The sequence below is a fragment of the Natator depressus genome, chromosome 3 (assembly GCF_965152275.1).
Source record: "Natator depressus isolate rNatDep1 chromosome 3, rNatDep2.hap1, whole genome shotgun sequence".
Lineage (NCBI taxonomy): Eukaryota > Metazoa > Chordata > Testudines > Cheloniidae > Natator > Natator depressus.
This window is the reverse complement of record NC_134236.1, coordinates 67,983,992-68,056,080: the sequence shown is the minus strand read 5'-3', so window position 1 is coordinate 68,056,080 and position 72,089 is coordinate 67,983,992. Positions and strand designations below refer to the sequence as shown.

The 72,089-nt window shown below is 43.5% G+C and overlaps 1 protein-coding gene across 1 annotated transcript; it reads right to left on the bottom strand.

The window, feature by feature from the left end:
• Positions 1 to 21,556: 21,556 nt before the first annotated feature.
• HTR1E (5-hydroxytryptamine receptor 1E) lies at positions 21,557 to 65,033 on the bottom strand. The gene is made up of 2 exons (XM_074946868.1): positions 64,644 to 65,033; positions 21,557 to 23,064 (listed from the first exon to the last, which is right to left on the bottom strand). Exon 2 carries the CDS (start codon positions 22,882 to 22,884, stop codon positions 21,790 to 21,792), a length of 1,095 nt encoding a protein of 364 aa, XP_074802969.1. The 5' UTR covers positions 22,885 to 23,064; positions 64,644 to 65,033; the 3' UTR covers positions 21,557 to 21,789.
• Positions 65,034 to 72,089: the final 7,056 nt, after the last annotated feature.

Here is a 72,089-nt window from a genome sequence, read left to right as displayed (position 1 = left end):
TAAGCCTTACGAGACTTATGATTTCTGGTCCTGGACCTGAAATCATAGCTCTTGCTGCCCTCACCCCAAGTTTCACAAGAACTCTGGTGTCCATCTCAGTCCAGCTAGCTGCAGAGTCTCCCGGATGCCATCTGATGTGTACAAGTACAGCAGGAGAGCGATGCAAGTGTTAGAGGGGTCTGAACAGTGAACAGGTTTATTTATACTGTCTGGAGGGAACATCCAGCCTGGAACAGGAAGTGGGTAGGTATTAAGAACAAAGTCCCTGGGGAAATATTGGGAAGACACTGTGGGGACTATCATCATTCAAGTGGAGTCTAGCTACGTCCACATAGCATGCAGTAGTTTGTGCGTCATTTGCACTCAAGCTTTAGCCTCTCCCACCTGACAGGCCAGCTAGCTTGAGTTTAAAGTGCCACCACACTCAAGCTAGAGATTTTTGTTTGTGGATGTTGGACTAGAGGCAACACTTGAGTTATAACTCAAGTTAATTTTGCTGTGAAGACCAGCCCTGAAGAGATGCTATTGAATATAGCAGCTTGATTTAGCCTCCGTATGACTGTTAGGATTTCAGAGACAACATACTGAACAGAGATGTCTCAGTTCCAGTTCACTAGTCTCAATTTTGGAAATGTGAATTGCATTGTGTGTGTCTGATAAATATTAGCACAGAAAAAGCAGATGTTCTTAGAGAAGGCCAGATTGCTGAGGCTTTCAATGTGTACCTTAGATTGACAGCTTGAGCATTCACCTGGGAGCTTTTCTCTGCAGAGAGACTCCTAAAAGCAATCTTATGATCACCGCATGTGGAGTTCTTGATATTCACAATGCCAGCTCATTACAGAGCTCAGTAATGTAAAGAAATCCTAACTGTCCTTGGGGAACCATGTGTCTGTATTTGTCTGTCTTCCAGCTGAAGTACTGTAATTATTTTAGAGTTTGGATAAAGCACCCACAGACACATGAACATGGCATTTGAAATAAACAGAATATTCAAGATAATCCATAAAATCTCAATGTCTTTTTAATTCTATTTTGTTAGCAGCATTACAGTAGTGCCCTAGAGGCCCCAACCTGAGATCGAGGCCCAACTATGCTAAGTGTTGCGCAGACAAGACAAACATTCCCTGCCCCAAAGAACTGATGAGCTGAGTATGCTAATGTGGTACGAACTGCATGTAGGCAGTCTTGCCAAATGGTCAGAGGAGAAGTCTGGTCGAGGGGGTGGATTAGGCAATGGAAGGGCGGGGGGTCAGAACCAGGGTCAGCTGCCAAATACCGGAGCAAGGGGTAGAGCCAGAGTCAGAACCAGAAATCAAAGCTGAGGATCAGATCCTGAGCCCAGGCTAGATGACAAATGCCACAGCCAAGGATTGAGCCAGAGTCCGAATCAAAAGTCAGGGCTGGGGTCAGAGCCAGGCAGGGTAGCCGATAGTCAGGAATGAGGCACAAGAGCAGGAACCAGAGCAGAGGCAAGGATCAGGCACAGAGCAGGACCAAGGTGGGAGCTGGGAGTGAGGGCAGGATTGAAGCAAGAGCCAGGAGCAGGTCAGGCACCAGATCTGATGCATGTTGCAGGAGACAGGCAAGAGCAGGGTCTGCTGCAGCAGTAGGGAGTCTGCACAGTTGCTCAGATGGCACTCCAGGCTTAAGTTTTAAGGCTGTGCCAATCAGATGACTGCAGGCCTTGGGTGCTCTGATAAGACTTCCTGTGGGGACTGACCTTCCACAATTGGCAAGATGCTACTTTGCTCATCTCCCTTGGGTCAAGTCAGGTATGTCAGAGATCCAGGGTGCCCACAGATCTGGGTTCTAGACCCACACCCATGCACCCTCAGGTGTGCTCCCCTCTGGGGCAGTGCTGGGCCTGGCTTCTCTAGATCATCCTGGTGAAACATTTTCACTAGCTCGTGGGGCATGGACATGAGTCACAGGATCCCAGGATTGTTCCTTGGGATCATAACCTTCCCAGTCCATGAGGTATTGGAGACAACCTCACCACAGGCAGGAATTGAGGATTATATAAGAATGGCCCATACTGGCTCAGAACAATGGTCCATTTAGCTTAATATCCAGTTTTCTGGCAGTGGCCAGTGCCAGATGCTTCAGAGGGAATGAATACAATAGGGAAATTATCGAATGATCCGCCCCCTGTTGTCCAATTCCAGATGCTGGCAGTCAGAGGTTTAGGGACACCCACAGTATGGGGTTGCTTCCCTTACCATCTTAGCTAATAGCCATTGATGAACCTATTCTCCATGAACTTATCTAATTCTTTTTTTTTTTTTTTACTCCATTATACTTTTGGCTTTCACAACATCCCCTGGCAATGAGTTCCACAGGTTGACTATGCATTGGATGAAGAAGTACTTCCATTTGTTAGTTAAACATGTTGCATATTAATTTAATCTGGTGACCCTTGGCTCTTGTATTATGTGAAGAGGTAAATAACACTTGCTCTCCACACCATCCATGATTTTATAGACCTCTGTCATCTCCCCCTTTAGTCATCTCTTTTCTAAGCTCAACAGTCCCAGTCTTTTTTAATCTCTTTCATAGGGAAACTGTTCCCTAATCATTTTTGTTGCCCTTCTCTGTACTACGTCCAGTTTTAATGTATCTTTTTTGAGATGGGGTGGCCAGAATAGTACACAGTACTCAAGGTTTGGGCATATCATAGATTTATACATTGCCATTATGATATTTGCTGTCTTCTTGTCTGTCCCTTTTCTAATGGTTCCTAATATTGTTGGGGTTTTTTTTTATTGCCATGCACATTGAGCAGATGTTTTCAGAAAATTATCTATAATGACTCCAAGATCTTCCTTGGAGTAGTAACAGCTAATTTAGACCCAAACATTTTGTACGTAAAGTTGGGGATTATGTTTTCCAATGTGCATCACTTTGCACATATCTACATTGAATTTCATCTGCCCAGTTACCCAGTTTTGTGAGATCCCTTTGCAACTCTTCGCAGTCAGCTTTGGACTTAACTATCTTGAGTAATTTTATATTGTCTGCAAATTTAGACACCTCACTCTTCACCCCCTTTTCCAGATCACTTATGAATATGTTGAACAGCACAGGTTCCAGTACAGATCCTTGAGTGGGGGTGGAGGGCATTATTTTCCTATCACTATTGTGAAAACTGTTTATTCCTGACCTTTGCTTCTATCTTTTAACCTGTTACTGATCCACTATATTTTCATATATATACACACAAGCCCTCTCTCTCTCTATATATATATAGAATATTCATGCACTATATATTCCTTATGCCCTGAAACTTGACTGGGGGAGGGGTTGTTGAGACTGATCTTGAAAGGGATTCTCAGGGTAGGGCTTGAGGAGTGAGGCATAAAATACTGGGTGGATGTGGAGGGACTGAGGAAGTTTCAGCTTAAATGTGGGCTGACCTATTTGCTCCTTTGGAATGGACCAAGGAACTGATGGTATAACTTCTGGGAAGGCCAGCTTGTCCTGAGGTGTCTTGCTGTGAGTCAGACTTTCTGGCCCATGGCATGCACCAAACACTTTTGGCGTTGACAGTTTGTGAGCTGTTTGTAGGCTTCTTTATCCTCCTGCAGATGCCTCTGGATCTTATGAATTTGCTGGACCCAGTTGACGTGTTGGTGTTGGGGTGGATCTGCGCTCTTCTTCTCCTCCTTTCTCTCTTGCAGTCGGGCATTCATGCCCAGAGCTAAGTCAATGAAAGTAGCCAGTCAGGAGAGGGTCTTGACTCAGACCAGCTTGTCTTTCATCTCTTCACTGAGGCCCCACCAGAACTGGTGTCATTGAGCTGCCTCATTCCATTTCGCCTCTGCTGCCAGTGGTCAAAAGTGAGCGGCATATGGGGTGGCAGATCCTTGCCCTTGCCAAAGCTTCCGCAGCACCACTGCAGTGCTACAGACTCTGTGGGTCATTGACGAGAGCACAGAAGTCTTGTAAGAAAAAGTCCCAGTTGGTCAGAATGGGGCTGCCCTGCTCCAAGAGCAGTGAAGCCCAGTCCAACGCTTCTCTTGAAAGTAGGCTCACCACCAGTACCACCTTCAGCTGGTCTTGTGGCGTATGTGCGAGGACTCTGTAATAAGAGCAAATGGCACTCATTCAAAAATCCCCTAAACTTCCAGTTTATTTGCCGCCTATGCCCTTGAGTAGGGGGACTGCAGGAACTAGCTTGGAGGAGGAAGGTCTTTCGTGAGCTTGGTGCACAGCCACTTCTCCCTGGGAGAGAGCAAGTTGTTTGTGGAGGTGTCACACCTCTGCTTCCAGCTGAGTCACATGCGTCTGCAATACTAGATTCTTGGTTTGGACTTGGTTAACTTGTTCTTGTGGTGCTAGTGTTAAGGGCAAGCACTGGGTAGGGGCAGGCCCATGTCCTCCATTCCAGCACTGCAAGGAGGGGGCCCAAACAGTCTGAGCAGCTTGTTAGGAACCGGGATGTAGGTAGTCTGGCCTAGTGGTCACAGCAGGAGTCAGGTTCATGGGGTGGAGCGGGTGTCCAGGTTAGAAACCGAGTCAATTGCCAAATACCAGAGCCAGGGGTAGAGCCAGAGTCAGAACCAGGAATCAAAACTGAGGATCGGAGACAGGGTCAGATGCCAAGAGTCAGGCTAGAGTTGGAGCCAGGAATGGTAGTTGATGGTCAGAAGTGAGCAGGGGTGTCGCTGCGGGGGGAGAGGAAGGAGTTGTGGGGGTTATTGCCACCCCAAAATTTGCCTTAGCCTCAGCATAGCCACCGTTTAGCAGCTGCTGCTCTCTACCTGCTCAACTCTGAAGGCAGAGCGGAGAGAGAGCAGCAGCTTCTGGCCAGGTGCCCAGCTCTGAAAGCAGTGCCTTTGCAGCAGCAGTGCAGGAGTAATCCTGGGTGGAGGTCTGGGGGCCAAGGTGCCCAAAAGCAGCCCACAGCCTGTGTCCCCACCTGCCAGGGTGCACTGCCCAGGGCAGGTGGTGTTCTCCACAGTGGCCCGGACTGATTTGCTCTCTGGCCTGGGCTCCGGGATTCCGCCCCCCACAGTCACTGCTCCCTGAGGGTTTTGCTGGCTCCAGAGCCGGGTTCGCCCACCCTGGTGGCTGTTACTGGCTGTGGGGAGCTGAAGAGCAGCTGCAGCCCCAGGCACCAGCAGGAGAAGGAGATGGGGAGTGCTGCGGCTGCCCACAACATGGCACCAGCCTGTGCAGTGGCTGCCCTACACTGCCTGGCACTGGCTTCCCTCCTCCAACCTGGTCAAGGGGCAGGACCTCAGGGGAGGGAGAGGAGGAGGCAGGGACAACACTTACCTGAGGAGGAGTGTGGGTGGGGAAATGAGGAGCGGTGGAACCTTGTGGCGAGGGGGGCACAGTTCCCCAATTTTTTATCTAGCCCACCTCAGCCCCCCATCCCACCGAGAAGAGGCTTGTACTGCTCCGGGGAGTGAGGCATAAGGACAGGAACCAGATGACGACAAGGATCAGGCACAGAACAGGTGCAAGGATTGAGGGTGGAGGCGATATAGGAGCCTATCAGGAGCAGAGCAGGAACAGAGTTGGATGCAGATTGCAGGAGACTGGCAAGATCAGGGTCAGTCACTGGTGCAATAGGAGCAGGTCTGCACAGTTGTTCAGACAACCAGCAGGGTCACTTCCTGGCTTAAGCAGTGAGAATAAGCCAATAAGGCTGCCCCAGGCCTTGGGTGATCTAATAGGACTTCCTGTGGGACCTGACCTTGTAGGATTGACGAGATGCTACTTTACCTATCTCCCTTGGTAGCAATGAGAATGTGTCAACAATCCAGGGTGCCCACAGCCACAGGTTATAGACCTGCACCCTTAGATCTTTACATAACGTGTAACCCCTGAATGCCAACGAGCAAGGGGGTTACAAGATTATCTTGATTCTGGCATATACAGTTTGGCTCACCAAGGAATGTCATGTGAGGTCTTAAATGAAAGCCAAGGTCACACTGGTCGTTGTTGTTGTGAAATGTATGTCCAGATAGCACGTAAGGAGGTATAGAGCTGTACTGAAAAGACGTTCTTAGGTTCTGTATCATAGGAGAGGTAGAGAAACAGATTTCCTGTCAGACAAAAGATATTTATTGACCTGTCTCTCTGTTGGCATAGTTTATAATGCTTAATTTGTAACACAATGGAAGCATATTTACATACAAAGTCAACAGAGATATGAAGTCATGGGGGAAGAGGAGACAGTGGGGTGGTGGGGAAGAGAACTTTATCTGCAGATATACTTTGAAATGTATCTTGCTGGACTATATTGGGGAACAAAGACACCCCAGCATCCTGCACCTAGGAAGCAAATGGGCAGGGCGTTCTCACTCATGAAAATGAGATCACAACCAGCCATCATTGAAGATGCTGCAAAATGCTTTGGGTGAGATAAAAATTAATTAAACAGGAGGTTAACCTAATAGGTAAGTTTAGTCTCTAGAAAGCATTGTATGATTGTTTTATATATAACCCTTTTGTCTTCACTGTCTATTGAATCTTGATTTTTTTTATAATAAACTTGCTGTTTTCACTATAAATATATCTTAATGCTGTGATATTAAGCAAAGTGCTGACCCTGAGTTGACTCATACAAGCTGCTGTGCACACTGTTCCCTTGGTGACAGCAGACCTGGTATTTCTATGAGTGTTCAGTGGATAAGGGACTAGCCATTACAAGGGAATGTTTCAAAGGGGCTCGGGGCTGGGTACACTGATCATTAACCTGCAAGACAAAGAAATGGCTGGCATAGCCCAGAGGAGCTTGTTTGGGTGGCTAGCAGGCTGGTGATGTCAGGGAGTCGACAGCCAGTTAAGCACAAGCAAGTCCCCATCACACAGGAAGTGGGGCTGGATGAGGGAGTGGCAAGGTGACTCTCAGTGCTGGGTACCATGTAGGGTGATCACATAGCAAGTGTGAAAAATCGGGACAGGAGGTGGGGGTTAATAGGAGCCTATATAAGAAAAAGCCCCAAATATTGGGACTGTCCCTATAAAATCGGGACATCTGGTCACCCTAGTACCATGAGAACCATGACAAGAGACTACCCTTGCCAAGTTGCTGTCTGAATTGCAGGTAGCCTTACGACTCCATACTCCCTTATTCAGCTGTGCAAGCCAGGCCATAGTCTGGCCTAACGTTTGTAAAACACTTTGGACAGCAGTTTCATGTGGATGCAAGGTCTTGTACTTGCATCACAAGCTCAAGGAGTTTCAACTACATGTTTTCAATGCCTTTCTACCTACTATGGACAATGGCTTACTTTTGTATGCTGCATTAAAGAACATAACTTCCCCGCTTTTTAAAGACATTAGATCGCTGCCATTAATTAAAAAAAATACAAGTTAATACTGTCCATGTGTAGTGTATCATAGAATATCAGGGTTGGAAGGGACTTCAGGAGGTCATCTAGTCCAACCCTCTGCTCAAAGCAGAACCAATCCCCAATTTTTGCCCCAGATCCCTAAATGGCTGCCCCAAGGATTGAACTCACAACACTGGGTTTAGAGCAGGCCAATGCTCAAACCACTGAGCTATCCCTCCCCCCTGCTGGCAGAAAAGGCAGTCACACCACAGCTGAACTGTTATTTGTTTAGTCACAGGCATATTCTGTCCTCAAGGTGGTCAAGTCCTTCACTTAATAATAGGTGTCCCATAATCTTAGTTTTAGTTACAATCATTCTTCCTAGTGGGCTGATACATTCACTGCATGATAGGTGGCTCATTCCCTTTGTATTAATGTTTATTCTCACCTTTCTTTATTCCCACAGGGAGCCACTCTGTCTTTCAGTTTACTGGTCTGCACATTAGTATTTTGAAGAAATGAGTCACTGAATATTTGTGTGTGACGGAGGGAAAGGTTGTGGCAAGTGCTAGGTGGAAAGAGAATAGTTTCTAGATGAAATTTTTCTCACACACCACAATATAAGCTGTTTACTCTTGGAATGTTTTTCAAATACTTTGTTTTAAAACACCTAACTAGAAAACTGACTCTTGGATTGTAATTTGTCAGAGTTTGAGCAGTGTAAGTGGAGATAACAATATCCAACAACGTACATCCCAACGGCAATACAAGAATTAATTAATTAATGTGTGTAAATCACAATTTAAGTGCTAAACATTATTGTTAAATATTTCCAAAGTGCTTTAAAAATATAATCTTCTTAGGATCCCAGATCTTATATTAGCCTTAGTGTTGGTAAAATGAACTAAAATAAGCCCAGTATTGTTGGACGTAAATATTTAAATGCTGTGATAATTACATCCCCATCACTTATTTTAGGGTTACTGAGCAAAATTACTCTGGAAGAGACACTGCTTGCAGACTCTCGTATAGTCCTATTCCTTCTCATCCAGACATTTGTGAAGTGTGAACAATACAAGAGTTTTGTTGTCCCCATGCCCAGTCAGTCCTTGATAGCTCTGAGGCTGCCAACATAGGTTTCAATTGTGATATTATGTGGTCTGGACCAACTGGAACTTGACTGAGACACTATCTCACTTCACATAAGGCACCACATAATGGTAATTGAATTCTGTGGCCTGTGTTATGCAGACAAGATTATCATAATTGTTTGCAGTGTTGTTGTAGGCAAGTGGTCCCAGAATATTAGAGAGACAAGGTAGGTGAGGTCATATCTTTTATTGGCCCAACTTCTGTTGGTGGAAGGTACAAGCTTTATCATAAAGATTAAAGATTATTATAATTCTTCCTTCTGGCCTTAAAAATATAAGAATTTGTAACTCGCAGGTGAAATCTGCTGAAAATTCCACAAAGAGAAATATTAAATTTCTTCTCCTAACGGAAAGAGATGGAGTCACATAAAGCAGAAGGTGATAGGCACTAACAAAAAAGATAAGTGGGAAATCTGCTTGCAGGGGCTTTAGAATCCTCAAAGGTTGTAAAACTGTGGACTTTGTTCTTTCAGGAATGTCTACTTGAGGAGATTTGCCTATAAATCACCTTATTTAAGAAATGTGTACATGGATACAATGCATCATGAGACTGCTGTGATATCTTTAAGAAAAAAAATGGTTTGGAAGATTACATGCTTCAGTGCACTTGAAAAGCTATAAAACAATGTGTGCCCTGAGTGATTAATAAAATACCAAGTAACTATGAATGTAAAATGTGCAGTGCTAAATAATTAGCAAATTTAAGGTACAAAATGAAGACTAAATGGACCAAGGTCATCCCAGATGGAACCCTGTTGACATCAATGGCTTTACATAATTTGACCCCAAAAATCATTAAAAATCCAGACTTGTTTTGCAATTGACTTTAATGAACAATTTAAAATTTGCCTGTCTGCCTTGTAGGCTGATGTATTACAATTTCTAGTGGTGTTCCAGCAAATGTTATGCTTCCACAATCAATATATGAAGCATGTTTATCATCTGATCCACATTCATAAAAAATAACTTGTCAGCTAGCTTCTGTTCCAGCTGGCTAAGATAAAAATGCTTCTGCTCTCCAAGTTCTCTTACCAGGCTCTGCACATTGAGAATAGGCACTTGCTCTGCAATTAAAAACCACTCTGGCTTGTTTAAAAAGCTTTCAAACTGTTACTGAATTTGAAATAAACTTTTCAGGTTTAATACACGGAAAGAAAGCTTGCGGCTTGCTGTGGTTTCCCTCACTGTGCGTAAGGAGCAAACAATGGGCTGCGTAGAGGAAGAATATCTGGATCTTCTGCATTTATACACAGCCCGTGAAACCCATTACCCTGACATGCATGTGGCCATGTCAGCTATTCTTTTAAACTCTGCAGGCTGCTTGACAGGACTGTTCTCTATTTCTTTGAGTAGAACTATGGCTAGTGTTACAAAAAGTGTCAGCTGCAAGAGAGAAAAAAATCTGTTAATTGTTAACTAAAGGCAAATTTTAATCCTGTTAGGAGTCGGGTTGAGCCAAACTAGTTTGACGAACTGTTGTTTGTTAACCATGCCACATCAATGGATACTTGTGATGCACTGGCTAAGTATGTGTATCTTCATTGCTGTCTAATGCTGAACGGAATGACAGCCCTGCTCAGGGGAAACTGTCTCGTTAGTTATTGGCCCATAGAGGATACAAGTCTTAATAGTGCAGCTACTTGTGGAGGTTTCCCTTCCGCTCATAGGTCAGGAACTTGTGATTCTGGAACTGATAATGCTGGTTCTATCTGTGATAGTGCATGTGTCCGGTTTAAAAGATTGTGATGTCTATATGTGTACAGCACATGGATCTGTTATCAGTCATTGTTGTGGTTTGTTTGGTTTCCCCTGTCCTCTCAGGAATAACAAAGCAGCCTCACAAATACTGATTTGAGGGTGCCATGGAGGTTCTGATTACTTCTTGAAAGTATAAAATTTCCAAGAAAACATCTAAAGTTTGCAAACAGTAAAATGCAAGTCTATGCAGAGTAGGGGTGTGTTCTGCTTCCAGGCCAATGTTTTGCACAGTCCTGTTCTAGGCAAGGGCTCAGTCTTGCTATGGTTTTTAGTTTAATTAGCTGTGATTTTGTATGTGTTAACCTATCAAGCCAAGTGTGACAGGGTTGGGCCGGATGGCTACAGGAGAGTAATAGAAGGCAGACATATTAGCCCCAGGTTAAGTAGGTCCCTTTCCCCTGGGTAAGGTAACAGGGAAGGTTCCAGAACAATCAGGAACCTTCTGGAGACAATAAAGAGAGACAGGCTGATTAGAACACCTTCAGCCAATCAAGAAGCTACTAGAATAAATTAAGGCAGGCTAATCAGGGCACCTGGGTTTAAAAAGGAGCTCACTTCAGTTTGTGGTGCGCGTGTAAGGAGCTGGGAGCAAGAGGTGCTAGGAGCTGAGAGTGAGAACGCGGACTGTTGGAGGACTGAGGAGTACAAGCATTGTCAGACACCAGGAGGAAGGTCCTATGGTGAGGATAAAGAAGGTGTTGGGAGGAGGCCATGGGGAAGTAGCCCAGAGAGTTGTAGCTGTCGCACAGCTGTTCCAGGAGGCACTCTAGACAGCTGCAATCCACAGGGCCCTGGGCTGGAACCCGGAGTAGAGGGCGGGCCCAGGTTCCCCCCAAACCTCCCAACTCCTGGTCAGACATGGGAGGAGTTGACCTGGACTGTGGGTTCACGAAAACGGCCAAACTGAGGGCTGCCATGAAGCTCCAAGGCTAGCAAATCCACCAATAAGCACAAGACCCACCAAGGTAGAGGAGGAACTTTATTACACAAGGAATTGCTCTTTATTGCTCTTAGTGGTTCTCAAACAGTGGTCTGTGACAAACCACCAGAACAACTGGAGACTTCTGCGGGATTGGGAGGGAAATGCAACCATAACAGGATCTTGCTTCTGAAAAGGACTGCATACTGAAAATGTTGGTGAACCACAATCTAGAATGTCATAGTTTCAATGGACCTCCAAAAACATACCTACATTATTTTGCTGGTGCAAAAAAGGGAGGCAGTCTGACCTGGTATACAGGGCACTGGATTGAGACTTAGGAGAGCTGTGTTCTAGTCCTGATTTAATCACTGGCCTGGTGGGTGCAAGTCACTTCACCTTCCTGTGCCTCAGTTTCTCCATTGTAAAATGGGGGTAATGACAGAGCCCTCCTTCATAATCACTTTGTGATCTACTGATGAAAATCTGTATACAGGCGGTAGGTGTTTATTATGCATTTATGCACCAACGACCTGATCTAAAGCCTGTCAAAGTCAGTGAAGCGTCTTCCCTTTGACTTCAGTGAGCTTTGGATCTATTCCCAAATCTTACATTTTGTGTGAGCAAAATGGATGGTTGCAAATCTACTTCTTTTGCGAGTGAAGAAACCCTTAGTTATGCACACAAGTGGATGCATATTTTTAGAAGGCTGTTGGAAGTGTGAAATAGTAGGTTCACTTTAGAGGTGCTTTTTAAAAAAAATAATTAAATTTCTTCAAGTGATTTTTTTTTAATATCTCGTAGAGCTAAATTGTTAGATTTCAAACAGAAAATGGCTTTCAACGTCTAAAGTTTTTTGAGCTAAACTCTCATGTAGTTACTGTGACAAGAATGCTTGAAATATAAATATTCTCTTCCACTTTTCAGTGGGAGTGATTGTTTGACAAAGTGTCTGGCAACCTGTTAAGCTAGCAGATATAATTTCCACATCCAAATCATATGGTGTAGCTATGCACAGGTGTAATTCCTACATAAAGCACAGAAGACATCTAAACACAATGAAGGAGGACGGTGGCTCAGCAGTATTCTGGATCTTCTGAAAAAAACACAGAAAGTCTCCTTATGTTGAGAGAAGAGACACCTTCCCAGTGGTTGAGCAAGCCACTGCAGAAGCAATTATTTTGAGAACAAGAGGACGTGTTATCAGAAAGTTCTCGAGGTTCCGAGAGAGCAATTATTGACAGATATCCAGTAAGGGGCCAAATAATTCTCTCCTATGAGAGACAGGCTGTCCTTGGGGTTAAGGCACTGCACTAGGGTGCAGGATGTTTGGGTTAACTGCTGACCTCTGCCACACATTCCATGTATGATGTTGGGCAAGTCATTTAATCTCTGTCTCAGTTTCCCATCTGTAAAATGGGTGTAAATACTTCCTTTCTCTGTCTTGTCTACCTAGATTTGGGGCAGGGGTGTCTCCTGTGTGTGGGTGTGTGTGTGTGTGTGTATGTGTGTGTGTGTGTTTGAACAGTGCCCAGCACAATGGGGTCCCAATCTCAGTTGGAGATGCTAGGCACTTCTATACATTAATAATCTCTCTAGGGAGTTCAGGGGGCCTACTCTGACTGCCAGCCTAGATGTCTTCATTTGTGTGCTTTAACTGTCTCTATTTTGGGTTTGTTGTTCTTGGTCAGTATCAAGGTCAATTGCAATTATTACATTGTTTTATTTGCATTTGATTTTGAAAAAAGTTGGGGGGGGGGGAAAGGGAACATGTAGCCACTAGCAACAGTTGATACTGTCTCCTACCATATGCCAAGTGAACTAATCTTTTATAACTCTGACCTATATCATGTGACTGAAGCCTGGAAATAAAGACTGGTGTCTTATCAGCTCTTCTGTGTCACAGCTTTACTACAAACCTTGGTGGCAAGGAAAGAGCTTGAAGGATCTACTGCTATATACCCTCTGGATAGGACAGAGTCTATGTGGAGGGGTGCCCCACAGGGATATGGGGTGGATTGCACTTTGGGCTGTAATAACTGTGGAGTGGCTCTGTTGCCTCTCAGTTGCCAGTGGTGAGAATTCTTTCCTTCTCCTTCCCCAAAATCTAGAGCTACTGAGGCTGGCCACTGGGTTGAGGATCTGCCCTTGTGTGCGCGCCTTTTTTTTTTTTGGATGACTGATCGATAAGTACTTGGCAATAGCTGTTGTCAAGAATCACGGTCACTGATGTGAAACCTGTTAGCAAATCACACTACCAAGCCCCAGCAGTTGCACACTGGGATTAATGGTTATGACTTGTAGTGGGTGTTATTGATTCTTTCTTTAATTGTTGGCAGTGCAACCTTGTAATTGACCGAATATGGAATATTCGCTGGCACTGCCATTGTTTGTTTTGATTTACTGTGTACGGCCTGTGTTTACTCTCAGTAGCTTTAACATACTTTTATGTATTGTCAATAAACCCTCTAGTCTGAACAAACTGGTGATGGTGTTTGTATTAGGATAATGGCTTATTTCCAGACAGAATCAGTGGGAACAGGGAATTTCACATACTTTCCTTTTTTAAAAAAGGTCTAAGTCTCCCATTCTGTTATGTTTCTCTCAGGGGGAGGGGTGGCGGTGAAGCAGGTTTCATTGTCTTGGTTTAGGAAATGGGGAGACCTGACAATGAGCTCTCCCAGTCAGAGCTCATATATAGCAGAGGCATTTTACAATGGGAGTGGGATGGTTTACTATTGCCCCATTGGTATTTGGGGGCATGTCTTTACATGCCTAATGAGTTAAGTGAGGAACTCTCCCATGCAGTAATGGGCAGGAGAGCCCTGTGGGAGCTCATGGAGATCCATTGTGAAAATACTACTGCCAAGAGGAGCTCTACGCCTCCACCCCTGCAGAGACAGCATTGTATTAAAATCCTGCATCTCTAGGCTTCTTCAGCCAGGGATCATTGCCCACTGCTTCTTCTCTACAGCTGGCAGCAGCCTCTTCTTGCTCTACTGGCTCCTCCATTCTCCCTTTCCTAGTCTGACTTACTATAGTACAGGAGCAGCAGGGCCAGCAGACAGGAGGCAGCTAGCTGCAGAACTCATACGTCAATGTCTGGTCTCCAGCAGCAATTCTCCTTGAATTGGTGAAGCCCAAGCTGGGAAATTCCTGGGGCAAAGGCTAATGACTCTGAGGGTGGATGCTTACAATAGAAAGTAGACAGCTGCCCCAGGGGATCAAGTGCTCACCTGAGTTCAATTCCCTGCTCCACTCCATACTTCCTGTGTGACCTTAGTCCTTCTGTGCCTCACTTCCCCCTCTATCAAGTTCTTCCCTAACTCACACGTGTGTTGTAAGGATGAATGCATTAAAGATCGTGAGGTGCTCAGATACTACAGGAATGGGGGGCTTATAGGTACCTAAGGATGATGGGAAGAGATGCTTTATCGGGTGTGAGATCCTGAAGAAAACAAGCAGGAGAATTCAGATCCTTGGGGGCACGAGGGAAGGAGGAGTTAATATTTTTCAAAAAATTAATTACACCTACATTTTCTTTTTAAATTACAAAATAATGGAAAACTTGCCATCACCTTAGCTATGGATAGTCAGTCATGGGGTCAGGCCACACTACACTGACGTACTTGGCTAGTTGTTTACAAGGTGTTTTGAAGAGGAGGAAAGGGGGAAATGTGCTATTCTTTTAAATTATAGGACAGAACACAATCTTTTATTGATCGTTATTGAAAATACAGCGGGTACAGATACACCATTCTTTACCAGAGAGTAGGACAATGGCCGTGGTATAATCGAAGGATTGTTACATGTGACTTGTATATAAGCACCAGATAAAGTTATCCACGCCTGGGAACCACTTCTGCAATCCTAGGTAAATGTCTGCAGCCAAATTCATATTTAGATGAAAGATTTTTTTCCGCCTGGCTACTTCAGATTAAATGGCTAGTGTTCACTAGTCACAAAAAGAAATTCTGACATCTGCAACAAAAAGAGTACTTCCTGTATTTGTAACTCAAAATACAAGAGTTATTGCTACTTTTTTATCCCTCAAATATGTGTGTGAATAACAAAATGATGGATAGCATTACAATGCACATAAGTAAAAGGAAAGCCATAATAGAGACCAGTAAACTTGAAGCTAATGGGAAAAATTCTCAGTGTGTGTGTGAGGCTGATTTGTTATATAGCAGAAAAATAAGCCTGTTTGGGCTTATCCATGCACCCCAGTAGCTTCTCAGATTGCTTCTGTTATAAGTGAGTGAGATTATTTCTGGTTGTATCACAAAAGAGAGTCAGTTGTCTGGAACATTTTATTGCTCTGAGCAAGTTATTGTGGATAATCTTGGAAGGAAACAATAACTTCTTGTTAGACTCATGGAAAGGTCACCTCTGTAAATTGCCAGACTTGTACCCTGTGATGTCTTGGATGAATTTCTTTGTGCTCTTTTAAAAACTGATCACTGGCAGTTGCGGCATTCCAACTTAAACTGTCATCTAAGTATAAAACAATGGTTTACAAAGGAACTTCCCCCTCCTTCTCCCCAAGGTAGATTTTTATTTCTGAACTGAGGAAAGGAATGTGGTTTATAAAGTGTAGTTGAAAGGACAGTTGTTGTCGTCTTCTTCTTTTCTTTTTTTTTTACTCATCTAAAATGTCCATTTATAGTCCTAAAATACAGTACTTGAAAAGATTTGAGTACCCCAAGAACATGGGAGCTTGTGCCTAATTGAAGTAACTTCCTGCATGACAAATTACTCTCCAAAACATGAAGTAGCTGTTCTGTATGTTTTCTCTACAGCATGATGCCGGTGATTGGAGTGGGACAAAATGTGTTACAATTACCTGCCCTATTTTATTGGTTGGTTTTTGTGGTGGTGGGAAAATCAAAATGCACACATGGAAAAAAACAAAAGATTCAAAACTAGGTTTGAATTTAAGAGTTTCTCATCTCTCTCACTGCAGTCATATTCATTGACTAGAATCTGATCTTGGGAGAAGAAGTGAGACCAGTCAGGGTTAACGTGTCAGATATCCAAGATCTTAGAAGGCAGCACAAGAGGAGCTGTAGTTTCTGTCCACAGAAATACCGGAGTGAGCTTTTAAGAGGTATGGGGTCATGGTGATCCACTGTTAGTGTTAATGATTTATTATACCTTTCGTTCTAAAGGATCACAAAGCAGTTTACAAATCACATACAGTATGCGGCTATCACTTAACTACCACTGAAATAGTGTCATTTTTCAGAAAACTACATGATATTTTGGGACATGCACAGCAACACAACAGTACAGTTTGGGTTCAGAAACAGGATCCTAACCTGCAACTCCACTGCCTGAAATTAAGATGCATGGTGTTACCCTGTAGCTACAATAGGAAGAAGGTAGGGGTTAGCTAGCATGTGATAGCTTAGCACAATGGGGCTTTGGGCCGTCATTACAGCTCCTAAATGCTACTGTAATACAAATAATTAATAATGATTTATTCCTCCTAAAAGTTAGGAGTGTGTGAAAATCAAGGAGGAAGAAGATACCAAAAGAATCTGAGAGTAGCGTGATTAGTGATTAAGAGGGGAAGATGTGAAAGAAATATTTTCTTTAGATCATAAAAATAAGGGTTCATATTGTCATCCAGTACATATTTTCAATGAGATGGTAGTTATATTTTTACTCAGAGTAATAGTTGTAGAAATGTTTAAGAAGATGAATATATAAACTAAAACTCCAGTCACCACTGGGCAAGATCCTCCGCAGGTGTAAATCAACTGATTCAATGCAGCTATATCATCTGAAGATCTTGCCCATGAAAAATATAGGATGAGAGATGGCATAATTGGGAGGAAACTATGCTTCCAAGTCTTGATAATGCTCACTGAAGTCAATGGGATTCTTTCTGTTCACATCAATGAGCATTGGATCAGATCACGTACTGGTCCCTATTGAATTACATAGTTGGGCTAGAACCCAGGTTAAATTCTGTTAAATCTTACTGATTTATTCACAAAATCTTGTTGATATGATTAGACATCTCATTCTTAATTCATCTTGAGATGAGTTTTGCAAGTGCAGTATTAGATTGTAGGGAGAAGGGGAATTAATATTTTTAGCACGTTGGACAATCATGTAATTTATAAAGAAGTGAAAAAGTTCCTGTGGAAAAACAAGTAGATGTTGTCAGTGTCACATGTTCATCTTTAGGGTAACACATAGGCACCTTAAAGAATAACTTTCCCGCTGATAAACTAGCATTTAACCAACTAAATTTTTTTTAAAAATTAGTCAGCCTCAGGAGTAGAACAGATAGTAATTACAAAGGTAATATTGTTTTCATCTGAATTCTTATGTAATACATGCTTGTAAATTATTGGCTAGTCTAATAAAATATATCCCTATATCTACCATGTCCACTAAAGCAATAGAGCAATTTAAGATAATTCTTCCCACGGATCACTTAATGTGTAAAATGTGAACTAAAACAGCATCTCTGATATTGACGTTTGAAGTGATTAAACAGACTACATAAAGCACACAAGCAATCTCTCCGCTTGTACTGAAAGATTGTATTTCCCGTCAATACTGTAGTACTGTTTGTTTTCTGATAATGGAAACTAAATACAGATAAAATGGAATGGTCTGTAAAAGCAGGAAATAGAATTACTAAAAATACTTGTTCTCTTAACATCTAGTGTCAAAATGAACCCGGTGATTCTGGCAGTAGTTTGCTTCACTCCTTGTTAAATGTACAGGGAAAAGGCTGCATGTAGGTGGAAAAATAGTGTATGACAACTAAGGGGGGCTGGGTGACCCAGGGGATTGGTAATGAGATATTAACAATTAGTCTTTTATACTTCAAGCTTTTTTGGGCAGGGGTTTTCTTTTTAACTGTCTCATAAAGGTCCAGGCTCATCATCATCTCTGTCTCCTTGAAGATCAGCATGATAATCTTCAGTGTACTATTGTGTGATGGGGTGTATGCACGCGTTTGCTGCCCCTGCCAGAGGCTCTGCCCTCTTGGTGCACCCCGTCATAAAAAGGTGTCCTGCTGGAAGGGAAGAATAGCGAGTTTGGATCTCCAGAGGTTGCCTAGAGAGGCCTCCTATAATCAGCTAGGCAGAACAGCGAGAGTTGGTCCTCCAGTGCCTAGAAGGGCTGGGGGCAGGCAGAGGCCAATCAGAATCCAGCAGGCCAGATAAAAAGGACTGGCTGCTTCTACTAGGCTAAGGGCTAGCTTTGTGTGAAGCCAGAACCTTGTCCTATCCTGGCCCAGTCAGGGGCCAAACATCAAGAGAACTATTTTGTTATGGACTATAATGCCCAGTTGGCTGCTTTGAGTTCATCATGAATTTGCTTTTTTCTGTATACTTCACCAGGCTTGGATGACTGTTGTACTGTAATACTTTTAAACAATGGAAGATATTGGGGGCATTGGGAAAGGCCTGGGAGGAAAAATCAGGCATTGTTTGGCCGATGTTAAATTTAGGTTGGCAGAGAGACATCCAGGAAGAGATGTGAGAGAGATGGGCTGAGAAATGGGGCTGGTTAGAAACAGTCAGGAGTGGAAAGGTAGATTTGTGAGTTGGTGGTGTAAAGATGGTGGTTGAAGCTGTGTAAGTAGAGATCACCCAAAAAAAGTGTAGGCAGTGAAGAGGAAGGAGTCAAGGATAGATCTGTGTGATCCCCTCGGAGAGTAGGAAAGACAAATGGGAGAGGATCCAACTAAAAAGATGCAGAAAGAATCACACGAGAGGTAGGAAGAGAAGCAGCCAAGGACACTATAATGAAAACAAAAGGACTCGATTTTGAAGGAAGATGGATGTGATTAACAGTGTGAAAAGCAGCAGAGAAGTCAGGGAGGATGAAGATAGAGTGGGGGCCCTGGGATTTGCCAATGAAGTGGTCATTACAGATCTTGATGAGAGCAGTGTCAGTGGTGTGGAATGGCTGGAAGCCTGACTGGAGAGCATCCAGGATGGAACTGGAGGGAAGTACCTGATGCAATGGTTGCAGAGATCGCACAGCAAAAACTTCTCAATTTTCCTCCACCCCTTTATAAATCAACGGAGACTGAAACAAATAAAATTAAGTTACCAAACAGTGGTGTCATGTTAATGAGTGTTTTTATTTGCATCAATTAGTTCCAAGCAAGTTAAATGCTTAGTTTAACTGTTGTAAATAAACAGTCCGTGGAACTGTTTTCAACTTTGGTTGCTGGGGTGGGCGGGGGGAAATGTACAGAATGTCTTCATCAATGTGGTGTCTTCATCATTCGTTAGAAAACGTAGCTCTGTGGCTAGCTGATGACTTATTAGGAAATGTCTAGTCAGCTATTTAACAGGAAAATGTGAAAGTTACGTTTCCATCTGTTTTTACTATTAATTATCTGAGTGTTAAAATTAAATAAAATCTAATTGGTAGTGTGAGTGGTTGTGGCAGTCAGTTGCTGGAGGGAAGAGAATGCAGTGAGAAGAAATGAATGTTGTGCAGCTCTTGAATTTTTACAGCTTGTGTATCTGTTTCGGAAGCTGCCTGCATACCTACAATAGCTGCCGGAAAAGAGTGATTAGCAAATTTTCTATCCTCTAGCACGACTTCTCTTTAGACAAGTATCAGAACAGGCCACCTAATACTTTATATCAAGAAATTACTGTTGCATGAGAAGTAAAGCTCTTCATGTTCTGGAGATAGCACTGGTAGGTTAACCTCTTATGCCAATGGCCTAGGTAATGCTCTGGGTTCTTTCCTGTTGAAGTGCCTCTCCCCAGTGCAGCCACTTCAGTCCCTTTCCCCTCTCCTTCTCATGGCAGAGAGAGGTGAACGGGTGTGTGTGGAATTTAAAACAGGCTATATTTGCCCCTGTGTTACAGTGTTGGAAAGGTTCCCTCTAGTAGAAAGTCTAACTGGAGGGGCATGGCTGTGTAAGGTGCCCACAACCCCTGCCCAGCTGGGGCCCTTCAGACAGTTGGTGCAGCTCTAAACACCAGCAGAGGAGGGAGTATGGACACAATGGCCAAGGAATGAGTCTCTGTCAAAGGGCCACCTCTGGAGCCCATCTGCATGTAAAGCATTGAGCACCCTTCTTTGATGTGTGAGCCCTAGGGACAAACAGTGGACACACTGGCCCCCTTGGCACAGGGCCATGTGATTAGCACCCCTGCCCTGCCAGGAAGGAGTGAAATCCAGAAATAGTCGTCTGACTCCCTGATGCCAGTGCCAAAAACGTTCCAGATCCCTGCTTTGGCAGCTGCAGGAGAAGTTTCAGAGTCAGAGAGCATTGTGGTGACAACCAGTGCCATCCTCAAGGGGACCAAGTCCATATAGGACAAGAAGGGAGTTCCAGCAATGTAACCATTGTTTCAAGTTCAGAGCAGCCAGATATGCCTTAATGGCATTAGTGCCCAACCTTGTCAGCCAGGCTGTGCTAGCTATGGCCAACAATACCTTGGCAGTGGTTTGTATAGACAAACAGGGAAGTACCAGACTCTCCCCACTTCCTGAGGGAACTTATACCTTCTCTGCCTATGGGTGGAGAACAGCCTATTGTCCCTTTGAGCCCTGCATGTAAAAGGAAAGCTGGACATCCAAGCAGGCTAGCTAAGCAGACAAGTGATAGATAGTGTTGTCTGTATCCCAAGGTATTTGAGTAGATTATTGGCTGTTTTGGCCTCTTTGCTTCTGGGAACAATACAAGGGTTCCAGGGTTCTATTCCCGATGGAGGGAATTAGGAAGCAGTAGCCACAGATGTGGTCTTGCAGCCGTGGCTCAGAAGATTGCTATATACATGTCTCCTGTGCCCCACAATGCCTAAAGTGATTCAGAAAAGGAAAGAGAATGCAGATGTTCTGGTGTCTCCATGTTGGGGGGGCCCTGGCCCGGAAGACAAGGGCTTCTGACAATAAAACAGATGGCAGTCAGCGCCTCCACTCTTTTGCCCACACAGGAAGCACTTTCAATAATAAGGACCAGTTCTGTAGCTGGGTTCCCTAGCTGTGTGAATCTAGCTGTGTGACTTTAAAGAGGCACCAACTAAAACAAAATGTTTTCTTTGAGTATATGCCAGGCTCCTTTTTTAGAAGGAATGAGCCAAGTATTGCTCTGTTATCTGGATTTACTCCAGATTAGCAGTTGTGTAAGGAGAGCAGAATGTGTTCTGAGTAGGTTTATTTGGGAATAAACTAAGATCAAAATTACCATTCATTCAGAAGGAAAATAACCGGTTTTCTCTGAATACCACATTGCAGGTTTACAGCTCACTTTGCACTCATTAAGTGATATGATCAAGAGCTGAGTTTATTCTTAACCAGATAAGTACTTATGTGAATATAGATTATAAACCTCCATGTCATAGTGCAAGTTAAATCAACCATTTGTTTTATAAATATGTATTTTTTAAATTGTTGCTTAAATAAGATATTTTAAAAATGAATGGATAACTGGGGTTTTTGGTTTATTTTCTCAAGAATTCTGTGCCTCAATATAATAAAATGTGTTTGAAACTATGTACTATAATAACATGAGAGGTAGAAAACAGCAAAACAAGTTACAGGCCAAAGAGAAGTCAAGCATAAAGACAAACACAAAAATCCCCTTTACCAAGCAAAATGTTGCCAAATTCAGCTCATTTTACTCATTCTTAAGGCCAGGGCGTCATGTTATATCTGCCTTTAGGTGCTTTTAAGAATTTTCCCAACACCGAATAAGCTTTTTAAAGGCCAGCTTAAAATCGTCATTAAAACTAGTATACAGCAGAGGGTTGATAAGGGAGTTGACATAGCCAAGCCATGTCAAAAAGTCAGCTACTTCTGCAGACACCGTGCGAACACTCAGGCCCACAATAAGCTCCTTAATGAAAAATGGTAACCACGACAAGATGAAAGCCCCTAAGATCAGTCCCAGGATGCGAGCAGCCTTTCGTTCCCGTGTACTGGAAATCTGCTGACGGTCACCAGCCAGCTCCAGGTCATTATCAATAGGAGGAATTCTCACTGACGCATGTATTTTATCAAATTCCGTGGTTGGGTCAGATGTCGAGAAGTCTGACACGCAGAACGTCTGCGTGAGCTTACAACTGGCAAAAGAATTTTGGCTGTCTGTGCTCCTGTTGCTTAGGTGGCGGCTTGACCCCCGTTTTTGGTATAGGCTCTTTGCAGCATGGTAAATTCTGTAATAGAGGATCAGTATTAGCATCAAGGGGATATAAAATGCCCCAAAAGTGGAGTAAATAGTGTAGATCACGTGATCGTGTTGAATGCGACACTCGCTGGGAATAGTGACGCTGTGATGATTTCTCCAAAACAAAGGTGGCATCGAAATGAAAATGGATATAGTCCATACAGTGACTATCATAAGCCCGGCCCTTTTTGCCGTTCTTTTCCTGGCATATTCAACAGCATCTGTGATTGCCCAGTATCTATCCAGTGCAATGACACAAAGATGAAGAATTGAACACGTGCAGCAGGTCATGTCAACGCTAAGCCATATCTCACAGATGAAGTATCCCAGAGTCCACGTATCCATCACTATGTATGTAATGCTCAAGGGCATGACTAAAAGAGCAACAAGCAGATCTGTCACAGCTAGTGAACATATTAAGTAATTTGCAGGCTGGTGTAGTTTCTTGGTGGTGCCAATTGCTGTAATTACAGCAGAGTTCAGCAGCATAGTCAAAATTGTGATTAAGGCCAAGGTCAGGGTAACAAGCATCTTTTCGGTGACTGTTTTGGGTTTGACAGCCACGCTGGCTTCTGTTGTGCAGTTTGTGAAATTCATTCCCCCCTCCCCCCACCCCAGGATACACAGAGAAAAAGGCTGCCACTTCTAGATGTTAATGGCTCCTGTTCAAAATTCCTCCATTTGAGAAAAGCTTCAGATGTCAAATTATTTGTCCCATTTTCGCTAGATCAGCTCAGAACATCCAGTTTTTCCTTCTGCTCAGAACATCCAGTGTTCCTAGAAGATAAAAATTATATCAGTTAACCAATGTAGAAAAATCCAACTTTTCTTCTGTAAAAAACCTAGTCTTTTAATGTTACTGCCTCAAACAAGAATGTTGGTAACTTCCATTTCTCCCTCACTGCTCTTCAGTTTTCCCGCTACTGCTTAGTCCCAAAGAACACTTTTGGGCTACATACTCAGTGGGTATAAACTGGTGTAGCTCCATTCACTTCAGTAAATCTATGCCAATTTACATCCTCTTAGGATCCAGTTCTTTTCTTTCTTTGCAAGTCAAATTCCAAACCATTATGAGTAGAGAAAATCTATCCTGTTACTTTAATTGCGGTCTTAAAACACATTACTCCTGCATATCTTGTTTAAAACAAAAGCCCATTTCAACTAATGCTTACTAGCTTTTCATCGATTTCAATTCATTTTTCATATTCACATGTCTGTCTTTAATATCCTGGAAACAGCACATTTAAAAAAAATACCCAGATTATTGTATAATAAGCAGCTTTCAAACAAACGTTTAAAGTTTCATAACACACATTCAGCATCACACAGTACATTAGTGTTGCTAAGAGCCTATGCAGTTTTGTGTAATTACTGCTGACATTTGCCATATCCTACTGTGCATGCCTTTGGAGGAGAGAGACAAAAAGCATATGCCTTTGCTTTGAGGGTTACATCAACTTCTTACTGTCACACAAGCCAGTGAGATGACAAGCACCAAGAAATCTCAAAAGATCCTATTTTGAAACAAAACCTTTAGTATTTTATTTTGAAAAAGTTCAAATGACAATTGCAGATTGCGGACCTTACCCCGTATTCCTTTGCCATCTCAAGCCCACTGGGATCAGTGAGAATTCTGGGTATTCATGATGTGCAGGACTGACTTTGCTGTTAGTGGAACACCGAGAGACCCCAGTTGTTGGAATCGAACCTGAGACCTCTGGAGCTTAGTGTACGAGTCTCCACTGCATGAGCTAAAAGCCATGAGGTCCTTAGCTAACGCTATAGCAGATTCATTAACCTAAGTGGTCTCAGTGCCACTAGATGGGACGCAGCACCACACCCAGGCGCTGTGTGTGTTACACTAGCAACAGCTGCAGTAGGCAGCTCTAGATTCCCAGGAAGGCTTTTAAAAGTGACTTTGCTGCACCAGTTATAATTAAGCTGAATACAGAGGACATGGCAAATGTAAGGCCTGCTCCATTAAATCACATCAGTGGAAAGACTCCACTGACATCAGCAGGACCTGGATCCAACCCTAATGGTGGAAAACGGATCTATAATATTATGTGTTTGTACACAAACAAAATAGGAAGAGTTTTAAATGTTTGGTCTAAATGAAAGCAAAAGAGACCTCCTGAAAGCTAAGTTCTCTCCTCTTATATAACTACCCAGTTCTCTTAATTAAAAACAAGTGTGAAAAGAATGATAGAAGCTCACATATCAGATCTGTGGTATGGTTGGGTTAAAATGATTGTTTGGAATAAGCCGAAAGACAAGTCTTTGGAGATAACCGATTGTGCTAGTTTGGGACCAGAGTGTGGCTGCCCTCTCTATGCAAGAGAGGGATAATGCAAAGAGCCTTCACCCACCCCATTGCACCGAGGCCAGGCACAATAGCAATTCCTATGCTCTTCTGAGTACAAATACCTGGCTAGTGTTTCCTGGTGCACAAGTCACCCCCATGGCAGTGGGACATGGCCTCCTTCCCCCTCCACACCAGCCTGTGGAGCTGGCCAGTTGTAGAAGGGAGCACATGGAGTACTTTGGTGCAATGGATGTACTCCCCTCCTATTATCCTTAGTTCCCTGGGAGCTCCAGGGCACATTGTGATTCCTTGAGGCACAATGGCTCCTGGAGCACCCCCTGAGACAGTGCAACTCTGTATAACCCCCAGCATGGCTGTCTGAGGGGGTTTAATGGACATAAGAACTGCTTATTGCAATTATTCTCAAATGGCTTTTCACTTTGATTTATTTTTAGGGAGTGGAGCCTTTGAGCTGTCTCTCTTTGCACCCAATAGCTGCCTTTAAAAGTACATTCTTTTTTTTGTTTAGTATAATGTCCTTAAGTAAACGATCCTAGTTTAATAGGCACAAGTGCAAATGCTCTCAGTAGAACACAACACACTGCTGGGTGCACATCAACAACTGGGTTGTTTGTGTTCTGCTGCTCAACAGGATTGGATTTCCCCCCTGGAAACCACTGCAGTAATTGAGAAGACTGAGCAAACACACCAAACCAAACCAAAGCAACTCTCCCTCCCCCAAATAAAACCCCAAACCAACCACAACAACTTCTCGCTATAAAGCATAAATCTGCAGGTACTTCAGAACAGGCTGAGAGGCCAGTTTCAGGTTAACAATGTTCTGATTCCTTCCTGTCAAAATCCATAGCTGTGAAAGCTGCTTCCAGTACCTGCGCTCAGTGTTTGGAATGAACTTTGAGCATGAGGGATAATAGCTGTTTGCGTGTAATATGTATTTCTGTGTTCAAAGAACAGCATTAAGGCTGCAAAGTCAGTCACTAGTTAGGAAATGCCAGAATGACGTTTGCCTGTGCAACCTTAATGTGTCTCCCTTATGTGCATGCACTACGGTACAGCCTTGAATTCCGTGGTCCCACACTATATTCTCTGTAAGACCGTTGCCTCGTTCAGTGTCCAAAATGTACAGTTGTCACTTAATGATAAGCTTTTCAATATTTTATGTTCTCCTGAGTGTTCAATGTACAGCCCAGGCCTTTTTTACTGCACACTATTAAACCCTGCTCTGGAGACAGAATTATGAATTTCCTTATGGACTTTTCTCTGGTGCCTATTACTCTAGTATCTGAGTGCTTCAGAAACCTACATTTATCTATGGGGTGGTATTCTCCCCATTTTATAGATGGGGAGCAGAGACAGACTCAGGTCAAAAGTTTCTACTAATTTTGGGGGCCCAATTTGAGACTCCAGGAACCTGATTCTTTTTGCAGAGCACTTAGCATTGTACAGCACTTCCTATATTCAGGCACAGCTTATATGGACTTCAGTTGCAGCTGGGAGTGCTCATTACTTCTGCAAATCAAACCCTAGGGTCTCATGTCAGGCACCCAGAAAATGAGGAACACAAAATTAGTGACCACCTGTGAAAAGTTTGGCCTCTGTGACTTGACTTGCATCATACAGGAACTCTGTGCAAGAAGCAGGAACAGAATCAATTCACCAGGCCAGCATGCAACTGCCTTTATTATAAGATTGTCCTTTCTTTTTCCTGCAATCCCCTGTTTCATTCCCTACACACCTTCCCATGTCGTCAACAAATGGTGTAGGGGTTCTACAACCAACAGCCTCATTTACTACACAACTCAGAGTCATCCCCTGAGTAAGTCCATCCTGTGTACTAAATGAGGTTGGGGTCCTATGGAAAAAACATGTGATCATGTAATTAAAGATTGTGTCACAATGCATATGCACAGGTGGGCCAAATTAAGGTTGCGCAGGTAACCTTAGTTCTGGTATTTCCTAACTTTTGAGTGTTTGACCTTGCAACCTGAATACTTTTGTTTTAACAATTTTCCTAGGTTTTAAAAAAGCAAACTGACAAAACAGAAATTCCATCATGTGGCATCATATTGACGCCCTGATGGGCCATCAATGAGTTCGGAGCTTTTAGAGCCACCACCCAGACCTCTGCCACTTGAGCTAATGGAATAACTGATAGTAGGTTGTTATTGTCTATATCAGGGGTTCTCAAACTGGGGGTTGGGACCCCTCAGGGGATTGCGAGGTTATTACATGGGGGGGGGGGTCGTGAGCTGTCAGCCTCCACCCCAAACCCTCGTTTGCCTCCTGCATTTATAATGCTGTTAAATACATTTAGAAGTGTTTTTAATTTATAAGGGGGTCGCACTCAGAGGCTTGCTATGTGAAAGGGTCACCAGTACAAAAGTTTGAGGACCACTGGTCTATATGGACCAGCCCTAGTGGGGAATGAGACCCACCCTTTGCCGGTGGGTTTTACTGATGTTTGGTGACAGCAGAGGAGTGGTGAATCAGGAATCTTGAGTTCCATTCCAGGCTCTATAGGGGAGTATTTTCTAGAGGACAGTAGTAAAGTTGCTGCACCAACACCTCCCTCCCCTGCTGGCCGGCTGCACAACTTTTGCCTCAGTTTCCCCCTGCCCTGTACTTTGGCCTACTCTGGCCATAAAAATGTTGTGGCCCTCCAGCGAGACCATTTTGAAGAGTCCTTTATGTGAAGTCCCACAGCAATGTAACCAAACCAAGCCTTGCCCTGCTGGGCTCAGCTAGTAGCCACAACATCCCAGGCATGCCTCTGCTGCTCTCTACTGGTCTCCTGGCTACCCAAAGGCTTCTGTGCCTTGCTCAGCCCCACAGCCCAGGAGCTGGCACACTCCTTCCCTCACTCAGGGTTCAGGCAGGCTACAGCTCCCTCAGGGGCCCTGCCTCCATTCAGGCTTCCAGCTCACCCCTGGAGTAGACTGTCTGGTCTGGTCTGGTCTGGTCTCCTTCTCACCCTTCTTTCAGGCTGCTTCCCAGAGAGATTGAACTTTCTGCCTTCTCTTGTGTTCTCCTCCCCACAGCTGGTCTCACCCTGCTCTTTATGGAGACAAACCTTGCTCTCCCCGAGCTGGGCTTTATTTCGAATTAGACCTGGCCCACCCTCCAGGGGTGAACAGGCAGGTTAATGGACGTCTCAGGTCCTTTCCCAGCATGTGTGGAGTGAAAACCCCATCACAAGGACACAGACACTGCTACCTGTACCACCACTCTTGACCCCTTCTGCTCCCTCCCCTCCAACCTATCCCAGTCCTCTCTCTTCCCTGCACCGACTCTGTGTGTCCATTCTCCTCACCTACCCAGTTCCAGTCACCACTCCTCAGCCCAGTCTCAGTCTCCTTGCGTAGCCAGTCCCAGTTTGAACCTCCCACCAAACTCCTTGCCCCAAGTTGCCTTGCACAGCCAATCTCAGTTCTCCTTTCCTGGCTCCTTGTCCAGTCTGTCTCTTCCCTCCTGCCCCCTGGCTCCCAGTCCTAGGCTCCCCATCCAATCTCAGTCCCCCGGCTCATTGTTCCAGTCTCCATGCTCAATGTCCCAATCCCTTTGCCAAACGAGCCCCAGTTCTCCCCCTCAGCCCCAGCTTCTTGCCAGATATGTGTCCACTCCCACTTGACCCTCTTCCCACCCCCAGTGGCTCTTAGATTGGAGTCAGTCTAAGTTTTCTAAAATTCTTTGTTACTTGCTTTGACATAGTGGGCCAGATTCTCCATGGCCCTGCGCCTTGGGTTCATTTACAGCAGTGCGAAGTGCATGTAAATCATTACCATTCCGATTTGGTAGCATTGTACACCCACTTTGCGCTGTTGTCAGTGGCTCCACAAGCAGCAGAACAATGGAGAATCTAGCCCACTATCTTGTGTCAACATGGTTCACATACTCAAAGTTCTCCAAAGTTGTCATCTTCTCAGATGAGCAAGATTTGTCTTGGGAACCGTCCAGAGTGACAGTGCAGATTCCCTTGATTTTTGTTTTAAAATTACCTCCAGGTTATGAGTCCACAGTACACAAACAATACATCTCTATTCCCTTCACATTAGTAGATCAATTTGAAGTGAAAGCATCTCCCTTACAACATGACTTGGTTTGAGTACTTTATCCTGCTGGCCCTTTTGTGACTGCAGCTGTGAATGGGAAGAAAATACGCTGCTTTATTAAAATGTGATTTATCTTGTGGAAAATAATGCTTAGCACCTATATAACACTGTATTTTTCAAAGTGCTGTAAAATGTTAACTAAATCTCAATATTGGAACTGGCCAAAATGTGGAATTTCCAGTTCACAAGAAATGATACTTAGAAATTTGGTTTCACTCCAAATCAAAACAAAACCATTTTTAAAAATTTTTTCCTGTGAACCAGAAATTCAGAGAAATTTCTGTTTCAGAAAAACCCATACTGGTCTTCTCAGTTTGCTTTTTAGTTGCCAGTCATATTGCTTAGCTTAATTGAAAGCAGTTGATTTTTAAAATGTATTATATTCTAGGGCAGGAGTGGCCAACCTTTGGCTCTTCAGAAGTTAATATGCGGCTCCTTGTATAGGTACCGACTCCGAGGCTGGAGCTACAGGCACCAACTTTCCAATGTGCCGGGGGGTGCTCACTGCTCAACCCCTGGCTCTGCCACAGGCCCTGCCGCAACTCCACCCCTTTCCTCGCCCTCCCTTCGCTCCTTCCACCCCCCGAGCCTCCTGCATGCCACAAAACAGCGGATCGGGAGGTGTGGGGAGGGCTGCTGGTGGGTGGGAGGCGCTGGGAGCAGGGTGGGGAGCTGATGTGGGGACTGCTGATGTATTACTGTGGCTCTTTGGCAATGTACATTGGTAAATTCTGGCTCCTTCTCAGGCTCAGGTTGGCCACCCCTGTTCTAGGGCATTAGTCCTTCTTTAGACTCCCATAGAGTTGCATGCTACAGGAGTCATGCTACCATAGCCTTTTTAATTGACTGCACAATATACAGTATTTTCCCCTCATATTGAACAAATAGTATTCGAAAAGTTTTGTGCAGCAGCTAGGATAATGGGAATAGTCAGGGGTGTAAAGCAAGCTAAACCTGTAAATTTGCATCTCATTCCCACCTTCCTTATACTGTGAGATTTTGGGGCCTGCTGTACTGTGGAGAAAATGAAAACAAGCTGTGAGAGGGTCTGGTGTAGTTTACGTTACTGTAGAGTAAAACTGCAGGAGCATAATAAATAGAGAGGCTATTTTTGTGCTAGATCAATGAAATGTATCAGAAATTTCACAAGAGCTTGTCTTCATGAGATGTCTAGCTCAGTTATGGAGATTCCAGGTTAGAGCAGCATGAATCTTTTGCAATGAAGGCTCAAACCTACTTTTATTGAAGTCAGTGGCAAAACACACTGAGGTTTGCACAAACCATAGCGAACGTTGGGTCCTAGTTTTAAAGTTAAATTGTTTAGGGTACAAACTGGAGAACTGAACCAACACTGCAAATCCAAAGCCTGGGGGCACAGCCTTAATAAAGCAGCTTGGAGGAACATCTGGCCTATTGGCTGGTTATCTATACTGAAGGGCTGAGTACTTTGGGGTTTGACTATCACCAATCAATTCACTTTCTCTTTGTACACAATTTGCTGTAAAGCAGTGCATAATAATTCTGATATTGTGTGGCCTGCTATTGTGTGTTTTATATAATGATGAGGACGTACTGACTTTCCTCTGTAAAAGACAGAAGCAATTTGGTTTGGTATCGTCACAACACATTACATTAATACAGATCATTTATGTTTTAATTTTAATGACTTATGGAACATCTATTGGAGCCTAGCCACTTTTTGCAGTATTTACAAAATGTCATTATTGAGTGGCAATGCTGTACACTAACTTTGTCGCTACTATTCCACAGAGCTAGCGTCCTAAATGTGTGCTTGGTTTCTGTCCATGGTCCTTCACTGCCGATCTTATGACAAGCCCCATTTTTAAAGTGAAGTCCTTACCATAGTTTAATTTGCTCCTTGAATTTGAACTGTTACCTGTAGTCATTTGCTACGCTCTGTCTGCCCCTCTCTATTTTAAAACATGATTGTAATTGTTTATATCTGTTTTAGATGGATACAAATCACTGTTCACATGGATCCAGGGTACATATGTAGCAAACTGTGGCCAAACGCACAGATAGCCTGGATGTCAGCAGGGACTGAGCCTGGACCTTCAACATTAAAAAACGAAGCCCTGCTATGGTGCCAAAGTAGCAGGCCTGTATTTCTGGTGCTGAAGGCTCCAGGTTGAAACCTACTGACAATTATGGGATATGTGTGTATGTGGCTATGGTTCATTAAAAAAAAAAAAAAAGCACCCCAATCAGGAGTTGAACTTTTGTTGACCTCAGATGCTTGGGCAAGATTGTCTAGGAGGAGTATTTAACACACTGGCCTAATCCTTGTGAGCCTGGCTCCCTGTAGTGGTTGAGCTCTGTGACTGTACAGCCAAGGAGTTTTCCCTTAGCTGAAGTAGTAGAATTTGTCTGCAATTTTAGTGCTGAAAGTCCTTGCTTCCGTCCTTGCTGACAAAGATGGCATGTGCACGCAGCCACGGTTTGTCACATGCACAAACCTTTTAAAACAATACAGACCTATATAAAGCAGATGAGTATGTGCAGACTTAACATTCAATGTATGGTTATTTGAAACAAAAAACTTTAAACAGAAATTATGTTCAGAAAATTGACTATGTAAAATTGTCCCCTGTTAGCCAAACACATGCGTATTCAGGCTTATATTTGCTTACTTTTCTGACAAAAGCAACATTTTTAATGTGTAACTCCTGTTAGCCCTGCAGAGCTAACACAGCTGTGAGAAGGTGGGCTGGATTTTTTTCCATCATTACAGTTAACAGAATCTTTTTTGGAGATGACGCACAAGACACAAAGAACGGAGATCCCAAGCGCATCCACAGGGCTGGAATTAGAAAATTTAAAAACTGAGGGCCGATCTACATGCAAGCTGCTGTTTAAAAATTGATTTATGTAAACTGATATAAAATCCCTACCTGGAGACCTTTAAGTCAGTTTAAACCATGCTTCTATCAATTTAGCTGCATTTCCTAATGAATCAGTGTAAGCTAAATTGAGATAAGCAAGGTGTAAATTGATTCAGGAATATCCACGCAGAGTATTCCATTGGCTTAACTAAATTGGTATAAAAAAGCACCTGTAATTAGACTGGTGCAAATCTGTGTAAACTAGGGCTGAATAAATCTGATCTGGAGTCCCTGAAAGACAATATACAAAGAGATCCATTACACCAGTTTTAGAGAGTTGTTTTCAGAACTCCACTATAAGAGGTAAACTTTTCCTAGGTAAGTCTTGTCACATACAAATGAGAAACAATAATTAGTGTTGCTCTTCAAATCACACTTTCCCCCATGGGCAGCAGCACAATTTTCATTCACAGAGAAGTACAGTACTCATTTTTACCCACTTCTATTAAGAAAACATTAGTAAATCTCAGGCAAGCCTGTCAGATAGTGATGAGCTGCAATTTGACATAAACATACACCACAGATTTCATGGTGTATGTAACGGATACAATTCTTCACAGATGGTAAAATATCCACATTGCCAGTAGATAAGTACCGCAGATGCCCCATTTCTAATTATTAGCTAGACAGAGACTGTCAGATTAAAAATCATTTAAAAATAATTCTGTACCTCTGTTGATAACACCTTAGACTACTGAATTTGAACATTTAAAAATCTAACTTATTTTCCACCACACAAAATATTAGTTTACCTTTCACATTTCATTTAGTCAATGTCATCTCTCATGAACCCACACTGGTGTAGTGGTTAGGCTGCGAACACTGAAGAGGAATGTTCAAATCAAAAGAAAAAAATGGTTCCATGTAGTCTTTTCTTTTGTAATGCACTGATGAAGTGTGCGGCATCTGCTGGACAGAATTAACACAGATCAATTGTATGATAGGTCCTGTACTACTGAAACCTATGACTGCTGCTCTTTCAGCTCAAGTGGCAGAGGCCTATGATTTTGCTGAGCAGGAAGATCTTGTTTCTATCCCAGCTTCTTCCACAAAGTACTGAATGGTTGTTGTGTGCAGTAGTGACAGCTGTCAAGTGGCTAGTTAGCCATGGATCAGTTACACTGTTAGTATGATCTTTTTAAACAAAACCTAAAGTTAAGGTGGTTGCGTTACCCTAACTTTGCATTTCTATACAGCCAATTTTTTAATTATTAAAGTAAGATCTTTTTTTAACTTCCTACCTTGCAGATATTTTTTGTGTGTTTAACTATACCATGTTATTAAGGTGCATTCCTTAAGGTTTTATTTACTTAAAAGCTCAACTTTGGTTTAACAATATTTTTTACTTTTTTACTTAAACCAAAGTTAAGCTTTTAAGTAAATATTTTAACAATATTTTTTTTTCTTGGAATTTACAAAGTTTTTGTCAGATGGTATATTTGTAATGCTGATGGCATTCTAAAAACAAATGAAAGGAAATCGTCTTCCGGGGAAAACTTGTGAACATAGAAGATGTTGATGGAGGAACAGAATCTCTGCTTTGGGTAGTGCAGGTGCTCATATGTGAAGAAATCCAACATAACTTTTGTGAAAAGTCTGACATATCAAAATATAGGAGATCTGCAGTTATTTTTGCTTTGTGGTTTTCCAGTGTCCTGGCACTACATTTTTTTACTTTTTTATTTGATTCTAGAAGCACAAAGAAAAGAAAAGAAAAGAAAAGAAAAGAAAAGAAAAGAAAAGAAAAGAAAAGAAAAGAAAAACACTTTCCCCCTCATAGAGCCAATAAAGTGAGACTTAATATACTGAGAATTGACAGGTCCTAAGGGTCTTCCATAATGTTTCCTCCTGTTCAAAATTCCATTCAGACTATTCACTGAATATTTGACCAGGAGCGGCAATCAGATGAAATACTGGTGGGAGGACAGTTCAAATAATGAGAGAGCATATTAGAGGCTGACAGCCAGGGGTGAGCTGGAGCCGGTTCGCACCGGTTCGCTAGAACCAGTTGTTAAACTTAGAAGCCCTTTTAGAACCGGTTGTTCCAGGAGGGACAACCGGTTCTAAAAGGGCTTCTAAATTTAACCGGCCCAAAGTGGTGCCTTAGGCGCCGACTCCACGGGTGCTCAAGCCCTGGAGCACCCAAGGGGAAAATTTGGTGGGTGCAGAGCACCCACTAGCAGCTCCCTGCCCCACCCCCGGCCCCAGCTCACCTCACCTCCCCTCTGCCTCCTCCCCTGAACTTGCTGCCCCGCTCTGCTTCTCTGTCCCGCCAGGCTTCCCGCGAATCAGCTGTTCGGTGGGAAGCCGGGGAGGGCAGAGAAGCAGGCCGTGGCTTCCCACTCAGGCCCAGGGAGGCGGAGGTGAGCTCGGGCGGGGGGGCCCGAGGAGGGCTGCCCGCGTTGCAGCAGGTAACGTGGGGGGGGGCGCAGGGGAACCGCTCCCCGCCCCAGCTCACCTCTGCCACCCTGGGCCTGAGTGGGAAGCCGCGGCCTGCTTCTCTGCCCTCCCTGGCTTCCTGCTGAACACCTGAAGCCGGGGGTGGGGTGTGGGGGGGGAGGCAGAGAAGCAGAGTGGGGCGGCGCGTTCAGGGGAGGAGGCGGAGGCGGAGCGGAGGTGGGCTGGGGCTGGGCGCGGCGCTGGGCGGGGAGCTGCCGGTGGGTGCTCTGCACCAACCAATTTTCCCCATGGGTGCTCCAGTCCTGGAGCACCCTGGGAGTCGGCACCTAAGTCACCACTTTTCATGCGATCAGTGGGGGGGAGCAGCTACACTCCCCCGCCCCTAGGAGCCAGAGGGACCTGCCAGATGCTTCCTGGGAGCTGCCCCCAGTAAGCACCGCTGGGACTCCCCACCTCGCCCCCCGGCAGGTGCCTCTGGCTCTTAGGGGTGGGTTGGGCACCCACTACGGTGGCCCACGAGACCCTCCTGCCCGTTTCTGGGGGCAGTCAGGAGACAGGGGAGGGAGGTGGATGGGGCAGGGGTCCTGGGGGGGGTGTCAAGGAACGTGGGGGGGTTGGATGGGGCAGAAGTCCCGGGGGGTGGGGGTGGGCAACGACCCCCTCGTGGGGTGAGGAGGGAACCCGTTGTTAAGATTTTGGCAGCTCATCACTGCTGACAGCTAAGTTCTGAACTCCCTTAGTGTAATTCATAGAGAGAGTATCATCTTCATTACTTACAGAGCTGATCAGAGGAGACTATATTTGACTGATCCATCTGGAGCACAGAGTTAAGGGACAGTTTGCTAATACGTTTAAATTGCAGAGTGAGGATGCAAACATTAAAGGGTTTATTTTTCTCTTCAATAGGCACATGTAACTCACATCACTGTCAATGTACGTTTGCACTCATGCACCAAAAGGAAAGAGATGAAATTTCCTTTCTTGTCAATTTCATTTTCCAGAAATTAGTATCTATTGACCCTCAATGGGGGGGGAGGGAGGGAGTGTCAGTCCCTTCACTGCAGTGTCTGGATGTGACAGAATCTGTCAGTCAACTAGACAGAGGGCAAAGGAGCTTATCCATCAATTACCTGCCTCAGAGAGCATTCTCCCAAAATTAAGGATATTATGAACATTTGTGCCTTCAGAAATAACAGAGGAGCTTCTATGTATAGATGACATCCTGTGGCAGCAGATATCAATTCCTAGAAAAAAGAAACGGCCCAGCGTCACACGTTCTTATGTTTAGCCACACATAATCAATGTGTTGCCGACTTTGCCTCTGCTTTGTTCTCTGGAAAAGTGCTCTTGTTCATGTTGTAAACAGATCAATCCAGGAATGATCCAGAGGACCTCTTTTTAGGGTCAAAAATAAGGACAATTTTGAGTGAAAAGGGCCCATTTCCACTCATTAATGGTTCTATTGTTGAACAAAGCTTTGAAAAGTACACACAAACACATGCTTTGATGCAGATCCCACTATTTCTTGAAGATGTCAGGAAAACATAAATGAAAAATATTTGCTATTTTTGCATAGCCTGTTGTCTAAGTAATTTGGAAGAAATAATCTGGGGTTCTGTTTCCAACTTTTTGGACTTTGAGGCCAACATTTCTCCTCCTTCAGTTGGAGAGGACAATTCTGGAGGTGGGGAAGAGGCTGAATCTGTACGACAACTTTAGTGCAATCAAACCACTCGTGACAGGTGTGAGTCACTTCACTTAATACACTCCTGGAAAGCACTCAGATACTACAGTGAGGAGAATGATAAAAGAACCTATACAGAATAGAATAGTACAATTTTTAGATTTGTTTCCCTACTTTTGGAAGCCTTTTTGATAGGATGAAGAGATCCAGGTGCTTTCTATTTGTTGAGCAAAGCACCTGCTTGGGCCTCAACCAATACGTGCTGGGATGCGTGAGAGAGAGAGACTGGGTAGAAGTGCAATCATGGATGGTGGAAGAAACATATTAAAGGGTTATTCTTCTCTTCTAAGAGCAAATCTGGTTCAGCAGCCCATGGTTAAACCACATCAGTGGAGCATCTTTAAAAACCTAGTTTTCCCCTCTAATTCTTTGAAAGGCAACCATCAAATTAAACTTTCTGGAAGCCAAATCATATCTAGCAAGAGTTACGAGGTGGAACAAGTTTCTATCACTAATAATGGTCTTCTCCTATACATCATTCCATCCAAAGTTCTCAAAGCACTTTACAGAAATGAATTAAGCCTCACACACTTTTGGCACCACTGTGAACAACACTGCATGTAAAGTTGAAATAGAAGCTTTTGATGATGTTGATTATATGGGGAGGAATTCCATATGCCCGCAGAATGTGCCATAGGCTGGTCCTGTGAATGCTATCAAAAGCCTTCTCAAAGTCTATGAAATTTATGTAGAGTTGCCATTGCCATTCTAAGCACTGTTCTGTTATGTTTTGTAGAGTGAAGATCTGGTCTGTGCATCCACGCCCTTTCCAAAAACCAGTGTGCTCTTTTCTGAGAATGCTATCAACTGCTTCTGATATATGTTGGACTATGATATTTCACAATACTTTGCTTGGCACAGATAAAAGTGTGATACCATGCTAGTTATTACACTCACTGAGAGTTCCTTTCTTTGGTATCTTTTGGCCCAGAACAATCTCAAACCAAGATCTATTGACACAGTGCACCCAAGAGGATCTGAGCACCATCAGGAGGCATTGCCAGGAGGCGTTGGAGATGGATCGGTCATGTACTTTGGATGGAAACTGATTCCACCACCAGAGTAGCAATAAGATGGACACCTGAAGGCAAGTGAAAATGTGGCTGCCCAAAAACAACATGGTGAAGAGCTGTGGAAGCCTAGCTGAAAAACCTGAGGCACAGCTGGGGAACCATTGAAAGACTTGCCAGAAACAGACAGGAGTGGAGGAGCTTAATCACTGCCCTGTATGCCAGAGGTGTAATAGGAACATGATGATGATGACTTGTGGCACCAGCTGATGGCTCAGTCCTTCTGCTACTTGCTACCAGATATACCGCTTACTGGTGTGGTTGACTGACTCCCATTGGTAAGCACTGCTCCCCATACTAAAGGTGAAATTTTCAAAAGGCCCTAAGTCCCATTTTCAAAAGTGATTTAGGCACTGAGGAGTCTAAGTCTCATGGAAAATCACTGTGGCCTAGGCTCCTAAGTCACTCAGGCACCTTTGAAAATTTTACCACAAGTGTTTTCAGGATTGGGTTCTTGCACTATAGCTGAGCTTGTGTGCCAGGATCACGACACTAGCAGTGAGAGCTCACGTGACTTTAGTTATTTTCAACTTAAGCCACCAACTAGGCTGACCACCTTTGAAAAGGCAAAAGCGGGACACATGCAGAAGCCCCACTCCCTCCATAGCCCCAGCTCCTCCTCTTCCACCCAAGCCTCCATGCCTACTCTCTCTCTTCCCCCCTCAAGGCCACATCTCCTGGTCAGCCTGTCCAGGCTCTCCTGGTCAGCCCCCTCTGGGGACCCTCAAACCCTCCACCTGCTGTGGATGGGGTTCAGAGGTGCCGAAGAGCAGCCCCTGGCCCATGTCCCCGCTCCCCAGGGTGTGCCACCCAAGGCAGGTGGAGTATCCATGGTTCCCCACAGCTACCTGGGCTCCCTAGGTGGCTCTTACTGTGGCCTGGCTCCAGCTTCTAGCCTGGCCGGGGTCGGGTTCTCGAGGAAAAGAGGAGGAGCAGGGGCAGGGCCTAGTGGGGAGAGGGGCTGTTCTGGAGTCATTCCGCCTAGGACTGGGACTTGAACGCTGCATTTTGGGACTGTCCCATCCAATTCAGGATGGGTGATCACCCTACCACCAACTAATAAAAGAAATGTATCATAGTCTGCTATCGCAAATCCACCAGATGCTTTTAGCTTTTGTGGGCAAAATAGTAATGACATATACATTTTTAATGTGGGAACCTTCTCTTGTAAACTCATTTTCCATTTCACTTCTTATCTGCTGCTTAGAGACATGTTGAACACATAAATATTTACCTCAGAACCACTGAATGTTATTTATTCATCTCTGGGGAAATGGTCCAACTTGGATTTACATGAATATTATCATTAGTACAAGCTAAATGTCACGGTGTATGTCTTGTTTTTAAAGTCAATGTTTGTTTGTTTCTTTATTATATCTTTACTATTCTATGTCTGGAGGTTGAAGGACTATTTTAACACATGATTTATTAGACTTACACATGCTGTTCAATACACAGCTCTGGTTCTATCATTATTAAAAGCTCCAACTGTATAAATTAGACAGGGTAAACCTTCTTAATATAATTAAATAAATAGGCTTGGAAGGATTAGATTTTTATTGGTAAATGTTGATTTCACCATACACACGCAAACCAAAGAAAAATAATTTCTCTCAATAATAATTGACATTTACTGATAGGCAAAGTAAGAAAAATGCTGCTTGAGAACTAATTAGGGTTTGATTTGAGAATATTTACTTTGTATATTTTGAGATGATGTTGACAGTTTGTGTTTTAATGATTCTAAAGCTTTAACTTTTCTAAACTTAAAATCTACTGTTATTAAATAATTGTCTGACCCCTGCCACTGTCTGACCCCCCCATAAATCTCTGCTACTGAAAAATTAAATAGATACAAATAAAGTGCTTAAAATAAACATGATTATCAATCAAAATTATAAAAAAAATCAAATTCTGCTAAGCCTATATATAAAATGTGCTAAAGCAGTGATATGCAAACCTCAGTGGTTCAGGAGCCAAATTAGTGATCCACATTACCCAAAAGAGCCAGAGTAGTGTGAATTCATTGTTTCATTTACACTAGTACTATATATTCATATTTAAACAGTATGACGGGAAATATTTCCCGTCAATGTATATCTGTGTGTGTGTGTGTATATAATTCATATAATATTCACACAGCAAAATGACTGACCAAGTATTATTATTTTATTAGCTACAATTGGTTAATAACACAGTAAAAGCATCCTGACTGGTTGTTAATTAAATCAGTGTTTTAATATTATGTGCTGCCAAGAGCTGCAGGAGACACATTAAAGAGCCGCTTGCGAGCCTGTCAGAGTTTCACTGTGTTAGAGCTTGAATGAAAACACATTGAAATCAATGGAAAGACTCCCACTGATTGCACTGAGTGTTGGATTAAACCTTAGTACATATCTGTCCAATTTCGGTTGGATAAAATAACACAGTTAACTCATGGAATGGCTTTCGATTGTATTGAAAGAGGAAAAGTGACTCTATTGCAAATAAAAATGGTTTCATTGCTGACTCCACCGTAGTGGTAAAGGGTCACGTTGTGATGACCTACTCACACTTCATGCTACCATATGCCAATGAAGCCAGTGGTGCTAGGTGAAGAGTAAGGTGGTAATATGACCAAAAACGCCATACTGCAAACTGAGAGGGAAAATAAGTTACTGACAACCCAAAGGAGGGGAAAATACCCTTAAAAGATTGAGACAGATTTGTTACTAATGAGTTGACCTTTATCTCAAATATTAAAGATCTGTGCTCTCATTGCCAAAGGTGCCAGTCTCAGGCATTCAGATACTGTCATGGTTGATACAAAAGTGCTAAGATAGACCATGATGTCTGTATGCAAACACAGTTTGTCACATGAACACAGGCACAAAACTGATGATGAAGTTCATATAGGGCTGCAAGACCTTGCATGTAGAACTTATTCCATACTTTGTGGAATGCAACACATTTCCGCCTTCATTTGCTACTGCTGTTTTGGAAGGACCTGATTCTCTTCTCTGTTGTAAAGCTGCTAGAACTCTGACATTAATGGAGTTACATCAGCTCACACTGATGTAGCAATGTGGAAAAAGTATTAAAATCCGCTCCCCAGTGCAGTGCCCAACAACATTCTTCATAAAAACAAAGTTGTAAAATAAAGGGGAAGGGAAGTTCTGTAAATTAAAGTTTTTATAAATGTAAAAATATATCCAAGATAGCAGCTGCTATTTTTTGCTATTAATAGTAAAGGTCACCTGATCCTATGAATCCTCATCAGAGCGTAATTGAAGTTGGCAGCACATAAAGATATTTTGGTTATAATACAATGACTATAATTACACTGCAGTTATAGTTGGATAATTTAATATTCATGTTGATGCTAGAGATTATTAGTTTTAGTGATCGTCCACATGTCAATATAGGGAATATCTCTGAAACCTTTGTTATCTCTAAAACAAATGAGTGCCCATTCTCCAGCGTAAACTATATTTACACTTTTTGATTTTTTTAATTGCTACTAAACTCGGATAACTGATAGGGTGCCCACATGACTGGAGTAATTTCAGTGTAAATACAATGTAGTTAGTGAACCTGAATTCTAAAAATAAATAATAATAATAAAAATAAATAATTCAGGCGCATTGTTAACAAATTACCACTAATTCATATAACTGGTTGGTTATCAAAAAGCACAATATAACTACAGCATAAATGCATTATTAGATTCAGAGATTCTAAGGCTAGAAGGGACCCCTGTGATCACCCTGTCCGACTTCCTGTATAATGCAGACCACAGAACTTCCCCCAAATACTTCTTACAGCTTTTCTTTTAGACAAATATCCAATTGTAATTTAAAAATTGTTAAGTGATGGAGAATCCACCATGACCCTTGGTAAACTGTTTCACTGGTTAATTACTTCCACTGTTAAAAATTTACATCTTATTTCCAGTCTGAATTTGTCTATCTTCAACTTCGAGCCATTGGATCATGTTATATCTTTCTCTGCTAGACCGAAGAGTCCATTATTAAATATTCCCCATATAGGTACTTATAGACTGTAATAAAGTCAACTCATAGGCGCCGACTTCCTCGCTTTCCCCTGCGTGCTCGACCCCCCCCTTTGCCCCCACCCCCACTTCACCTCTTCCATGAGGCCCTGCCCCTGCTCCACCTCTTCCCACCCCTGCCCCGCTCCCATTCCAACCCCTTCCCCAAAGTCCCTGCCCAACTCTGCCCCTCCCCCAAATCTCCACCTTGGCCCTGCCTCTTCCCGCCTCCTCCCCTGAGCGTGCCATGTTCCTGCTTCTCCCCCTCCCTCCCAGCGTGCCGCCAAACACCTGTTTGGCGGTATGCTGGGAGGGAGGGGAAGGAGCAGCCGGGGGGAAGCGCTGGGAGGTAGGCAGAGGAGTGGGGCCACGGCGTGGTTGGGGGGCAGGGAGGAGGAGGAGATGGGGTGGGGGGTGAGGAGAGCTTGCCTGCCAGTGGGTGCAGAGCACCTACTAATTTTTCCCGGAGGGTGCTCCCCTTAACCTTCTCTTTATTAAGCTGTAGATTGAGCTCCTTGAGTCTATCCCTACAAGGCATGTTTTTTAATCCTTTCATCTCTCTCGTGACTCTTCTCAGAACCCTCTCCAATTTATCTAGATCCTTCTTGAATTTTGGGCAGCAGAACGGGACACAGCATTCCAGCAGCAGTCACACCAGTGCCGAATACAGAGGTAAAATAACCTCTCTACTCCTACTCGGAATTCCTCTCTTTATGCATCCCATGATCACATTAGCTCTTTTGGCCACAGCATCCCACTGGGAGCTCATGTTCAGCTGATTATCCACCATGACCCCCAAAACTTTTTCATAAACACTGCTTCCCAGGACAGAGTTCCCCATCCGGTAAGTATAGTCTCTGTTTTTTCCAGCGTAGCTATAGTGTAATGACAGATGTAGAGGCACTGTATCATAAAGATTAAGCAGCATTTTAAAGGATATAATAAAACTCAGTGAACCAAGTTTTGCCTTCTGTTATATGTGTTGATGTGGGGGAGCAGTGTATGTGTATCAGAGGACAGAATTTGGCACACAGCCTAATTATTTCTGGTAAAAAGGGAAAACTGTTCTCCCATGTGCTGAAAAATGGACCAACTCACACTCAGTGTATAGCTTTTTCCACTATACACCTCAATTCATGTATTATCTAGGTATAGCCATGAGTCACAGTGGAGACAACACAAAACATTTTATACTTGTTCCCAGTATATTATCTGTACTGCACAAAGAAGACTATACGTTGATCACATGACATCCTGTTACTAGGTTGAACTTGAGACCATAGTTACCACTGAATTCAACTTAGAGAGGCTAGTTGATCTTCCTGTTTTGCCGGAGAAGCTCAGAGTTAGATCTGTGTTGTGTTAACAAATAAATAATCTTAAGAAACCTGTGCCTTGTCTCTGCATTTGGGACACTAAATTTGAGAACACGAGACACGTTAAATGTATGTAGCGTGCATGGAATGTTTATGGTTGTTATACATTTCTTGTTCTTAATAGTTTTTGGAGTGAGTATTTTTGATCACGTGCAAACAAAGCTTCCTTGGCCTCAGAAAGCAAATAATGAGAGGCATGAGGTACAAAACAGGAGGGAAAGGAGCGGGTCAGGGCATGCATCCTCTTTTACACCGAGCTGCTGATAGGCCTTGATCTTGCAATGAACTCTAAGTCGGTACTGAGGCTCACTTTTTGCACAGAACTCATTGCAGGATCAAGGCCAAAGTTAACAAAGCTGTATTTTTCATTAATGCACTATAATCATATTGGAAAAAAAGATACGATATGATATGATATTTAAAAAATTTATAAAGGGCAGGCTCTAGTTTTGTAGAGATAGTTAGGAAATCAAAGAATTAAAGTGATATTAAGATTGGTTAAAATAATATATTTGCTTTATAGTTTGTGGCTAGTAAGCAGAAAAAGACTCTAATCGGCAAGTAAAGGAAGGTTGTGAGAATAATTAGTAGTATTACTTATTATTTGTAGTAGGAAGGATGAATGGTTCAAAAAGTAACTGATAGAAATGAAAAGCTGCAGTAATAAGACAATGGAAAACTCTCTTAAAAGAAACAAGCACAAACCTTCCCACTGTTCTACTGGTAAGCAACAAGCCGGGAGGAGATAAGAAAGAAAGGCCTTGGAGAAAGGAAAATAACAAGGATGAACCATTTCAAATTGAGTTTTTTGCTAAAGCTAGCAAGTTAACTGAAGGGTACAAAGAGAGCCATGAATCTGAAAGTTCTTTGTCAGATCCTACTTGATCGTGCCCAAGCATGCCAGGATGAGACCGTTTTCCCTAGGTCTGGCCTATTTGTAAGTATACTGATCACATGCTTATGAATACTTTGTTACTGAATTAAGTGTAGTGACTGCTTATTTTCAGGCTGTTAGCCATGTTTAGCGCACATGTATAAACCAGGGGTTCTCTGCCTTTTTCTTTCTGAGGCCCCCCCAACATGCTATAAAAACTCCAGGGGCCACCTCTGCCAGAACAACTGTTTTTTCTGCATATAAAAGCCAGGCCCAACATTAAGGGGCAGCAAGCAGGACAATTGCCTGGGGCCCCATGCCGTGGGGGGCATCACGAAGCTAAGTTGATCCGGCTTCAGCTTCAGCCCTGAGTGGTGGGGCTCGGGGCCCCGGGCTGCAGTCCTGCACAATGGGGCTTTGGCTTTCTGCCCTGGGCCCTAGCGAGTCTAATGCTGGCCACGCTTGGCGGACTCCCTGAAATGTGCTCGCAGCCCTCAAGGTCCCCTGGATTCCTGGCTGAGAACCACTGGTATAAAATACCATTTGGCCTTTGGACTTAATAAAGGAATTCATGTTTAAATTAATGCCGGGTGCTTTCCCATCTTAATAAGTTCATACCAACATCTACCAGTAAATGCCTCCAAAATATCACGAAAATATACTTAATGGTGATTATTATGGTTTTTCTTCTTGACCAAACAGTTCTTTAAATAATTTTTGATAAATGCAGAGTATTTTTGATAACTGTTAAAACTGTACTGCCCCATTTGACCCTGAGTTGATAAAACATATGAAGAAGTCTTTAAAAACAAAACAAAACCCCGCATACTGCAGAACCCCAACAAGGGCTGAATTTAATAACTTTGAAATTTAAGTGTGACTCCCCTGTATAACATACACTGGGCCTTAACTCCCAAGTAACTTAGCCTTGCAGCCAAAGATAACTTAGTGGGGTGTACAGTAGCGGACCCCATGCTGTGCGTTATCGGAACAATGATCCTGAGACTCCTTAAGAGGCAACTTACCAGGGCGAACATCCATACAACTCTTTCGAGTATGGACACTGTTCACCAGATCTCCCCAATGCCATGGTGGATGGAAGCAGCCTCAAATCAAGTACCTCCACAGCCAAGTGACATTAACTGCACCCACAGTTTTTTGTGCCCACAAATGGATGTTGCCAAAATGGAGGCCATATTCTGAAAAACTGGCCCACAATCCGATCACCCAACAATGAACAGTTTGACTCCCTCTTGAAATCAAACTACCCGCAGCGGAAAAAAATTGTGTTCTCGTGTCAAATGTCTAATAAATAGAATCTTGAATCCAGAATAGAATAATAACCTTGCAGAAAGACAAAGGCATATTTTGTTGTATTAGGCTTTTAATTTTAAAAATGTTCTTGCAGAATTGATTTCTTTCAATTTTCCTTGTTTGTCCTTCCTCAGTAGGGAGTATAAAATGCAGTAAGTTTGAAGTTTCTAGCGTCAGACACTTTGGAGATATGTAAGCACAACATTTTAACTTGTAACATCTGGGAGAAGTGTATTTTTTCCATGTTCATATAACTGAAGGAGCTGAAATTTTTGCTCAAACTTAAAAAAAATTGCTTTTGGCCTGAAGCCAAACATGGGAAATTCCAGCCCCCAAAGGAGTTTGTTTCAGAAAGTTTTGAGCAGCTGAAGAATTGCAGGGAGAGAAGTTAGATTAGAAATCACACCTCAACCATAATGACAACCTTTCTAATCAAATGCAAGGCTCTTTTCTCAAAAGTTTGCAGCACACTTGTTCTAAAAAAGTTGAGTCACTCAATATACTTGAAAAAGTAAAAATGAGCTACTCTTTTCCTTAATGTCCTTACCTGCTTGATATCATTAAGTTGTAACCTCTACAAAATGACCTAACCCCTGTACAATGCCTAAGATTCAGTGTAGTACACAATGAAATATTTATGTAGACACACACAAGGAAGGGTGACTTTATTTTGGATCTACTTCTTTTTCTGAACATAACCATCAGAGAGAGATTTTCCAGCTCCATGTAGAAGTGGATTGCATTTATGAATTACGGCTTTAAAACACTGCCTGTGAGTTGCATCATGCTGTGAAATTCAAAGAAAGAGCTTCATGCAGCTTTGACTTAAAAGAGAAACCCTTTTGTTATATTCAAGCTTTATTAGTTTTGTTATCTTTTGCACTGAAAATCAGTGGCCCAGAAACGCATATTTGAATCTATAGAACATCTGCATTATGGTGTATAATTGTAATATAAGGCATCTTGTCCCAGTTCATTTTACAATAGTGATTTCAAATAAATTACAATTTGCAGATGCCCACAAATTCCTTGCGTTCATGTATGCTGTGTACTCGTTGCCATCTTACCTAGTTTCTCACAAGATGCTGGGCTGGGCTGCATTATCCTGAACTTTACTGCCATCAAGGGAAAGTTAACTTGCAATACAGTCAGATTTTCAGGCGACCATACCACCACAAACACCACCACCGCCGTGAAACAACCATAAAACCGATATGTTGTTTGAGCTGACGCAAGATCAGCCTCTACATAAGACCCCCTTCACTTCTCTTTCTCTACCAAGAGTGCATATTTAAATCAAATCCAGTTCAAACATTGATCTAACTTTGTTTATATTTTTTATTATTATTACTGGTAATAATTTGTATTGTAGTAGCATAGAGAAGCCCCAGTCAAGACTGAGGTCCTATTGTGCTAAGGACTAGCTTAGAATAGCCTGGGATGTAGTTACATTCTCTCTTCTCTCTCCAAGAATGTTCACGGGGCACCTAATTTTCAGACTCCAGCCCTGCGCAGACTGGGTGGGCTGCATCAAGTGCTTGCAGACACACAGGGCTAGACGGTCACCTGTGCATGCAAAATACTAAGGGTGCACATGCGCATTCAACAACACACATGTCAAAGAGATGCACAAAATGCAGACAGGCCTGAATTTCTGTAAATCAAGACCCTGCATGTCCGTGGAGGGCCAGAGCAATTTAGCATTGGGACACTAATGATGTAGTGATGAGGCGGTGACACAGAGACAAGGAAATAGTCTGAAATGAAAACCAGATTCATCAATAAAAACGGATGGGAAGGGCGTTTTCTGGCAATTAGTGACTAGCTGGGAGAACTAAAGCTCTGTGCCTTTAGTCCAGATAGCTCTTATCCATCAGCAGGCGTGGCAGAATTCAATTTTTTCATAATTTTTACAGATCATATCGATATTTATTTTTAAGCCTTTTTTCCATTTTTATCAATTTAAGTTTTCACAGTTGCAGGAAATTAAATAATTGTTTAATGACAGTAGATGTTGAGATTCAAAAAGTGAAAGCTTTATACCTGTTAAAACACGAATTGTCAGCATCATATGTCAAAATGTACAAAGTAAATATCCTTAAATCAAACCGTAATCAGTTCTCAAGCAGCATTTTTCTTACTTTGTCTGTCTGTAATTTTGGTTATTATTGCTGAAAATAGGGTTCCGTCGGTTTGTGTGTGGGGGAGTGAAATCGACGTTTACTGATGTACACCGATAAAAACCAGCTGCTTCCAAGCCTATCTGTCAGGAAGAGCCTGAGTCAGAGCTCATTATTACTATTCTACCCCGTGAATCTATAAAACATACATAAATATCAAAATTAATTATGCTTTATGTGTTCCGCATTGCCAACCCCAACCATTCAAAAATCATGAATCCAGTCCCCCAAATCATGCAATTGCATTAAAAACTGAGATTTTAAAAAAATAAAACAGGTTGGATTCTTCTTCTTTGCCTTCTGGGTTCTGAGCCTGAGGGGGCACTTGGTTCCTGTTTTTTTCCACAGCCACAAAGTCTAGAAACTTACTTTCTTTAAAAAAATGAAAGCTCAGAGTCCCACATAATTATGACTTGAGGCACTGTGGCTTTAAGAAAAACAACAAATATTGCAAAACTCACAAGAAAACGGTGGGAATGGGAACACTGAGTATTGTAATACTAAAAGCTGAATGGCATGCTGCCATGGATGCAGTGTTTTGTATACTGAAGTTGTTTTTAGTTTTAGACCAAGGATCATTTCCTCAAATTGGGGATTAAGTGAGTCTCCTGTGGTACAGTAGGCCTTGGGCAAGCCCTCTGGATAGGGGCAAGTTACTAGCAGACACTTTGGGCCTGATACTAATACCACTTAAACTAGTGTACATCTGAATTAACTCCACTTCACTTTGTCATGCATCCATATAGGCTCTGATGCTGCAAATATTTATGCAAATACTTAACTGTAAACACATGCATAAGCGTTTGCAGGATCAAGCCATGATACATAAGGGTGAGATCCTCACCCTCACTCCACCCCCTTTAGACTTATAGACTTTAAGGTCAGAAGGGACCATTATGATCATCTAGTCTGAACTCCTGCACGTTGCAGGCCACAGAACCTCACCCACCCACTCCTGTAATAGATCCCTAACCTCTGGCTGAGTTACTGAAGTCCTCAAATCTTCAAGTTAAAGACACCACCATTTACACTAGTTTAAACCTGCAAGTGACCTGTGCTCCATGCCGCAGAGGAAGGCAAAAAGCCTGCATGGTCTCTGCCAATCTGACCTGGGGGAAAATTCCTTCCAAACCCCAATTAAGCTCAGGGTCTAACTGCTCAATTATGATGATCAGTTAGACCCTGAGCTTGTGAGCAAGACCCACCAGCCAGACACCTGGGAAAGAATTCTCTGTAGTAACTCAGAGCCCTCCCCATCCAGTGTCCCATCATTGGTGGCAGGAGATAGTTGCTGCTAGCAGTCACAGATCGACTACATGTCATTGCAGGCAGTCTCATCATACCATCCCCTCCATAAACTTATCAAGCTCAGTCTTGAAGCCAGTTAGGTTTTTGGCCCGCACTGCTCCCCCTGGAAGGCTGTTCCAGAACTTTACTCCTCTGATGGTTAGAAATGCATCATTATGCATTTGGTTATGCGGGGCTGGAGCCATGCAAGGGGTCCTTAAAGCCCCAAATTCCGAATAGGGAAAAATTCTCCTGGCAGCTGCACTCTGAAAGACAATTATAAAGCTGTCTTATAAGAAGCCCCTAGAGGGGCATGTTGGGATCAGGAGAGCAGCGTGCAGCACTGTGGACATTCTGGGCAATGTTGTTGCCTAATAGCCAATTGGGGAGCAGCTGCATTAACTTACACTGACCCCCAGGGCTGTCTTAAGTTTCACAGGGGGCCACTCGACAGAACAGCCCAGGATCAGGGGGATGCAAAGTGGCTTAAAGCCACTATGGCCCACCCCTCTGGGGGCGCAAGTTTGGTGCTGCGCTTCTTAGAGGTACAGCACAGGCTCTCACCCCATCTGTGTATACCCACGTATAAAGGGATTTAGAACAGAGAGAAAAAAAATGTTTTTTCTACAAATCCAAGACTTCCATAGCAAGCTGGGCTATTTCTGAAGTAAATAAACAACAGGCAATATTGACTCTGATTGTACAGTGTATTTAATATTGAAAAACAAAAGAATACAGAAAATAAATATTGGCACTAAAAAAGAATGAGAATGTCATAAAAATGGTGGGGTTGTCTAAATGCTTATCTACACGGTGAGGTAATGTGCTCTATCGGGGCCTGAGTTCTAAAGCACACAAAGGAGTTGTGCATTGACTGGTCTGTGCAGACCCGGCTGGTGCGCGCTAAAGCTTTAATGTAGTAGTGGTTCAAACAGCACTACATCAAAGCACACCGGCGGGGTCCACATGGGCCCATTAATGCACAACACCTTAGTCTGCCTTAGAAATCACACCCCTGGGAAGTGCCTGCATGATTCATTCTTACCTGCATATATTTCATTTTGTGAATATCATCATGTGAATTTTAAATTTTATAAGAGCACAAGATGGGCACCAGGTGATTATTTATTTAGATTTCTAAACTAATAGAAATACACTTATTACTTTTCACTCATTTTTGTAAACACTGAAAGAGTAGTCTTGCTTTATAGTTAGTTTCCAAAGATAAGAGCCAGCTGAATAATTTGTTGCAAATGTTGACTTTTTTTTCTTCTGGATAATTTTGTGTCTCACTTTTCTATTTGACTAACTCTGATAAGAGCAGCACCCCAGGTTCTATATTTGTCTTTCACTGATTTCCATATCAAATGTGCTCAGCTCACAGGAAGAGATTTTCTCTTCCTACCTACCCTGCAAACTGCACCTGGGATCTGAAAATCATACATCAGTGTGCCCTCAGTGACACCTGTACAACCCCATTTGCCAGCAATGGGTTTACACAGCTGTGACTGATTAGAATTGAGAAAACAATTCTATTGATGTATATGAAGGGCTAGAGTCCAGCTCACTCTCCCTTAGCTGTGTTATCTCTGCAATGCAAGAGGAATTTTAAAAAACAACAACTTATTTTGCTATCAAAAGTCTACACATATCCCTTTGAATACTCTCAGGATGCAGATGGGTTGGAGTAAAAAGGTACCATTTTTACACAGTCCTTTTCACAGACATCTCATTTTAAAAAGCATGTTTGAAACACCTATTTCAACCACCTTTCAACATAAGCCTAGTAAGTAAAATACTGTGAATCATGCTATATGCAGTGTAGTTGTTACATGCGATAATAATAATGAGCATACCTGTAAACAAGCAAATAAGTTTATTATTGTTGGATGCTACTTACTGCAATAAAAGTCCTGAGAGCACTTAGCTGTTGCTGAGACAGACCCACTTTTACACACTATTACTTTCCAACATACAGTAGCTGAAACTTGGTTTCAATACTGGGGTAAATTGGGTAACCCTTGAAAAGGTACAGCCCTAGTAATACACTTTTAAAAAGGCTTTGGGATGTAGAAAAGTTGTGCTGGAACATGGAATGCCCTTGGTGTCAAGACGCCCTCTACAACAGTGAATTCAATCCTGCAATCTACAGCATTAAAGTTGTAAACCCACAAGGCTCAGGAAATGCAGAGATAAGATTACCATACTCTGTGCTCCTCAAATCCTTCCCTATTTGCTGTTCTCCTCTCTCTTGCTGGGTCACTCCCATATATGCAAGAGAGGCAGAGGGTCTTTGATTATATTAGTCACATTATAGGCTATGGGACACACCACTGGGGAAATATTGATTGGACTAACATGGGTTAACCAGGCTGAAGTTTTCGGAATATTTTGTATGGTACTTGTAATAACTGATTAGCTTACATGGGAAAATGGATATGAGAGGTTCTGCAGTGCCCTCTATGGTTATGTGTACGCTACAAGCTCAGGGTGTGAGTCCCAGTTCACATGCTCTCCTCTGAGCTAGCTGAGCTTACAGGTAAATAATCATGACAGTCACTGTCACATGTATTGAGAAAATATATAAGCTGCTGAGTTATTTCAAACTAACTACCCCCATTCCTATCTTATTTTGAAACAAACTCTTTTGCCTTGTCTATACAGGGTAGTTTTTTTCAATTAAACTTAAGGTGTGAATTCCAGCTGCTACAGTTGTACTGGTGTATGAGGGCTATATACCCCACAGTGGCACTAAAAGGCTTCGCTGGAGCTAGAGAGCTCAATGAAGGCACCTGCTTGTATCTGGAGGATGGGCCAGACCCAAGTGAAGACAGTGCTCAACTGGGGGAGGAGCTGAGTGGTGAGCATAAAGGAAGAAAGCCTTGATGAGAATGGGGCTTCAGGGAGAGAAGGGAAGAAGTCTGCAGTTCCTCCTTGACTGCTACAGAATGGAGGAAAGGCCTAGAGAGAGGCAGAGGAATAGTAAGCCCTGGGAGGAGCTGTGGGAAAGGGCCTGAAAGAAAGCCAAGACAGGAAGAAGTCCAGGGAGGCAGTGAGCAGTCAGGGAGAGCAGAGCGTAGCTGCTCGCCACAGGGCACCCAGAGGCGAGGAAGGGCGTGGGCTCCCCTACTGGCCATTGAGAAAAGTGGTGCTGACACCAGGGGGAGAAGCAGGACTGCTGAATTTGGAGCTGGGCCACCTGGGAGAAAGCCCTGAGAGGTGTCACTCTGTGCAAGAGCAGGAGGACAACCCCACAAAGCCTGGGAAGGGATGAACAGTCTGTAGAGGAGTGAGTCTGGCTAGGGCTGAAGAGTTATGTTTTGCTGAGTTTAGTTTACTGGACTCTTAGTTTACCCCAACTGGGGACTAAACATGATCTGAGCAGAGGGCTGAGTCAGGAGAACAGGCAGACAACTGCAGGGCTGGGCCAGCAGTCAGCAGGGGGCACTAGGCAAGGAGTCTGCTACTCCACACCCAGCCATGAGGAGGTGTGCTAGCAGTGAGAGCATTCCCCCCCCCCATGGTATAGCTCCCCAGGTGAACATTTGTAGAAGATGATAGATTTGTTAGTCTCTAAGGTGGCACAAGTACTCCTTTTCTATTGGTAGAAGAGTGGCTTTTTTCAGTGTAGTTTATGTCCCTTGGGAAGGGGTTTAAGCTGAGCTGCAAAAAGCTACTTTTATACCAGAATAAATGTCCCCTGGGAGTTATGACTATATCAGAGTAACTGGTAAAACGTCCCCATGCAGACAAACTCTTCCTTCAGAATGAGCTCTCTCCAAGTCACTTACAGCCTTGTGCAATTAACCCAAGAATCACGGTTTTGCCTCAGCACCTTCCCAGGCGGTGAGGCACTCAACATCCTACTCAGCTGATTATAGGGGCTTAGTGAATCCCCACCCTGTCTGAAGAGTGAATATTCTCATTATTCCTGGGCCCCAGCAGTAGTGAATTGCTGCCTGTCTTATTGTCAGTGGGGCACATGCAGAACAGAGGGCTTGCCGGGGGCTAGGGAATCACATCCTTTACGAACTGGGAAATGTCACAGGGAACATTTTGTCTTGAGGAATCACCAAGGAATTGGCCTTTTGCCAAGCCAGTGCTGTGTTATGGTTTGTGTTGCAGCAGTTTTCCAGAGGATGTGCTACACACTGACAGTTCAGGCTTCTGTGTCTTGTCCTCTGTACTTTCTGCAGGTGCTGTCAGCAAAGCTCTTGCCCAAAGCTTGCTGACCATGAGACTCCTCATTCCCCTCCCTCAGCTTGTCCTTGGAGTGGCTTCACTTTTTCCTGAACTTAAAAGTGTGAAGGGTGGTTTAACCCTTTCCTGGAGAGGCACAAGCTGTGAATAGTGGTGAAGTTTCACCACCAGCTGATAACTGCTACAGGGAGCAGGCCTGTTGACTGCATTTATGCAGTTGCTGTTCATACACTATGGAGCCACATTTTAAAGAGTGCGTTTGAAATACCTGAAGCAACAACCTTTAGCCACCACAATAAGTTAAATACTGTAAGTCATAATAAACAGTTTTTTGTGCTATATTAATAATAAGCCCTTTAGACCCGTGGTTTTGAACCACGGGTACACGGGGGTACGCAGAGGTCTTCCAGGGGGTACATTAACTCATCTAGATATTTGCCTAGTTTTACAACAGGTTACATAAAAAGCACTCGCGAAATCAGTACAAACTAAAATTTCATAGACAGTGATTTGTTTACACTGCTCTATATACTATACACTGAAATGTAAGTACAATATTTATATTCCAAGTGATTTATTTTACAATTATATGGCAAAAATGAGAAAGTAAGCAAATTTTCAGTAATAGTGTGCGGTGACAGTTTTGTATTTTTATGTCTGGTTTTGTAAGCAAGTAGTTTTTAAGTGAGATGAAACTTGGGGTGACTCAAGACACATCAGACTCCTGCAAGGGGTACAGTAGCCTGGAAAGGTTGAGAGCCACAGCTTTAGACTAGCAGATAAGTGGTTATATTAACTGTTAAATGCTACAGGACACACAGGAAAGGATCCTACCACTGATAGGACCCTTTTGTGTTTCTACAGCCTTGGGTCTGGCCAAGGGAGAAATCCCCCTGCTTCAGCTCTGCACACAACAGCTTATGTTGTCCAACCAGGCCCCTGGCCCAGGGGTATATCAGACATGGGGGTTGGGCCAGGAGGGGTGTTTTGGACGTAAGCAAGGGCAAGACTACAGCGTGTAGTGCTTCCACCCAGAGGCAGCTGGGGACAGGTTGCCATAATTCAGGCAGCCCTGTAGGGCTACCCAAAATGTTCTGGGGATCAAACTTTGCAGCAGCCCAGATAAGGGTGCAAAGGTACTTTAAAGCTCCCCCGACCCCCACTGGGCTTTGCGTTCTGGGCTGCATAACAAAATCTGTGCTGCAATAGTTCGGGGGCCTAGTGAGACACAAGCTAGACACTGGGGAAGCAGCTGGCATATTTTCTTATTCTCGAGAAATAGATTTAGATTTTTGCGGGCAGTTCTTTGTCAGTAAGGTCCATGCACTTGTTTACAAATTCCCAAGTTAAAATTGTATTCCCGTATCTGTGGATACCACCCAACAATTCATCCTGTGGAGTAGTTTAATATGTGCATGCAGGTGGTGCATCTTGTTCCAAACCACTTCAATGAGCTTCCAGTCTGGTGATCTGTTAAGACAGAATTGCTTAGTGAGAATAAGGAATGCTGCAGTGATTGCTAACACTTAGTAATGGTATGCTGGCTATATACTCACTGTGGTGGAATTTTTACCCATCTTATTCTTCCTTCAGTGACGAATGCAGTATCCAATGTTTATTTAGGCCAAAAGGCCAATCATCTGTAACAGAAATATTAGGCACCTCAGGAGACCAGTCATGATGTTTTGTATGCTTTTATTACATTAACAATATTTATTGAAAGCATGAACAGCTGTACCACTCCTAATACTCCCATGGAGTCCTGACTGTGTATGAATTAGGTGGTACTCACCTTGAAAGAATCTGCAAGAATGTGAATTATTTTCATACTGTTTTACAAATGGGACTGGTTTCCTTGCTGATCTCATTCTTGAAGAAGTCAGTTTTCATGATTCCTGCATGATCACATACAGAACACTAGTTAATAATGCTGATGATTTTCATATACTGTGTTCTCAAATTGTTTTCAAAAAGTTTAATAAGCGCATAGAAATACCTTCAAAGTTTGAGTGGCCCCTTTGTCTTCTGTGATGTGGTACGTGTGCGCTTCCATGGGACGTTCCAGCCCTGGTTTCATTTGAACAGGCCCCTTCTTCCTAAAGCAGTGGTTCTCAAACTTTTTTTTTTGCGAACATTTGAAAATTGCTGACGATCTTGGTGGACCACTTAATGATCTTTCCAAATGTTGTTTGTACTGTTAGCTAACTATTGTAAAGCACTTTGGATAAAAGCACGATAAATATATAAAAAAACCCTTAATAATTAAAGGGTTTTTTTTGTTCTACAAATAAAAGCACACAACTCATATTTTAATATCAGTAGTCTGACCTTACTAATGTGATGGATGTGTCCGCAGCTGGGGAGAGAGGAAGACCCCAAGCTGGGGCTGGGAAGGAGGAAGGTCTCTCCCTCTCTGCCCCGCTGTGGCAGCCTCCGAGCTGGGGCTGGGAAGGAGGGGGGTCTCTCCCCCGCCACAGCAACCCCCAAGCTGAGGCTGGGAAGGAGGGCCGTCTCTCCCTGGCAACTGCAGCCCTGGAGCTGGGGAAAGTCGCCTCTTTCTCTGGACACCGCAGCCCTGCAGGTCCCAAATTCCCCCCAACCCCTCATCCCACTGCCCCCTATTCCCCCCAAGTCCACCACCTCACCTTACATGTGCGTCTTCCCCAGGGTCCAGGCACCTAATTAGTGGAGTCACGCCTTCTGACCCACAAGTTACTCCTAATTTTTAGTTGTAGCTAAGTCTGTTCAAATTCTCTGGTCAGTGATAAGGAGCAGGGAACTATTATGTCTTTAATTTCCCCACTCCAATTCTCTGTCATAAAAGTTCAATTTCTGAGAACAAAGGAACAAGAAAATGGGACAACATAATACTACTTACAGAATGTAAATGGAAGAATATTAGAGCTTACTAGTCAACCAGGGATGATGAATTTAATTTGTGGGCATCCAAGCTCATTTTTAGTGGAGGCAGATGAGGTCTGACGGATTAGGGGTTTGTTCCCAACTTTGTCATTGACTTATGGGGTAACATGGGCCAAGTGACTTAAGACAATGTTTCAAAGTTGAGACCTAAAGTTAGGCACCTGAATTCATATTAAGGCACCTCAATAAAAGTGGCATGATTTTCAGAGATGCTGAGCAGGTCACCTTGTCACCCTAATATATTCTCTTGGGCTCTGGTGCAAAGCCCACAGATGTCAATGGAAAGACTCCCCTTGATTTCACTGAATTTTGGGTCAGAGCTTTGCTGCACTGTGGCCCCAATTCAGCAAGCGCTTAAGCAAGTACTCAGCTTGTAGTGTGCAAGTAGTTCCAGGTGAAGTCAATGGAACTACTCATATGCTTAAAGTTAAGCATGTGTTAAATGCCTTGCTGAAGCTGTGCCTATAACTGGGCATGAGTTGTGCTGAGGGGGGAAAAGGTCAAAGATTACTGGATCAGGCCCAGTAGTGCTAGGTGCTGTATAAAGAAAAACATGATCCCTTCCCCAAATACCTTCCAGTCTCGTTTGTGTGTCCTTCAGGAGATGTAGCGGCAGATCCCAGGGGATCAGACACCCTGAACCTATTTTTCAGGACAGATTTTGAATTGCATCTTGAATTAATGGAATTGCATCTTTGTGCATCATATGAAAACTGCTGCTGTTATTGGGAGTGTTTGACATTTTCCATTGCTCATCATCACACCAAATGATCGGTGTGACAGGATAAAGGAGACACAGAGTACACTAAAGAGCTTGTAAAGTAAATTTCAGGATATTTCAGCCTTTCTTAAAGGTGACCTGAAAATGTTTCAGTAACTTCCCCCGCCCAAACCTTACCAAGCTCACAGTTACATTCTGAATGCTCCAGATAATCAGATCAGAAGGGGCATTCAGCATGCAATTGATATTAAACACACCTTTCTACTTCTTGTTGTGCCATCCAAGCCCATTGTGTAGCAGCAGCTCACACTCTGAACGACTCTTCGACAGTGCACTCTGCTGGTGATGTTACATCAGATGTACGTCTCCTGCAGGATTACAGTGCCAGCCTACAGGGCCTTCAATCATCTGGACTTTATGCAAAAATGCAGGATTTTGTAACCTTTTAAAATATACGTTATACAGTCCTGAGACCTTTACCAGGTAGCACAGGGTTTCAGTTCCATCAACCACAGAACCCATACAGGCTCTGTATTGCATTGCACAGCAGGGCATTATTTGACTGAAGAGCTGGCAAGCTGCACTGGTGCTGTCCATCACAAGGCGTTTAAAAGGAGTGCCTCGGTGGAGTGAATTTTAAGATAATATGCATTACTCCCATTGGATGGGGTATTCAAAAGTGCTTATTGTCAACCCGATTCTGCTCCCATTGAAACCAATGGTTAATTTCAATAGGAGCAACATAATTTAGTCTCCATATTTTCATCTGAGTAAGGGGTAGTAGTGTTGTGCCTGGTACTTTGGAGATACCAGAGAAGAGAAGGGCCCGAAGGATCTGTCTGCTCAGTTGCCCGAGACAGAAGAAAAGGCCAGAGTGACAAAGATATTTCGATGTCTAGAGCTGCAGATGGGTGCCTGTAGGGATTTATAAAATCACCTAAGTAGTTAAGGTGCCTAACTCTCATTGATTTCAATGGGAGTTAAGTGCCTCTCTCATTTAGGCGCTTTTGAAAAATCACACCAGGCATCTCCATACAGTGTCCTCAGGCACACACATACCTTCGTAAGTCTGGCCACTAGGTGGAGGCAGCACACACGAAAAATCTTGTTTAGTTCCAATGGTCAGTAAGCAAAGAGTAACACCTGCCATCAGCCCCAGGCGAACAACGAGCCCAAAGCCCACTGCTGCCAGGATGGGCCACAGAGCCCCAAAGGAGCAAGTAGACTCTACCAGGCTTGGAGAGGAGGGCTGTTCCAGGAGAGGGCTACATAAACATCCACTGAGTAAATATAGTTATGCTTACTCACACTTTGTTTGTTCTATTGGTCTTCTCATCTGCAATGTGCCACTAAAATTCTGCTTTTATTTTATGCCATGAGTGCAGGGGACTAGACTAGATGACCTCTCAAGGTCCCTTCCAGTTCTATGATTCTATGACTATATGAATTTATTTAAAATCACTAGAGTTGCATATGGAGACTGGATTTTCAAAGCCATTTTAGAGCTTTAGACACATACATTTTTGTGTCTAAATCCCCCAGTCAGCTTTGTAAATCCCAGCTGGAGGTTGTTAAACTGGGTACAATGCAGCTGGGAGGATCCATTAAGGAACTGAACTTGGAGCTCAGAAGAGGCTGAGTCAGAAGCGAAGCAAGGGTTTTAATACCTGACCAAGGGCATCAGCGGTTGTGAGCTCATACCATGAATAAGCTGGCAAGAGCCTGTTTCAGCATGGGGAAAACCAAATGGCCCAGAAAGTGCTAGGTCTTGTTAAATGTCCAAAGAAGTTTTTGCTAGGATTACAACTCAGATCTTATAAAACCAGCAGGCTTTGCACCTTAGTATACTGAAGATGACAATCTTACGCCTTTGGAAATAAAGAGGATGAGCAGTTCAGTGTTTAGAACAGTGGCTCTGACCTGAAGCAGAAGCAGTCTTGATGCAGACCCAGTGTTAATTCTTTACTGAAAATGAATTCAATTGCCTGCCGCTATGCTTGCTCCTTAAAGCCCAACACCACGGATTACCCAGCACACTTTGACATGCGCCTCTGACCTGAGGATTTTAAGATGCATTATGATACCTTTTAGCTCTGGAAACATTGTTGCTTTTATCCCAGACTCCCACCAAAAGAGGAGGAGTTGACATGCAGACACTTGAGATTAGTGGAATTGTCGGGTGCTGAAGTTTGTACGGGATATCATTCAGTAACTGACAGCCTGAAATGTTAGAAATCTCGATGCAGCAAGACAATGCTTTTGAAGAGGCCTTTGCTTGTCAGATTAGTATTGAGAAATGGTGACATTACTGAACCTTATTAAAAGATGGAATATTGCCAAAGGAGGATAATGGAAACGAATGCTGGTACCAAACGGAACATCTGAAAACTGCTCATGAGTTTTTCTGTTAGGAACAAGTCTTCGTATTGTCACCACTTCAGCACCTGAATGATTTCATTCATCTCTCAAGTGTCTGTCTGTCAGCACTTGTTTCTCTCCTGGTGGGAGTTAGGGGAAACAGCAGCAACAGTTCTAGAACAAAAACTATCATAGGAATGGGAGTTAGCATCCACAGGTCATGGGAATATGTCACAATGGGCTGGCTAATCTGTCGTGCTGGGTTTTAAGGAGAGAGTGTGGCCACAGGAGAGTGAATTAATTCTATTAATTCCTTATGGATACCAGTTTACAAGGAGTGCTTCCCACTGTTTCAGTGAGGGAGGTTTTGGTTGAATTCTGTGATTGTGTCAACAAGCCAGCTATTGACAAGAATTAGTGGAGCACACCTTACTTTGATTGAAGTATCAAGTGCCTTGTAGCTGACGCTGGCCTGAGTGGGCTATTGCCATGTTCACCCATAGCATGAACAACCTGAGCACAGGGAAGGAGCTGCCAGCGCTGCTCAGTGACCTAGCAGGGGGTGTCTGGGTAGCGTGGAAGCCTGGCTTTGTCTCCCCCTGCCCCAGTGAGCAGTGGCAGGTGATTACAGAGCTGTTTTTGGAGAAGTGCCCTCTGCAGCTGGTAGTTGTGTCCCCCACTGCTCCTATGGAGACTTGAAGATGAAGGGATTATTGTGAAGTCCAGGTACCTAAGGTAGCTCAGTAACTCCATGTTGTATAAATATTCCCTTATGCTATGCTCTTGAGTATTTCTTTATGTGGATACAAATCTTCCTTCATCCTACTGCTGACAGCAAGATAGAAAGCTGGATAAACAATTTTCAGAAGAGCGAGCACTTTGGAGAAACTTGTGAAAATGCCTGTTTAAATTCTGCAGTGAATAGCATTGAACTGCTAAGGAGCCAGAAGACGGGGTACAAAGAAACGTGTTTTTAAGGCCTCCCCCCTAAATCTAGTGACAGTTTTGGCAGCTTCTTTGAAATGGCATGGAAATGCCATGAAAGCAGCACTTTTGTGCTCATTCTGATCTCTGCGTGGAGGAGTCCTCTATATGTGTACCCCGCCTCCTCTCTGCAGAAGAGTCTGCTAAGGCCCCATCCACTCCTCTTTTCACCCCCTTCACCTCCTGCAGACACCTTTCGGTAAGGTCCAGGCTCCATCAGAAGAAAGGGGTAGAGTCAGGTCAGAGGAGAGGGCACATGCACCTTGTCCCACCTCCAGCTTCATCACAGATGTTCTTTCAGGTAGAAGGCTGTATTAACTTTTCCACTGAGTTCTCCTCTGGTCCCTCAGAGCTGTCACAGCTAAGGAGGAATTCTTGGCAGCATGGCTCAATGGAACTACACTGCTGGGGGAAAGAGGAGGCTGCCAGCATACAGGGCCTCCAGGTTAATGGCCTTAGCCTCCCATGGATCCCAGGAGAATCTGGCCCTAGCTATTTAGGGTTCAATCCTGCATTCCTTGCATATCCCAAATTTCTTTTGAAATCAACTGACTCCTAAAATCTAGTGGCCTTTCCCTATCAGACTATAGCAATTCCGAAGTAAATGAAACTTTGAGCCTATACATTTTCAGGATCATTTTAAAGTTCATGCTGCATTAGTTTACCCTGTGATACATATATAGCCATAATGTACATAGAAACTTTCTTCTCCTCACCAATAACTTAAGATAGTATCTAGTATCTAGCCGAGAATGAAAACTTGTTGCTATAGCTGTACTAGCTAGTAAGGTTCTTCAAAGGCCAATACATAAAACGTGACTTTTTCTTGCACTGACAGCTTATGCACAATCTGCTTAAGATACCCAAAATAAAAATTACTTGCATGATTTGCTTATTGAAGGTAGCACTTATCAATGTAAAATTCAGTTTCCAAGAGAACACATATAATAGACTGAAGACAGGCTTTGGTAGCAACATCTGCTTGGGGTTAAATATACACAGCCTTTCTTTAAGAACAGACATCACATGCACACAATATATAATGGTTTTAAGGTGATACCTATAATATCCTTTGGTTTTCCTAGTATAATGCCCATTGGGTGCCTAGCTGCAAAACAAAAGCTCAGATGTGGAATTATGGAAATTCTATTACTGTAAATGCCACCCTTGTATTAAAATCATTGCCTGGCATGGTGCTGCTGAGAAGGCTCTCGGCTACAAGTCTAACTCTGATGGGACTATTTTATCTTGGCACTTAATCTCCTATGAAATAGCTGGTTAGAACATGCATTTCACTAGAAACCACAGGGGAACAGGGAAAATGAAGCTGCACTGCACGTTAAAAAAATGAGATAACAAACGCATTTTAAACTCTCTTTTTAAGCTTTCTTTACAATAGAGTATAAACTCCAAGGCCACATAATCACAGGTGTGCTGGCCCCTCCTTCTTCCTCCACTTACCTTCCTTTCTAGTTCCCTCTAAGCTGGAGCACATGCAACCCCCCGGTGCTCTGTGAAAAAGCGGGGCTGTGGGCTCCCTGTATTGGATCCCAACATCACGTTGCTCAGTGGAACAAGAAGTGGTTGTGGCCCTCCACGCTCACAGATGTAGGACAGGGAAAGGCAGGATTGACTTCACCTGGTCTAAACCATACCACGTCAGTGGAGGCGCATGCGAGGGATGGTTATTGGTATATTAATTGTCAGGACATGTAGGTTGTATCAGATCTTGGCAATCTAGGGAAAATGAGCTTGTCAATGAAAGTGTGTGCAACAAGATCTTGAAATCTGAATAGACCTGAAAGAGCTTGGGCCCAAATACATCTAAACTCCCCAAATTATTTGAAAAGATGTACAGTATATTAAAAAAGCCAAGTTAATAATCTTACCAGTAGATCTATAAAAATAGCCATGTTAGTAAAGCTGTTAGGGAAGATATAATTAGCTATAGATTAGTCCTCTTCCAGTGATACACAAATAATTCAATCTAGCATTCTTAGAGCTGCCTTTAAATATACACTAATAGTTCACTCCAGTATTTTTAGAGCTGCCAAAAAACCCATGGGCTCCAGTGGACATTCTGAGTGCACAAGCATGCAGGAGCAAACCCAAAATCACATATGGCAGCTGTGAAGTGGGTAAGAGGGACGTAGTTGGCCAAATTCACTCTTGGCATAATAAAAATATTTCTTGTTATTAATATACTGCTGTGAATGGACTGAATCCCTGTTCTTTCCCCTGAATCAGTGTCTGAACTTGCTCCCTTCCTAGATTTTGGCTTCATCAGGAATGCAAAAACAATAACACAATATAAACCTCAGCCTAAACCTCCTCCCTGAGCCTGGCTGGCCCTAGGATTTCCATCTGGTACTTCCCCTTCTCCTCCGTGAGAGGATGGAGCTGTGCTTGCCACAATGAGTCAGTCATCAACATTCCAGCAGCTTTATGCAGGTTTCTTCTGGCACGTGTTAACAGGGTGGGACAGCAGAAGACCATCCTGTTACAAGTACCCAAATGTGTGTGTGACACTTACAGACACTAAGAAGATGAGGTCCCTGAGGGAAAATGTTGCACACACTAAGGCTAATAGTGAATTTGTCTCAGTGAGTATCTTGACCATTTCCAAGAGAAAGAAGGATATTTTTATACAGATGACATTTCTATATGGCCGAACTGCTTTTATTTCTAACTTGGATTTTTTTTAACTCTATGTGAAATGCTTTAAATTAGATTTTTTTTTTTTTTGGTTTCAGTCTGCAGTATTTCTGATTTTTAATATCTTGTCAGCTCCCCAAAATGGAGCATCTGGAAAAAGTGGGGTGAGACTTGGAAGGAATCACAGATGTATTCTGGATCCCAGATATATTGTTCATGAGTGGGGAAAAAAGAAGCCAGTTTAATAATGTTCCAATTTTAATTTTAGAGGGGCTTATAGCTTTCTTTTCAGAATCAGGAGATTTAGAAATGAATGTTACATTTTGGTCCGATCAGTTTTGATAGTGTCCCTTTAAAATTAACTGTCAAGTATTTAGATTGTTGACATTAACTTATGGCTGGTATTTGTATGTCTATTTTGAAGATTAATTTTACAAAATAAGAGATCTACTGGGATAGATCATGCAGGAGATAATTTACTGGCTTTACTTGTTGGCAGCAAGAAATCATGTAGTAATGGGGATGGAGATAATGTTTTCCTCCCCAGGGAGTGGTCAGGAGCATGGTCCTCCACACCCTCATGTGTCCTGAGATTTGCAAGGAAAATCCACAGTGTCTATGTTGATGGCTTGCTGCTTCATGCCAGTTCCTAGGACCTCTGACAGTACTGCTCCATATGTAGCCAGGCTACATATACTGTCCCATGTGTGCCTGGTCTTTAGTTTGTCTGTCAAGAGCTTCTGAATGGGTGAAGTAGGAACTAATGCTTATAGGATTAGGATTCAGGCCCTGGTTAGGCAAAGCCCTTATGTGTATGCTCAACTTCAGGCATGTGAGCAGACCTATTGAAGTCAATGGGACTTAAGCATGTGCTTAATGTTAAGGTGGTAGAATCTCCTTCCTTAGAGGTTTTTAAGGTCAGGCTTGACAAAGCCCTGGCTGGGATGATTTAACTGGGAATTGGTCCTGCTTCGAGCAGGGGGTTGGACTAGATGACCTTCTGGGGTCCCTTCCAACCCTGATATTCTATGATTCTATGATTCATATACTTAAAATACACATTGAGGCATGAAGTATTCCCTGTGGATTTGTCATAGGATGATGTATAGTGTTGCCAGTTCTTATGATTCTTGTGATACTTGGTGTTTTTCTTAAAGCCCCAGCTCCTGGAGTCATGTGACTACATGATAATCTCAGCTTTCTTTTTTAAAAGTGTCAGAAAAGATTGAAAATGTGAACCTTAAGGGCTCAAAAACCAGAAGGCAAATAAAAAGAAACCAAAATGTATTACCTTTAAAAAAACTCATGATTTTTGGAGCCTGACTCATGATTTGTGAATACAGGATTGGCAATATTGAATGTAAAACAAATTTGTCACCAGTCCAGACTCTGCCCTATACATCCATGTCCTGCTGAATCCACAGATTCCCCTCTGCCCCATTCTGTGCTACCAGGAAATGATCCCCACAGTGTCTGTGGAAGTGGGGGATGATGCTCATTTTGGGCCTTTGGACTTAACAGATTTTGGATCATTTTTGCATGTCATTCTTCATCTTCGTATTCCTTCATGGCTCAAGTGGATGATATGGTTCATAAAATACTTAGAGCAATGGTATCAGTATTTTCACCTGATGCACATCATTCACCTATTTCACTTTTGTTGTCTAGGTCCCAGTGCTAGTAGGGATGTGCAATTAAAGGAAAACTGTCACTTATTTTTCAAATCGAATAATCACATCATCTAGGTATAAGAATAGGCAAGCCACCACTTTAAAACAAAATGGAATAAAAACTGCTCAAAGGAAATTGCAATGCAGCCTGCCGGCTAACAATGGACTCATAGTTTGTCCCCTATAGTTTGTGACCAAAGAAGTATTTTTGCAGCAGCTGAATGGATGCAAAGCTAGAGAATTTCACAGTGGTTTCAAAGGTGCGGCCATTAGCTATGCCATTATTATCCTCTCTTGGCGTTTCTTTCCTGACCCCTTGGTGAGAATAATAAACAAAGCCATTTATACCTCTTGGAGCAAAATTCAATTTTGCAGTATTTTTTGTCTCCTTCCACCTTCTATGAATTTTAGCTATTGTCTGGTTTTGTGCCCATTCCAAATGCAAGTGTCTCTGTTGTCTCTGAAATCCTATGTATCAACTCTATCAGATAAATACGTAGTATGAGTACAAGTATAAGAAATGCAGGTGTTAGTTTATTATTCAGATATAGTTATGGGATGTTCTCTTTGTAAATACAGATCCAGCACATTATTTTCATAACTTCTAACAACCTTATATTCAACCAATCTTGTAAAAATTCTCTCAGAATGAAGCAAGGTGATAGTGGCGCTGTTCCAGTGTAATTACCTGAGGCTGACAAACCGTCCTTACCCCATGTGCCCTTGCGTGTTCTTGCAAGGTGAAACTGACATGACATTGCACTGCTTCCTGGCTGGGTGACTCGGTTAAGAGGACCTCAGTGTCACCCTTCACTGGGAGTGATCCGACTCTTTTTGGTTACGGGTGTTACAAATTCAGCATTAGCGAAGTGCCGTCTCCTCGCGCCTCCCATCTCACGGGGCCTCTGACTTTCGAGGTGGGAACAGACAACACCTATCAGCTCATGGAGCTTCCCTCCCTGCCAGTGAGAAGCTTTCACACTTTCAGTGGCATTTGCTCGGTTGAGTTTTAGGCGCCACATTAATTCCCCTAATCCCGCCTCACAAATCAAAGCCTACGGCGAAGAACAAAAGGAACTTTAGAGCAAGTGAAATGTCTTATGCTGAAGGCTCGCCGGACAACCAGCGCGCACACACGAACACGGCCTCATTACACCGGGCTGTAGCCACGGTTGAAGCCACGGGCTTGTCACAGTAACCTGCTTGATGCTGCACACACCGCGTGTTACTCACCTCCGAAAAGCCCCGGCTCGTCAAGGGTCCCGCTGGCTTGAGCCGCGCTGCTCTCATCACAACGCCACGGGCTGTTTTGCTGTTAAAGTGCCAGGCCCTCTCTTTGCTGATTGCAGCTCAAGTCTCTCAAAGGCTGATCCCCCCGCGCAGAACCTGCCAGGGTCTCCTAATTCTGCAGCAGCCCCAGGAGCATGGCACGCCGCAGCAGCCGCCGGTCCAGCCCAGCCGCTGAGAGAGCTTCCTCCGGCGAGTCAGGTTTTTGGAAGCCTTTTACACCCCCTTGGGAAGGAGCAAGGGGTCCGGGACACACCGTGTAATCTGCTCCCACTCCCTGTCTGAGAAGGGAGGCAGCTGCCAAGGCGGGAGGGGGGCAGAGGGGATGGGTGGGCGCGGAAAGGCAAAGAAGCAGGAGGAGGAAAGGGAGAGGTAGCGCAGGTATGTGAGAGCCAGAGAGGAGAGGAGACAGCGAGCTGGGGAGCTGCTGGTCTGACTTCTCTCTCGCTGCTCAGGCTGCCAGGAAAACTCTGCCAGGGAAGCCTGGACCAGCTGCTGCCAGTCCCACCATGGACACTAGGGGGCACCGCTTCCATTCAGTACGGGTGGGAGGAGAGCGGCAGGGCCAGTCCCGCTTTCATCGCCGGTGCCTGCACAGAGCGGAGCTGCCCGGGGGCAGGGAATGCAAAGCTCCCGCTTGAATCTTTGAGCAGCGCAGACAGCGAGGGAGATTTTTGGTTGGAGGGGGAGATAAGAGCAGGGTCCTCCCAGACCCTGCCCCAGCCCCCCAAATTCCATTGCTTAAGCCGATAACAGCCCAGCTGTGCCCCCACCAACTCCAGTCCCCCTACGCAAACCCATGGTTGAGTGGCAGCTGGATCCTGACCACTTTGGGGCTCCCCTCTCCCCAAATCCACTGCTTCAACGGGGAAAGAGTTTAGCCACTCTTATTCCAGCTACGTGATCTGGACACAAATGCATTACCTGGGTCCCGCTAGATGCTGACCTCCCTCCCCAAAATTGGCGTGCCTAAGCCACAGACTGTCTCTAGCCATCCCTACTGCCTCTTAAAAACCCGGACCCCCTCCACACAGCAGTACCACAAGAACCCGGACCTGGCATCTGGAGCCTGCCAGATCCTGCCAAATTTGGATCATAAACCGGGACATTGTAAATTGAACTATCAAAATGAGAACAAGTGTTGCTTTTACTAATTAAACAAAACAAACCGAAAACTGGACCTGGACCCATCCTGGAAACTTTGATTTGGCACCTGTATCCTGCTGAATTCAGCTGATTTTTGGCTGCATACTCCCCAGTTTTACCATCTAAACTTGGTATCTATGCAGCTATTCCTAATCCTCCAGGATTTTCATCTAGGTACGAAATGATATCACTGGCAAAGACAACAGTTCAGTTGGAGGGTTGGTTGAGTGAGTGAAGGGAAATGAGCAAAGACAGGACTCAGAATTTGTGCCCAGCTGAAGTGAAATCAATGGAAGATGATTTGTATTTCAGAATATGACCCAATATTGTTTTAAAAATGTGTTCTACTAGCCCAGGCTAAACAGGATTTCTAGGGTCAGTGTGTAAACCAGGCTAAAGCACCTAAAAAAACCTTTCAGAGTAACAGCCGTGTTAGTCTGTATTCGCAAAAAGAAAAGGAGTACTTGTGGCACCTTAGAGACTAACCAATTTATTTGAGCATGAGCTTTCGTGAGCTACAGCTCACTTCATCGGATGCATACTGTGGAAATTGCAGAAGACATTATATACACAGACACCATGAAACAATACCTCCTCCCACCCCACTCTCCTGCTGGTAATAGCTTATCTAAAGTGATCATCAAGTTGGGCCATTTCCAGCACAAATCCAGGTTTTCTCACCCTCCACCCCCCCACCCCCCACAGACAAACTCACTCTCTTGCTGGTAATAGCCCATCCAAAGTGACCACTCTCTTCACAATGTGTATGATAATCAAGGTGGGCCATTTCCTGCAGAAATCCAGGTTCTCTCACCCCCCTCCAAAAACCACACACACAAACTCACTCTCCTGCTGGTAATAGCCTATCCAAAGTGACCACTCTCCTTACAACCTGCATGAAAATCAAGATGGGCCATTTCCAGCACAAATACAGGTTTTCTCACTCCCCCACCTCCATACACACACAAACTCACTCTCCTGCTGGTAATAGCTCATCCAAAGTGACCACTCTCCCTCCAATGTGCATGATAATCAAGGTGGGCCATTTCCAGCACAAATCCAGGTTTTCTCACCCCCCCCCCCACACACAAACTCACTCTCCTGCTGGCAATAGCTCATCCAAACTGACCACTCTCCCCACAATGTGCATGACAATCAAGGTGGGCCACTTCCAGCATAAATCCAAGTTTAACCAGAACGTCTGGGGGGGGGGGTAGGAAAAAACAAGGGGAAATAGGCTACCTTGCATAATGACTTAGCCACTCCCAGTCTCTATTTAAGCCTAAATTAATAGTATCCAATTTGCAAATGAATTCCAATTCAGCAGTTTCTCGCTGGAGTCTGGATTTGAAGTTTTTTTGTTGTAAGATAGCGACCTTCATGTCTCTGATTGCGTGACCAGAGAGATTGAAGTGTTCTCCGACTGGTTTATGAATGTTATAATTCTTGACATCTGATTTGTGTCCATTTATTCTTTTACGTAGAGACTGTCCAGTTTGACCAATGTACATGGCAGAGGGGCATTGCTGGCACATGATGGCATATATCACATTGGTGGATGTGCAGGTGAACGAGCCTCTGATAGTGTGGCTGATGTTATTAGGCCCTGTGATAGTGTCCCCTGAATAGATATGTGGGCACAGTTGGCAACGGGCTTTGTTGCAAGGATAGGTTCCTGGGTTAGTGGTTCTGTTGTGTGGTGTGTGGTTGTTGGTGAGTATTCGCTTCAGGTTGAGGGGTTGTCTGTAGGCAAGGACTGGCCTGTCTCCCAAGATTTGTGAGAGTGTTGGGTCGTCCTTCAGGATAGGTTGTAGATCCTTAATAATGCGTTGGAGGGGTTTTAGTTGGGGGCTGAAGGTGACGGCTAGTGGCGTTCTGTTATTTTCTTTGTTAGGCCTGTCCTGTAGTAGGTGACTTCTGGGAACTCTTCTGGCTCTAGACCCTTCCTGGACTAGCATCTGCTATAATTTTTTAAAAGGTAGATAGGAAAGATCAGCTTAATAAGCACATTAGGTAACATAGCTGTACTTACAATAGATACCAAAATAATAAGTTTTATAAGAAAATAACTTTGTATTCATCTTTGATAAGAATAAAAACTGTATCTGGAACAAAAGTGCCCCTTTACTTTCTAATTGAACCAATAAGTAATGCTTGCTTTGTTTTACTCAGCATATTTTTTGTTCCTGTCCAGTTTTCTAAAAACTGATTTGGAGCTATTTTAATTTATTTTACGTCTGTTGTGTTTGTAGTTTGATCAATTTCTTATTACTTTTATGTGTCTAGACATTTTGGCTTACCGTTGCTTACCCAGTGATTTTTCTACCATTCCATTACAGGACCTGTTTCAAGTTGATGTATCTGAATTTGTGATGAAATTATCATGTTTTGATGAATATAAACGATTAAATTGTCAAAGTGTTTTATAACAACACTTTAGGACGATAGTCAGCTGATGGGTACTCATGTGCAGTTCCTATTGAAGTCAGTGTGAGCAACATTTATGTAGCTATGGACAGAATTTGTCCTTTGATAAACAGCCCAGGGTTCTACTTGTTCTGTTTCACAACCATAATGTCTGAAATTTAAACATATCTCAATGGTATACTGCCAAGTGAAGTCAGGGAGAAAGCTGAAACAGTGTTAGGGACATTCTGCTCTTTATATACATAATAATGTTTGGAAATGTCATGCTTATTTCAAACAGAAGATATGAGACCATAGCCTTCTCTCCACTGTGAGGGATGGATGGGATGAAACTTGCTCTAATAATAGCCAAATATGGACAGTAAGCATGGAAGGGGTGGGAGAAGGAGTACTTCAGAGAAATCTGTGACAGTTACAGACCGTGGGGATGTCTGGGTCAAACTACGAACTCCGTTTTCTTTTGAGAATGCCATTTGGCAATTGGAATCTTCATTGCACCTTCACTTTGCATTGTAACCTCCATGTGGGTTTAACGTATCCAGGCGGCGGTGAAAGCAAGTTCAATCCAGGCAAGGTCAGTCTCTGCTGGACACTCCCTGCTCCTGCTAGGATTCCAGACACCCCACAGAGGGTAACAGTGAGCTAGCCTGGCTGCTCTAAGGGTCTGTCTACATTGGAGCTTGGAGGTGCAATTCCCAGCTCAAGTAGGCGTATGCACGCTAGCGCTGATTGAGCTAACATGCTAAAAGTAGAAATGTAGCCACAGCTGCAGGAGGGACTAGCTACCCAAATATGTACTGAGGATTTCAGACAGGATCCTCCGTGGATGGCTAGACCGTCCTGCTCCTTGTACCACCATGGCTACACCGCTGTTTTGAGAGCTTTAGCTCAATCGGAGCTACCCTGGGTATGTCTGCTCAAGCTGGAAGTGTAGATGTACCTTTGAAGCTCTGTTCTCAGGGATCCAGAACAGAGGCAGTAAGGTAGCAGGTCCCCTTGTGATGGCTTTGGAGGGCCCTGTAATGGTATACGGATACTGTAACTGGGTTCTTGTGGTGCTTACCGTATGCCTCTATTGAGTTAATTCAACAGCAGGATTGCTAGGAAATGTGCCCAGGAAGAGAGAGCTGTAGTAGATCCTTATAGACTCTCCTCAGCAAGCAACCTGCGAGAGAATGCAAGAACCATTCACTTTTTGATGCCCTGGCTCAGCCCCCTGCTGGGCCTGCCAGACTAGTTTCCCCTGGTTTGACTTGGTCCTTGTGGGGAGGCAGTAAAAAGGTGCAGGAGGGTTTAAAGAGAGAGACACACTCCCTCCAGGAGTCACACAGGGTTTGGGGCTAAGGAGATCACAGAGCCTGCTGTGGGAATCTGGAGGGAAGCTAGGCCTACTGGGGGTCCCTCTCTGGAGGATGATTAGAATATAGGTAAAACAGAGGTGTGTGTAGATGTATGGAGCTGGTTTGTACCCAGCCAATAAAGGACCCACTGCCACACCCAGAGTCTCTTTCCAGGCACAATTTTATTTTCCAAACATGGGCAAGGCACATCAACAGTCCCTCAGCCCACCCTGGGCTATAGCTCCCAGAGGATTCTCCCCTTTTTGCTTTCCTCAGTCCCTCCTGCATCAGGGCCTACTGAATGATTCTTTCTTGCCCTTTTCAGTGAGCACCACTTCATAGGGCTTTCTCCCTGCAGGCCCTTTCCCCACAGCAGCTTCCCACTGCCTCCCCCTCCCAGGGACCTCTAGCCACCTCTCCCTAGGAACTCCCTGCTGCTGCTGCTGCCCCTTCCTTATTGACTGCCTGGCTCTTTATAGCCTCAGGTGCTGCCCTGTCTTCTTACCTGGCCAAACTGGGACACCTGTTCTAGCCCAGGGGAGTTGGACCTGCTTCATGTAAATGGACGAGCCCTCCTCTGACAGCAAACCTTTTGTTTTAAAATCCTTTTTTCTTCTGCTGTGCTTTGTTACTTTAGTTAAATAAACAATACTTTTGTTTTAAGAAGGCTGCTTTGGGTCACAGTAATGCACCGGTCACAGATTCCCAAAGGGAAGACCTGCAGATATTGAACCCAGTCAGGCCTGAAGGGTAAGAACAGTTGATACACAGGGTACTGTAGCCTAGGGTGCAGTCTGAGTGTGAGAGAATTGTGGGATTCCACCCTGAGAGGTGAAGGTGTGAGACCTGAGGGAGTGCACCAGAGCCTATAGATGGGGTCAAAGCCAGTGCTACACCACTGGGGACCCTCAGGAGGAATATTCTGCCCCCCTCCTACATACTAAAAAAGTGAATGGAGGGGCCTTTGAGCTGCTTCGGGCCCTAAGCAATAGTCTTCTTATGTCTAGCGCCGGCTCTGTCAGAGATGCAGCTAGCCCTGCGACCGTGGCACCCCTAACTGCCTGGGCTCCAAGCCCCAGCCTGAGAACTGGTTCCTTTCTTTCACTGAGCACCTCTTTAAATAAACAACTCACAAATAAGCAAGTATCCAACTCAGGTGCCTTTTCTTCCTGTGTCACCAAGTGAAAGCTGAGAAGCAAATTCCATTATGCAATCTGTTTTCATTAAACTGGAAAATATTCTTTAGTATTTTTTATATCATTAGCAACTTAGCTTATGAGGTTAACAGTCAGTACTTTTCACAGCACTTTCTGTCTTGTCTACTTAGATTGTAAACTTTTGGTGATTAGGAGTGTTTCATATTATGTTCTTTCAGAGTGCATAGCACCTGGGGATCCAGTCTCAGTTGGGGCCTTTACCTCTACCTAAATACAAATAATAATCTATTTAAAAGGTAATATTTATCTAGATGCTCATTAGGATGAGTGAGACAGCTTGTCATAGAACTACATAATACCATCTCTCCCAAGTAGTGATTACTGCATCCTACCCTCCCTCCCAAGTTATATTTCAAGTACAGCTACAATAAATTATTTCAACCCAATTCAGTCTAACTACTTTAGAGGATGGTATGTGGATTCACCCATCATTTACTTATGGAGAGCCTTCAAGCCAAACTTCTCAAAGTGGTGGATGATAAAATATAGTTATAATATAATTTAGAACTTACCTGATTGTGAAAGAGCAATATTAAGCAAATAAAGTATTCAAGGAAGCATTGTACCCAGACAATGGAATCTCAGTGAAAGGAATAAATATCAAGTCACTCAGAGCTGTACGGGTAAGAGCGTCTCACAGCTATGGTGGAGTGGCTGTCAAGAAAGCATCATTAACCAATTAAGTCTTGTAATTATCCTTTCTTCATTTTAAAGATTAAATTAATTTCAGTTGTTATGAAAGGTGCTGGAAAGACAGCTATAGTTAGTGAAATCAGATGTCCATTCTCATCACACGTATACAGAAGAATCATAGAATATTAGGGTTGGAAGAGACCTCAGGAGGTCATCTAGTCCAATCCCCTTCTCAAAACAGGAACACCACCAACTAAATCATCCCAGCCAAGGCTTTGTCAAGCCAGGCCTTGAAAACCTCTAAGGATGGAGATTCCACCACCTCCCTAGGTAACCCATTCCAGTACTTCACCACCCTCCTAGTGAAATAGTGTTTCCGAATATCCAACCTAGACCTCCCCCACTGCAACTTGAGACCATTGCTTCTTGTTCTGTCAGAAGAAGAATGGACCAGTGGTTAAGATGTTAGGCTGGGACATCAGAGACCTGAGTTTGATGCTCTTGCTCTGCCACAGATTTCCTGTGTGATGTTGGACAAGCTGCTCAGTCTGTGCACCTCAGTTCTCTATCTGTAAAATGGGGATAACAGCACTTCCCTACCTCAAATCGTTGTTGTGAGAATGAAGACA

What these genes read in the sequence shown, in the direction of transcription:
- HTR1E (XM_074946868.1), bottom strand. Translation starts at nt 22,884, where the DNA reads ATGAATTTCACAAACTGCACAACAGAAGCCAGCGTGGCTGTCAAACCC.